This window comes from Chinchilla lanigera, unplaced genomic scaffold, assembly GCF_000276665.1.
Source record: "Chinchilla lanigera isolate Chin_1 unplaced genomic scaffold, ChiLan1.0 scaffold00045, whole genome shotgun sequence".
Lineage (NCBI taxonomy): Eukaryota > Metazoa > Chordata > Mammalia > Rodentia > Chinchillidae > Chinchilla > Chinchilla lanigera.
The window spans coordinates 4,838,008-4,891,568 of NW_004955446.1; the positions used below are offsets into that span (position 1 = coordinate 4,838,008).

Sequence of the window (53,561 nt, forward strand, 5' to 3'; positions counted from 1 at the left end):
TTTTTTTTCTTTTCCCTCAGGTTATTCTGGGAGTTTCCATATAAATTTTTGAATTTTTTTCTAGTTTTGTGAGGAATGTCATTGGAATTTTGATGGATATTGGATTGGATCTATAGATCACTTTTAGTAATTGGCCATTAAGAATATTAATACTGCTGATAAATGAGCAAAGGATGTCTCTTTCTATCTTCTGATATCTTTTTTAATTTCTTTCTTCAGTGCTCTGTAATTTTTTGTAGAAGCTTTTTATTGGGTTAATAACCCTTAATTATTGTGGGCTGATCAGGTCTGCAATCTCCCAAATGAGTGGACAGGAAGGCTTAAATAAATGAGACAATTGAAAGGAGGGTCCAACTCTTACTGAATTTAAGATTCTCTGAGTTAAGACCCAGACTTCCCTGAGTGATTATTATTTATTAGATTTTTTCAAACAAAGGAGGAGAATACTGAAAAAAAAATGCAGGAATCTGAGCAGGACTTGGCAATCCCTTTAAGGACTACTGCAAATAATAGCCTATCTTAATTTAAGACAACCATGCTATCTCCAGGAAGGCCTTCACTGCAGGAGTGAGATGCTTGCAGCTATAGCCTCCTTTTAGTTTTTTTTATTTTTATTTTTATTTTTTTTGGTTTTTCTCCGGTACCGGGAACCGAACTCACGACCTTGCGCTTGCCAGGCAGGCGCTTTTGCAGCTGAGCTAAATCCCCAGCCCCTATAGCCTCCTTTTAGATAACTGGGGTTGGAGCTAAATGTCCTCAGCTATAGCCTTATCTTGTCCTTGGAGGCATCCCAACTTCTCAGGTCAATACAGGCCTCACTGGGGACCGGTCACTCATAAAGGTTCATGTACTGTGAGTCCATTGCCCATCAAATGACAAGTACCTAAGCTTTGCACAACTCCCAAGTAAACATGGAAAGCCAATTAGTTAAAATTAAATCCTGCTCAGAGCTGCTTCATAGTGGTCTCCATCAGTTTTTACCTCTTTGGTTAAGTTGATTCTTTGATTTTTTTTTTTTTTTTAGGCTATTTTGAATGGAATTGTTTTCCTTATTTCTTTTTTCAGCTTGTTAATTTGTGGTTTTTTTTTTCAGTACCGGGAACTGAACCCACAATCTTGCACTTGCCAGGTAGGCACTGTGCCTCTGAGCTAAATCCCCAGCCCCTCAGTATGTTAATTACTGCTGTGTAGAAAAGCTATTGATTTTTTTAAATGTTGATTTAATATCTATCCTGCTTAAAAAAAATGATTTCTAAAAGCAAAACAAACACTAAAAGTAAGGAAAATTCCTAAAATACTTTCCCATTTTTTTCTGTCTAAACTATTATACTGGATTTTAAATTTAGTATTTTCTTTAGATTATAGTAACATAGAATGCTCTTAAAAATTCAAGGTTCTCTGATTGTTTCCCAAGTATCTCTCAAGCATCTCTATGTTTTATCTCAAGACCCACTTCAATTTCACTCATTGTATTTAGTTTCTTTTTTTTCTTAAAAATGATGCTTGCTTGTTTATTATGACATTTTCATTCTACTGACTTTCTTCAAAATTCATATGTAGAAAATGGGGCATCTACACCCCTGTACTGCAATTCCATCCCTCTTTTTCTTCATCTCTTTTTCCTCTAAATCTTCAGCATCAGACGTCACTTACAGCCCTCTACACCTGTTGTCCCATTACTTGGTAGTATAACTGTGTGAACTTTATGTTGCACTATTTCTGCCATGCTATTCAGAAAACATGAGCGTAGAAGAAAAGGTTTGGATTAGATGCATAAAAACATAGATGCTCAGGTAGTAGACATGTCTGTCTTCTGGGATTTGTCTCCTATAATTGTTCATTACCAGATTAGGAATTCAGGACATTGGAAACTGAGACTACCCCATGGTTGCCATGGGTTACACTTAACAGATCCTACTTTAAGAATTAAATAATAGGTGCACTACCAGTTGGTGGAAAGATACTGGTTTGGCAAATTAGTATGAGACTTTGCTGTACTGTCCTTCCTTCAGATAGTCTTCAATTTATAGGTAGTGATAACTCGTAAAGGTGGAAGGCATTTTTATAGCAGAGAGAGGTTTTCAACTTGTCAGAAAATGCTTCTTTTTAGGGGAAAGATGATAATTAACAGGTGATGAAACTTGTCAGAAACTTCTCCAGAGACTGGAAGAAACACCGTCAGTCCATGTATTAATAGGGAAGTTAGGAGCTGTTAAATTTTTCCAGGATTGGTTTGGTTCACCTCTCCATAGGCAGAGGTTACCTGCTGGTGCTGTTACCTGACCCTGAGGTTTGCTAAGTGCCTCAGCAAGGCAGGGCAGTGTCTTTCATGGACGTACTGTAAATTAAAGAGCAGGAATTCATGAAATCTTAATTGATTACCAAGAAAGATCCTTTACCTATTTTGCCAATTCATATACATTGAACTCAGCGAACTGCTTGGGATGTCCAGGTAATCATCTCTGAAGTTTGTGGTTTCTTCAGTTCAGGGAAATGGATTATGCATGGCTGTAAACCCTGATGCTGCTTTGTGCCAGTCCTTCACTGTTAGAACCCCACTAGGAGGCTGGGAGTACTGCTGTGGAGTCTGGTCAGGTGGCCGTCTAGCAAGTCTTGTGAGAACCTTGCCTTTTGCAATGAGTTCAGATTTTGGAGGGCATTAAGTAGTGGTCACGAATCAGCTATTTTAACCTCTCCTACCGGAAGAATGAGAATATAATAGTAATCACTTCACAAAAGCCTTAGGGGAGTTTTGCCACAATGCATGTGAAGTGCTTAGCCTATGGCCTATTCTGTGACAAAGGCTCCAAAGTAGTGACAAGTATAGAGGTGGATTTCAGCAGTTACATGGACCCCATGTCATAAGGTTATACATTTAAGAAGGTGAAGGCTCTGGCATCCCTTGATTATTTTTTCATTTAGTGTCTCAAGTAATTATTATTCCTACCAGCCTTTCCCTAAATTATCATAGTTGTTCCTTCATTTATTTTATTTTTCCAAATAATTGGGTAACCAACATCTGTAGTACCTCATACTAAAGATGCAAGTTGGTAATATACCTCATGACATGATCTTTAATTCTTTTCTAAAATGTTCAAAATTGATAAATAGAGGACAAATATGATTTTGAAAAAGCCCTCTATATCTCTAATTAAGTACCTTTAAAATTTACTGACAAGATTGTCAACCAAATTTATTTGATCTCAATATATGGATAATGTGCAAGTTCTTTTGGAAAAATAAAACAAAACAAAACCAGCCAAATTCTTCAGTGCTATCTCACAAAAACATTACAAGTATTGAAAAGCCACTCTAGCAAGATGTAAGCAGCTTTCATCGTGTTGTGTTGAGCAATGTATTTGATCTTTTGTCTTTGTCTTTTTTCTTGTTGATCTTAGTTATTTAAGCAAAAACTTTTGCTCTGCATCTAAAGTTGATTATTAAGTCAGTGAAAGGCAAGCCTACCAGTAATTGTTCTGTGAGGAGACCTACGACATAAAAAGCAGGTTTCCATGCATTTAGAGGAATTCTTGTGCCTTTCATATCTGCACAGCAGATCCTTTCAACTCAAGGCTCTCCTCAGATGTTAATCTTGTTCAAGAGAACTTCCTTGAGAACATAATTTGAATTAGGATTTCTTATCATCCCCTTTTCTCTAACTCAGATTCATTTTCCACACCACTGACTTTTCGCTGAGGTATTACAAACTATTTTGTAATTACTGCCTATCTTACCCCACCCCTAACCTACCACCCCTAACGACAAAATATGAGAGGGTTGGGGTTTTTCCTGTTATTTGGACCAGTTCTATGCCAGAACAATACTTGGTACATATTGATGTTTGATAAATTATTTCTTAAACAACTAAATAAGAAATTTACCAACAGAATAACACAACAGAAAAAGTCTGGACTTGAAATTAAGGTACAGTTTTCACTCCTGGCTATGTCCATTCCAGAGCACTGTTTCTGTGAGGAAGCCAACAAATTTTTAGTTTCTTGACTTACAAAATAATAATAATAAAATCTACCCTGTAGAGTATTATGACTTTCAACAAAGATGTTATATATGAGAATGCTTTATATATTCCTTATAAACAATATTAATTTAATAGTGTTTGTTGTTAAGGCTCACAGACTGATAATTAAGATTATTGAAATGTTATGTTTTATATTTAGAGAACTGCCAGGACTGGCAGTGGGTACCTGCAAAGCAGGGACAGCATAGGATGGGTGTGCGGCCTCTCTCTACTCTATAAGAATCATAGCTTTCCAGATATTTACTGCAGTATTGATACAGGATCTTTGGGGAACTGAAGAATCAGAACTGAGAGTAGTTAAGGAATCAGAGCCCAGGATGAAAGACACACTTTCAGGGTTGAAAAGGGAAGTAGAAGCCGCCACAGAGATCTGCGTCAGTCCCCTACCTCCTGTGTGGCAATGTTCACCCACCAGAATGAGAGGGGAAGGCTGCACAGATCTCAATGCATGGGAAGACATTAGGCAAACGCCCTGTGTGTGCTGGACTGGCTCTAGATGGAGATATTGTAAGTGTGGGTCCTGTTGTCCAGCAGACAAGTGAACAATTCTGTGAAAAATTATACCTACTCAAGAACACCTAGTGATTGATCTTTTTGCCTCCTTTTATGTGGTTTAGAAAAGTTGATTTCTTGCTAGGACTGCAGCCAGACGGTTGGTCAACCATGTCTGAATCTGTAACCAAAATAGAAACCTCATTGTATCTAAGCAAAAACTGTTTAAGCTACAAAGTTTCAGATGTAATTGCAAAAGTATATAAACTCTGACAGTTTGATATGGTATTAATACGAATATTAGCAATGCATTTATTAGTAAATTACCAGTTTTCATTATACCTATACCTACCTATGCATCAAAGCTAATGTCTTGAACATTTCTATATTCATTGATTTAGTAGTAGCCCCTCTAAAGGTTTATCTCCAACTAATTATGATTATGGGCAAAAGTTTACCTATGAAATCATTACAGCAATAGTTTTAATAGCAAACTTAGGGAAAATAATTCAAATCTTCAGTAATATGGAGCCAAGTGAATAAATTAAAAGGGAATGTTATACAGCCATAAAAGAGCATGTGGAAGGATATTTAATGTTATGAGGAATATTCATGATATATTATTAAATGAAATTTAAATCAGTCCTTATACTGTGTAGATTAATATGAGAGTATATATCCATTTTTAATAGAACAATATGATATTGGTGGGATTCAAACAGACAATGACTTTATTTTTGACTAACTACTGCCCTCAAACGTATTCTATTCAATATGCCTTCCTTGCTACTTGAGGATATTTTGGAATATGACTTGTGTTTTCTGTTCTGAACATAGTTCTTGTAATTACAGTTAATTTTGACTGTTAAAATGTCCTTCTTACTTTACATGAAAACATGAATTTCACATCTAATTCAAGGTTCCTCTTCCTTTCACATCTCCTATCCCTTAATGGAAACCTGGATCAGGGAGGGGGCGAATGGTCTGTTTTTCTTACACTCTTACTCTCATCCTTGCTGGGTGCTTCAGGACAGGGGAGGTAGAAGGGTATTACAGGACCAAGAGTGACAGTCTGATGCCCCTGGTGAGATTGTCATCTGCCTTCATGACATCCAAAATGTAGTTCCAATTAGGTATAGATATGGACTCTATGGTGGTTATGAATGGACCTGTATTTATAGTTCTTTGATATGAGCAATATGTTCAGCAGAATTTTTTCAGCAACCGTAGCAATTCCCCACTGGTGCCACATTTTCTAGCATCTTACACTGGGTTGTCTTATCCCAGCTGCCTGCTTTATTGGGCAGAATAATTTCAGGGCAGCTTAAGCTTACTCACTTTCTATGGCCTGTAGTTGGTTCCAGAAAATGCATACATTTTAGCTACACCAAGTAAACAGAGAGCAGGACTCCATTCCTGACTTTTAGTTTTTCCATTGAGAGGACACACTGGCCAAATTCTAGCCTTGAGGGTGTGCAGGTGAGATGTCATTATCAGTCTTTATGTTCATGTATGGCCCCAGATGCCAGAGACATCTCAAGTTCCCTCAAGAATTTTCTTTAGTGGCAGAGCTGGGTGTCTATACTTAGGATACACTGATGTGAGGCCTGAGTCACAGAGTAGTAAGAACAGAGATGAAGAAGTGGGTAGAATTTGTAAAACAAAAGCATTTGTAGGGGGATAAAAGAGACTTACAAAGTTAGGTGGTCTTGTTTGTAGGGCAGACTGATGAAATCTTACCTCTATAAAGAAATAAAAACTTCTAGAGGTAGAACTAAGCAAGTCCCCAAAGAATGAATAGATGGTTATAGGGTCTATGTATTTTCAGCTTGAGAGAACTGAGGTACAGTACCTTTCTTAATTACCCTGAATTTATCTTGTAATAATTTAGATCTGAACGTCAATTTGAAGATGGCTTAAAGATGAAAAGTATTAGCACCACACTATAACCAATAAAGCGAACTGGTCACACTAACGATGTTTATAGCAGTGCAATTTGTCATAGCTAGATCTTTGAATCAACCCAAATGACAATCAACTGAGGAGTGGATAAAAAAGATGTGGTATTTTTATATAAGGGAGTATTACTCAGCTGTACAGAAAGATAAACTTGAGGCTTTATAAGTAAATGGAACGAACATGGAGACCATACTCACAAGTAAAATAGATCAGATTCATGTGTGTAAACATCATATTGTCTCCCTAGTGTAAGAATCTGAAAGTAAATAAAATCTGAAAGGCACAATATATATTGTGAAAGGGAAAGAAACTGCTCAAAAGGAAGGAATGACTGGGATGAGGGAAAAGAGAAAAAAAAGAAAGAAGGAAAGGAAAAGTACGTATATATTGTACTACTAAGTTCTATTGATTTATTGAAAGGAACAGAAATGTTTGGTCAATCTCACATGCCTATATTTGTTTATCTAAGCAACCAATTTGAAGATAACAATATGTAATACAACAATCATTGTTAATTTCCTATCACTTTGTCTGAAATTCTGTATTGTTTTTATTGTTTTTGTGTTGTTTTATTTATGTCTGTGTTTTTGTTAATTTGTTTTGGTTCTTTTCTCTTTAAAATAAAAAAGATGGAAAAGTGTATGTCAGCATTCAACTCAAATATATTAAAATACATTTGTGGCTTAAATAATTAATAATTTGCCCATTTCTCCCCTTTGATTGAAATGTGATATAATTTTTAATAAGATATATTGTCCTTTGAGGATATCTGTGAGCAGTTTGGCTTACAATAACTACATTATTTGTTGCATCAGTTTTATTATATTGAAATTTATTCTTTACATAAAAATAGTAGCTTTTTCCTTGTGGTACTTAAAATATTCAGAGAGGTTATCTTTTTAAAATTTAGTAGGTAGTTGCTTAATCTCTTGTTTCATTTAGATTATGTGTTTTTAAGCTAGCAAGTGCATTAATTGAGAAATATACAACAGCAAAGCTAAAATCTCTGGGGAATGGTCAGCTGGAAAGCTTCAAGTTAGATTCATTATGCCCATAAATTTAGTAGTAACTATGCTTCAAGTGGAGGCTCTGTTTCTGAAACTATCAGCACACTGAAAATAAATTTTCAGGCATTATTTCCCATTAGTCAAGCTCACAGAAGTTACTGTAAAAAGCAGAAGACCAATTTACTAATTTTCTATAAGAAATTATAACTGCTCATGACTAGTAGAAACCTTTAACTAATGGGGCAATCGGTTATTCCAAAGGTTGGTTGGGTAGCCATACTCCATGGAAGGAGTCCAGAAACTTTAGGGAATCTGACATAAACAGTTTAGGTGAAGACCATGATTGACCTAACAAAGAACATATTCTATTTAGGCATTCCATGTGACTGTACCATGTATTGTGCAAATAGGGATACACTTAAGAAGTAATACTAATAATATCAGGCCAACAGGAAACCAAAATGGTCTGAGGAACAGGAATGTATGATTTCCTGATTTCATATGGACATAAATCTGAACTTTCTGGAATCTTAGAGCAAATGTATACTTCCTTCCACTGAGTATGTGCAATGGTACCCCTAATCTCAAATATGCTTAGAATAGAACAACTTTGAAGAAGGGAGAAAGTATAAATGGAAAGAAACTAAGTCCTTTGTGACACATTAAGCCTTTGGGTATGCCAAAGCTGAAGACTTTGCTACAGATTTCTACTCATTTGAACTAAGAACTTGGTTTATTTGTTTATTTGTTCATTCATTCAGTCACTCATTTGCTTACTTATAAAGCCAAATTTATTTCTCCTTTAATTAAAAGTTCATTTCAGTATGATGTAAAATAAACAGGGCATAAAAGACATATGGCTTCTATTTTTATGGTAGTTCTAAAAAACTTCTTTTGAAATAATTATATATTCACAGAAAATTACAAAGGAATGAACGCAAACAGCTCACGTACTTTTTACCAGACTCCAACAGTGTTAACATCTTGCAGAACTATCACACACTATGAAAACCAGATAATTAACCATATTATCTTTCATAAACTCAGTAAGGTTTTTATGATATGCATATATCACAAGTACCTGCCAGGGGCCAGATATAGATCTCAAGTTCATATCTCATGGCTCACCCACACACATCCAGAATGTGCTTCACTAATGTCCTAGGTAACTCCCAACCCAATCAAATTAACAATGAAACTTAACCATCACATCCTCTATGTTGTTGCATGTATCAGTAATCCATTGCTTTTTTTTTTTTTTTTTCTGTTTGGATCAGTACTCTATGTATAGTTTTATCACAATTTATCTAGTCACTCACTTATTGAAAGACATTTGGGTAGTTTCCAGTTTGGGGCTATTGTAAATAAGGTGTCACAAATGTGTGTGTACAAGATTCTGTGTGAATATAAGTTTTTATTTCTCTGGACTAAATGCCAGAGGATATAGCTGCTGGTCATATGGCTAGTTCTTTTTAGTTTTAAAGGAAAGTTTCAAACTGTTTTCCAAAATGACTGTGCCATTTCATATTCCTGCTAGTAGTAATCCAGGGATTTGATTTTTCTGAATCCTTTGTCCATTGTCGGTTATCAATAACTTTTTATTTCAAGTTTCCTGATATGTGTGTCCCTTAGTCTTTAAACAACATCAGCTTGGGTTTTCTGATACTTTTGATATGAAGAGTCCTAACTGATGTACAGGAGGATGGGTAAATTGAGACTATTAGGCAGCATCTACGATATTGTTTGGTGAGCATGGACTCAGAATGGGGAGGGGTTTTACTTAAAGGATTAAAAACTGAATGGCATAAGACTAAGAGTGTAACAAATTATTAGGGTGTCAAAAGGAATTGTTTGTCCCAGGAACTGGAGGGACTGTCCTTTGGCCAGAGGACATTTCCTTGTAAACCTCTGCAAGCAGTAATTTCCAAAGAGTTTCTTTCTTGGTTTCACATGTTTCTGTGAGTGGCTGATCCTATCATTTTATTCTTAGCTTTATTTTTGATAAATCTTACATCAAAAATAATCTAATCTTTCTTTGAAAATTTGGAAGCATTTAATGTACCTTATAAAAATTTTCTCAGCATTTAGTGGCTATTTCTATGCGTGCAGCCATTGTAAATGAAATCGCTGGCTGGTGTCAAAAAAGTAATTTAAAAATGAATTCTCTCTTTTTCCCCATCTCTCATAGAACCATAAATGGGATCCAAACTAAAACTGAGAGAATACTTTCCAAATCCTGTCTCTTTCCTAGTTCATCAGTACCCTTCAGTTCCCCCAGAGATTCTCATGTGCAATTCTGGAACCTTTCTCCAAGCTGCCCTTTTGCTCCATTGCCCAAGATTTTTACTTAGCTGTTTCCCATCTTCCCCATCCCCTCTTCTTCCTCCCCAGTCCTATTCCTTCTCCTGTCCTTCTCTGCCTCTTCCCCCTTTGCCTCCTTCCTCTCCTCCCTCTTCTCCCTCTCCCCTTTCTTCCCCTCCCACCCTCTCCCTCTCCCCTTTCTTCCCCTCCCACCCTCTCCCTCTTCCCTTTCTCTCCCCCTTCTTAAAAGAGTTTTACACTATTTTAATTCATTACCCAGGACTCTAGCTTAGCAATCAAGACACTTTCCCTTTTTAGCCTTCCATTCCTGGTTCTTTCAATTCTTCCTTTCTTGTAATAAGCATCTCACTAAGTCAAAAGTTTCCTTAGAGGATGGATTTAGGTATGGGGAGCAGGGAGCTGAACTGTAAAACTGAAAATCCTCATGGAAGTAATGTGACATCACCTTGCTCAGTGCAACTATGTATTAACATTGGAGCTAAGCACTGTAGGCACAATGTCATTTCACTTATTTTCAACTGTTAGGGCTGGCGATAAAATGGACAAGAGGTCAGGAAAAAGGTGGTGGACAGTGTAACCCCTAAGCAGCAATAAAAGCTCCTGTGATGCTACAGGCACAGGCCCCATTTCTGATTAGGTAGAATTTCTTTATGCTGATGTTTCTGATTTGTACTATCTGTCCTGGACAGCCTGCAAAGCTATCATTGTTGCAGAAGAAACCGTCAGATATGTGCCCTACTTATGCAGGGTCAACAGCAATGTGTTTAGATATAAAAGGAAGCACATATATTACCATATTTTTACATACATAGTAAGCTAGAAAGCATTCAGCGTAATTTGCATGCATTTTAATACTGGAACATTATAGTTGATGCGGAGCGTAGTATAGCATCTCTCTTTACCTTTGCACGATGCCACAGTGTTGCCCATAGGGGAGGGAACTTGCATTTTGTAAACGCTTATCTCTTGTGATCAGCATTTTTGCACACTTTGCCTGTGTGTAGCTGTAGCTAACTTTCAGAGACACTGTACCTAAGACTCATCCTTGTCTGTTGTCTCTTACAGCCTTTGTTTAGGAAATAAACAGATTGAATGTATCCTTTTTCACTTGGAAAGAGATAACTCATAATTTCAGCAATATAGGTCATGTGGTATAGAAAAGTCCTCAATAAATTTTTAGTATACTGGGCTCATAGATAAATTACTTAATACCTTATATAGATGCGTTAAGATGTTCTTTACTTCTCTGTGATGAACATGCCTCACTGGATATTGCTCCTACTTTCCAAATCTATTCCTGTGTCTGATTTCTGTGGACATCTCAAGCAGGAGAGCTTGGCTCTTGCTGGTTTGTTTATATAATTTATGTGAGATGTTCTCAGATGAAGTACAGTGTACAAGAGTCACCTTTGCACATGCTTTCCCGTCCTCCAAGGACAGCCTCTTGATTTAGAACATTGATTGTGGTATTTCTGCCCATACACTTCATTATGGCAGGAAGTCTTTTGGGAGAGCAGGAGGTTCCTGGTGGACAAATGTGTTGGGAAGATGTCGGGCCAGCACTCAGATCTTATTTCTCCAGTTGACTTGGAAAAGGCTCCACCTTCCCATTTACATATGCAATTCTACTTGCTCATCAGAATCCACCTTAGGTCCTATCTCCTTGCAACCTCACAGGCAACCACAATTTATGTCTTCCTTTGATTTCTTTGTGAACTGTGACTACTTATAGTTCTCATGTTTGCATGTGCATTGCTTATTTTGTTGGTTTGGGGGTTTTTTGCAAGGTGAATAATATAAAATACAGGACACATATTCTATAAGATTATTTACAATAGTCACCCAAAGAATCACATGCAAGAGAGTACAGGAAATCTGTTCACACACTAGAGACCAAAGAATCCAGCTGAGGACCTGGATCCCATGATAATGTCTTGCATGAGTCCAGCTAAATGCCTAGAACTCATAACAATGCCTCCCACGAGTCCAACTGGAGGCCCAGAGCCCATAACAATATCTCATGCAGTCCTGCTTCATGAATCTGCTCTGGGAAGGCCCAAAGGTCAGTGGTAGAATCTAGGAAGTCTGTGGCAGCAGGATGAAGGATCTGTGCTAGCAGGCTGAGGGATCTACACTGGAGCCAGGAAGCCATGCTTAAAATGAGAACCAGAGCTCCTCCAAAAAGTATCACAGCCATCCTCAGCAACTGTGAGGTCCCAAGCTCCTCTGATGATCAAGCCAGCTGAGTTCCTATCAGGAAAGCCAATGTAGCAAGCTTCTTCAGGAGACTGGCAATGCACCCTCTTCTCCTCTGGAGCCAGGAAGTGATACTCAGAGTGAGGCCCAGAGCTTCCCCAAAGTGAACCGAAGCTATTCTCAGTGCCAACAAGGTCCCAAGCTCCTCAGAGGATGAAAACAGCAAGCTCATCAGGAAAGCCAGCATGACAAGGTCCTCCGAAAGAACCAACAGCTCCTTACAGCTTCTACCAGCTCCCAACAGCTTTACTTCTTCTCCAGTTCTGCCTCTTATGCTGCTGTAACAGTTCCCAGGTGAGCCTCCCACACCCAGCACCATGCTTTCTCAGTCCAGCTGGGGGTTATGAGTTGACCACCAGTGTGTGCAGAGGGAACAGGGCATACTTAGACATTCTACTGCCTCCTAATTTTAGTATGTAATACTTGTGGCTTTCTACTTTAATGTAATTTTACATGCTAGTTTTTTATAGTTTATCTTATAATTTCAGGTTAAACAAGGACTATATGAGCCTGTGATCAATCAGTTGCTCAAAATCTTGATACCATTTTTGGAAACATCATGTTTATAAGTGTATGCATAATTATTGCTTTCAAAATCGTCTATTATTTTATCACCTGCTATGAGGACGCTTCTAGAATGTAGATTGAAAAAGTACTGGAAATGCTATGTTTATTGAGGACGCTTCTAGAATGTAGATTGAAAAAGTACTGGAAATGCTATGTTTATTAAAAATGATCTTTACCACAAGAAGTAATTTTCATATAGCATCAGAAAGTCACTCAATTGCTATTGTATTTTTATAACCTAAGATTGTCATAAATTTTGGAACTTTTCTGTATATTAGCATATCAAGATTTTTAATCTTTTAGTTTTTTGTGGGTGATTTGAATGAGTTAGTTAACATGTTTATCAACTCTTGTGCCTTTATAATTACAGTCAGAAGAAGATTTTATTACTTCTGACAGTTTCCAATATGTTAGCTACACTTTATCAGTTTTACTTCAACTGTTGAATTTTTTTTAAGACTTCACATCCAGTACCATTTTTCAGGCACTTTCAGGTTTTTTATTACTTTCTGGTTGCCTCAATCCTTTTATCTTCTTTTTAAGGTAGTAATATTTAAGAAATATGTTTAGTAGTCTTACACTTTTAAAATTATATATATCCATATTTTTCAAAATACCACTTTTCATCTTTCATAATTAATCTCCTCAGGGCATATTTTAAATTACCATCTCATTTGTCACAATCCCTTTGCTAGGATTAACATCCTCAGGTTGCTAAACACTTAAATGGCCCTATAAGCTTTAGATGTCATCTACTTTATACTTGCAGCATGCCACTTAGATTTTTATTGAAGTTTAATGATATGTAAATACACTTCTGGATTATTTATACCTGGGGGCCTGAGCTTCTGGAGAAGAAGTCCTTATGAGGCATCTCATCTTCTGGTTTGTTTGATGTTGCGTTTAGACATGTGGCAAAACAGGTGCAGGACTCTGCATCTGTCTCTGTTAGTTATGGAAACAAGGAGTGAGGGGAAGAGGCTTTAAGAGAACAATCTAGAACCAGACAGCCATGTGGTTGGATCTTGGTGCTGCCATTTACTAGGAGTAATTTTGGGCAAGTTATTTAATTCTATTGTATTTTAATTTTCTTATCAATAACATGGAGATAACAGTAGTCACTTCCTTACTCATTTGTGAGGAGGATTAAATGAGTTAGTACATTTACAGATATAGATAGATGAATGTGTGTGTGTGTGTGTGTGTGCGCACGCATGCACGTACAGAGACCACTCTAACAGGTTTCACTTAAAAATGTATCTGCTTAGGCTTTACAGTCACACATAGAGAAATAGTCCATAGTACGCTTCCCTTTTTGACCATAACATAGCACAATCAAACCACTCTGCAAACCAGAAGAGAAGTTTTCTTCCCATTTTGAGTAGCATATGGTGATCTTTATGCAAAGCATGTAGCAATTCCTCTTCTCCCTCCTCCCTTTTCCTCAGGCTATTTCCTGCCAAGAGCTATTGGCAGCTACAGTCTCACCTGTGACTGTCTCAGAAGGAAAAACAAATTAAATAATCAACTGATAAAAAAAGATATGTAAAGGCATGATTATTATCTCTGCTTTTTCTTTTTGTTTTTTAGAAATGTTTACAAAGAGTCTTGGTGAATTTTGCAGAAGGTCCATTAATAAACATAAAAGTAGTTACATGAATTCAAATCTTCATGAAAAAGCCTGTTGGTGAATAGGAGGAAATACATTACTTTGTTATAGTCGTTCACCGATGGTCAGTGTAAGCTTAATAATCATCTTTCTGATTTTATTGCATGCAAAATCCTCCCTCTCTTCATGTCTTCTTCAACTCAACTGTCTTTTCTTTATTAAATTTTAAAACCCTTCGTTGGAATAGATCAGTCTATGTTCTTTAATTTCCCAACCTTCAGTACGTTTCTCTCCTGATACTTCATGTACTTCGTCACGAACTTCCGGAGAGCAGACTCATGTTATCTGTTTTGTCTTCATTCTCACTCTCCCTGCACATTTTACTTCCTGTGTAATGCCCTGGCTTAGCGGGGTCTTAAATAAATGGTCCTAAAGGAACGGTGTTATAAATCATTAGAATCAGTACAGAACTTTTCAATATTTTATTTCCTCATGTTAGCCATAAAAGAATTAAGGCCGAGAAGTGCATCTAATTACATGTAAGACCACACAGCAAGTACACAAAGGAGAAAAAAGAATTTTTAATTACTGGTATATACTTTAATTAAAAATGCTATTATGGCTTATATTTAGATGTCTCTCCAAAGCCTCGTGGACCCACAGGTGGGGCTTTTGAGCTGTGACTGGATGCTGGGTGTGTGAGACTCATCACTGGGTTAGTCCATTGATGGGCTTCTGGCAGAGTGTGATGTTGGGCGGTGAAACCCGGTGAGAAGAGGTGGGTCACTGTGGGCATGGTCACTCCCTTGGAGGCTCACTGCTTCCAGTCTGCCTTGAGGAGCTCTCTGCCCCAGTTGCAGCCAGCAGACTGAAACTTCTACAAACTGTCGGGTAAAGGAAACCTTTCCTTTAACTTGTGGGTGTCAGGTATTTTGTCCCAGCAACAAGAAAGTAACTAAAACAAATACCTAGAATCAATCTTTTAGTTTTGGCCTTTATTTTGATAAGAAGAAATAGGGAAATAGATCTTTCTCAAAGGGGAACGGGGTCAAGAGATGGAGGGAGGGTAGGGCTAGGAGAGATAGAGAGTGTAAGAAAAGGATTTTAGATGAGTTATGTACCTGTACAGACTCCGCACAAGGGATGTGAACAGTGTATACTGCAAACATGTGCAAAAAAAAACACAAAATAAAAGGAAAGGGAATGAGAGAAGGGGAGGGGAGAGGGAGAGAAGGGAAACAGAAGCCAGAGAAGGGAAGACAGAAATTAAGATGTGCTGTGTACATGTACCAACCTCCCACAGGAGTGTAAACAAAATGGACCACACTTACGTACTAATAAACTAAAATAAAAAATAAAGATGCCTAGAATCTCAGAAGTACTGGGGTGTCAGAATTATAAATCTTTAGCACATCTGAGACATTGTTTTAGAAGTTCTAGCAAGCCAGCAGCATTTATCTCTAAATATTTAAGTGGGTTTCTAGGTAGTCAAACTTGTCACTTTCTAAACAGTTTTATAGAAAAATAGATATATTTTCTATTGTATTGTCTCCTCAGTAATCTTGTTGTACGCATATTAACTTGTAAATTGGGTTAGCTATTCAGCTGCTCACAGTTGTCAGATTACCTTTGCAAAACAGAAGACTCTGACACTTAGAGAAAGATGGGAACTTTTTTCTGCTCTACAACACTGCTATCGCAGGACTTGTTAACATTAAATCAGTTTTTCAAACCAACTACAGCCACATACTTGTAAATTCTATTTTTCAAGCCGTCAGGCACAAAACATTGGAACATCTTTTCTATACATCCAGTAAGGCCCCTACTTTTTGCCCTTTCAGGTGTTCTAACAAGGAAGGACCTTGCATGAATCATTCATCTCGAGAAAAAATACAACAATATTCTCCCAGAAGCATCAGCTAATCTGGTTGAATCAGGAAACGGAATTTGTCAAGAAATGGATGACACAGGATGTAACAGAATTTCAGATGGACCCTATGTGTTTCCTAGAAGATGGCCTGTTGAACTTGCAACAATTGTCTGTGTGTGATTTAAAAATTTTTTAAAAATGTCTTTAAAGTAGCAACGACACACAATTGTCTTTACCTAAAACACTGACTTCAGTTTTTGAATTTTGCTTTTATTTTACTTTAGGAGTATCTAAAAATGTGTTCATAATTTTTAGAAAAATCTTTTTCATAATATAATTCACATACCATCAAATATACCCACTTAAAGTATACAGTTCAGTGATTTTTGGCATGTTCATAAAATTGTGCAACCACCACCACAACCAAGTTTAGAACACTTGTATTTCCTCCAAAGGAAAGACTGTGCTCACTAACAGTGATTTTTGTTTTCTGACCCCTTTCTCCTCTGTTCCTGTCCTTTACACCAGCCTTAGGCAACCACTAACCTACTTTCTTTCTATATAGATTGCCTACCATGAATACTACATATAAGTACAATCATACAGTGTGTATTCTTCTGGGATCAGCTTCCTTTACTTGTTTTCAAAGTTATCCATGTATTGGCATGTATTTAAGTTCCTTATCAAATATATGATTTGCAAATATTTACTACCATTCTGTGCATTGTCTTTTAGGTTTTTTGATGATACCCTTTGAACACAAAAGTTTTACATTTAGACCAAGTCTAATTTTTCTATTTTTCTTTTGTTTTCTTTTAGTATGACTTATCTTTCATTGCAGTGAAAATGGTTTATGTAAATTCTTTTGTTGTTTGTGCTTTTGATGTTATACTTAAGAAATCACTGCCTAATCAAAATAAGGAAAACTTTTATCTATTTTTTAAATAGTTTTTCTTTTATATTTAGACATTTGGAATTCACTTTTGCTTGTGGCATGAAGTAAGAGGTCTAACTTCATTCTTTTCCATGTAGACATTTAGTCATCCCAACATCAGTTTCTGTCATGGTGACTCTCCTTTCCCCAGCAAATTGTTATGGCACCTTGATGAAAATCAGTTGACTGCACATATTATGTTTTTTCCCTGGAAACAGTTAATGATTACTTGTTTGATCAATTTCGTATGTCTCTATTTGTTTTCTTGAGAAACAAGATATCAATAAGTAATACAACAACCATTGTTAATTTCCTACAACTTTGTCTGTAACTCTGTTTTGTTTATATTGTGCTTATGCTATTTTGTAAATGAATGTCTGTTTCTTAATATGTTTTCCTTCTTTTATGTCTTAAAATAAAAAAATAAAATAAATGTTTTTTCCTGGACTCTCAGTTCTAGTCCAGTACCTCATTGTTTTGGGGTGCTATGGCAGTATCGTATCATTTTGATTATCATAGCTTTGTAGTAAGTTTTAAAATTGGAAAATTGGGAAATATGAGTTCTCTAACTTTATTCATTTTCAATATTGTTTTGGCTGTTTGGGGATCTGTTGAATTTCTATATGAACTTTAAAACCATCTTGCCAATTTCTGAAAGAAATTGAAAGAATCCAGTTAAAGTTTTGATGCAGGTTGCACTGAATCTGCAGAAAAATTTGGGGAATATTGCCTAAACATACTAAGATATGAGTCATGAACAGATGCTTTCAATTACTCAGGTGTTCTTTAACTGCATCTAACAGTGTTTTGAAGAGAAAATAAAACATACCCTTATCCCCTATTTGAAAGCAAAAAAGGAAAATAAGACAATGCTCAATCAGTAATGCAGGTGTGAGTGCTCTGGAGCTCTCGGGGAGATATTGGGCTTCATACTATAACTCTAAAGATGTATAAGGAGGCACTGGATACTTTAAAGGATTTAAGTCCCAGTGGTTAGGGACTCTAATCCATGTAACCCCTTTGGCAGAGATTAAATATATATAGATCAAAATATCACTTATCTAGAGGAAATATTAAGGGGATATAAGTGAGATGGAGAAAAATGGTTCATATTTCAAGTTACAAACTTCATTCATAATGAGGAGAAGTCACTCTATAAATTTCCTGACTAAATGGATATCTTGAATAGCAGAACCTCACTACTTCAGTAGTTTCCATTATTTTGTTTCTGAGACAAAATATCTAGACACCCAAAGTTACAGGAGGAGAGGTTTATTTAGCTCACAATTTGTAGAGGTTTCAGTCCGTAGCTTTTTGGCTCCAATGCAGAGTGACACAGGGAAGAGGAGCATTGCAGAGAACATTTTGTGGTGCCCACAAGGTAGCAAAAGCAACAAGAGGCCTTAACAGCATCTTTATGTCCCTTTTATGTTATCCAGACTACCAGGATTAGGGTGTTGCTAAACTAATCAGTGGACCAAGTTAGTAATCACACACCCGTAATCCTAGCATTGCACCATGCATCAATCATAAACTCTAAATCCAGCTACCTCTGAAAAATCCCACCTATGACTGCATGAGGCTTTGAGGGGACATCTCATCACAAACAGTGACAACCAGTGATAATTACTTCTATAGTTCTTGTGGCAGCTGGTGTAGATTCAGATACTGATATTTGAAAACCTTGCCACATTTACAGTCCTGGGGGATTGATTCCTGACTATTTCAAATATTAACTATACTGTAGGTTGTAGTTTTAACACACACTTTATGTAACATGCTTAATACTATATTGTTTTAAAGTAAACTATAGGTAACATTTTCTTCTAGTTCTTTTATGGTCTAATCCATCTAGAAATGTTTTAGGGGCAGAATTTGAGCATCCATTTAATGTCTTATCTATTTTTATGTTAAATATTAAATTATTTAGTAAATGCTGCTTTCTTTATAAATTCATTATAGGGCCGGGGATGTAGCTCAGCGGCATAAGCACTTGCCTTGCAAGCCTGAGGTCTTGAGTTCGATTCCTGGTACCAAAAAAAAAATTATAAATTCATTATATGTCTTTATCATAATCACAATTCTTACATATTCTAAAGTTAGATTCTATCCTATCTGTTCAGTTCTACTGATCTTATATTTCGGGGAATTAATGGGTAGTTGGAATGAACACTGATAGCAGCTTCTAGAAAGAGAGCCAAGAGTATAGCATGTTTGGATTACCAACAAAGGAGGATTTAGAGGAAAAACATGGAAGCATCCAAAAGCAAGGAAAAGTCACAGCAGGATGTCAGGTACCTTAGGAGTGTCTCTGGACATTAGCAGCATGGTCTGTTACTAAGTAGCCATTGTGGCCCCACTTCCATTGGCCTTGTGACTTCAAAAGACTATTTGTGGATCTAAAAGAGTTATGGCCCAATCACAGAGAAGACTAATGCTATACTTTTATCTTCTTTCACTCACTGCAATATCTCCAAACTTTGATTCCCAAAAGGACATAGCATATATTCCTTGTGGCCAAGATTATTACTATTGAATTACCATGACTTTTCTTAATAGTGTAAGATATAATTCATAGCTGGGTAAAGAGCCAAGATTCGGTTTGTCTAGGAAGAGAATAAAGATTATATTTCCCAATATTGTTTCAGGTAGATATGGTCATGTGACCAATAGCTGGCCAATAATGTACAGGTGTGTGTCATTCATGTGTGGTGTCTGGTAAGTATTTTTAGAGAAGAGGCTTACCAGAGACTTTCTTCTTGCTGACCTAGCTATGGATATGCCAGTAATAAATTCAAGCACTCATCTGGACCGTGAGGTCTTTACTGATATAGTAAAGACAGAATAACAATAAAATAGAAGAACCTGGGTTTTTAATTTTCACATGATATTACCCAAGCTCCTTATTGTTTATTGTATGTCTTTGCTTATCCAAGAGAGAAATATACTTTATCTTGTTTAAACTGCTGGTATTTTGAGTTTATATTGCTAAGAAACAAATATCATAACTGATCTCCCCAGCCTCTGCTACCAGCCATAAGATATATCAAGGAATCTCTGAATATTTTTGATGGCAAATAATTCCTCCAAATTGCTCAGATTAGAGTGTTCAATATAGTCCTTTATGTCTTTTTCATGAAAAGTTTTTCATGAGGGAGCTATTTCTATGTTTTCTCCCAATCCAGTGCCAAGCGTTTTATCACTTGTCACTACATAGGTCTCATCATTCAAAAGATAACTTACTTAATTTGACATAAGACTGTATAAAGATGTTTACAATGGACATGTACAGTAGATTCTCAAATTGCAAAAAAATATTCAAAACTTTAAATCAGGCCAATAAATAAAAGGTATCTCTGTTAAAATATAGAGATAAAATAGTTTAAAGCCAGTATATATCAAGGCAGCAAAATATTATTTCGATCAAAGATATATACTACTATCAGTTTGAGTTGAAAAACAAGCCTTTCTGCCCAATTGGAATGAGAAATCAAAAAGTTGTAGGTCTTCCAAGCCCAAATATAAATACTGACTCTCATCTGAACATGTCTCCATAGCATTTTTTTAGTAGAACCAAGTGGCAGAAGAAAAGATACTTGGCAAGGGAACAAGTAGTATGCACAACATAAATGAATCCTCATACACTAATACTCACCACTGGACAGTATGCACATGAATTCTGTTACAGCTCAGGGAAATAGATCATTGGAAATTTCAAGTGTCCAAAGTGAGCCAAGTATCTTTAGTTTATACTTTTTAATAAGTTTATTCTATTACTTTTCTCCAAAAAAAAAAAAATCCAAATGTGAATCTGTAACATTTAGTCCATTTTAAGATACCAAAGTATTTATTTATTGTAATACAATTTTCTTAGTGTAATACCCTTTAAAATTGGTTTTATAAACTCAGATACTAAGTACAGACAACCTAGAATTCTAATCTCCCAAGAAAGTATTCAGAATCTCATGGATTACATTGCCTTTGAATCCCATCATTGATTCTCATCACCATCCAGGCCTTTGTGGTAGTTTAATCTTATAGATATCCCATGTATTATGATCTTCTACATCAATTGTAATTATTTAGAAAATGTTTCCCTACTTTTACTTCTTCAAAAATATATCATTGTCAATAACATTTCTAATAAATATTATGCAATTAGTGTTATCACAGTGGAATAGTATAAAAACACAAAAAATGGTTTCAGTTAACTTGTGAATCCTTACCACAGGTATTTCTACAAAACTTTTTAAAATAGAGAAAATAATTCCCAGGCCCATGTGAAAAAACTCCTGGGTGCCCAGGGCTCCAAGGTAAGCATACTGATGCAACATTTTCTGTTATGGTTTAAGTTTAACTCACACACTTTATGTAACACTGTTCCTACTATATTGTTTTAAAGGAAAGTGTATCCTTGACTCACACTTAGCTCTAACAGCACCGAGATTTCTTGTTGCTATTGCCTTCTTCCTGTACCTCTGGCTAACAAAATTAATAGATCAGTGCACTCTTTCCTCCTGCCCAGAGAGTCTCCTCTAGGAGCTATGCCTGATAAATTGGAGTGGGCCTGAGAGATGAAAATAATCCGAGAATGGAGAATCTGGCCATGCTTGGCCAGCCTGTAAGGCAGGGCTGCTGGGTTTCTATTCCCATGGAAGACTCAAAAGCTTGTTGGAAGGAATTTCTTCCTCAGATAGCAGAGATCAATAAACAAGAACTTGATGGCAGGGGAAGGTGTAGTTAAGGGGGAAATATGCTTCTGCAAGTTGAATAGCATTTTCTAGTTCAGTTTCTTTTTGTACCAGCCCAATGGCTAAGTCCTGGGGATTCCAAGGCAATAATTCTTTATGAAGTTTGTGCTAATGGGGATGCTAGTGGTGTTCCCATTTGGGCAAAGTAACATCATCCCAATACATGACATTCAAGACAGTAGAAAAGGAAATAGTACAGTGTATGCCATTCATTCCCCTGGAACTTTCCATACTTTATTAAAAACAGTTTAAATGGGGCTGGAATTTCTGAAACTATATATCAGTGGCAGAGAGATGATGGTTCTGCTACCATTTTAGGTTTTCTTTGGTAGCCTCAACATTGTGTGGCCCACAAATATGTGGATTATTTCATGAATTATGTAATATATAAAGGGGAGTGTCTTAATCATTTTCTCATTGCTAGCACACAATACCCGATACCCACAACTTAAGGGAGGAGAGGTTTATCCTGGCTCATGGTGACAATAAGATGCTCAGCTCCAAGGCAGAAACAGCATGGCAGTAGAGTTTAACAGAAAAGCAGAGAGTGAAGGGAGGGGACTGGGACAAGAATACACCCTTCCAGATCATGCCCTGGGAAATCACCTCATAGTAGCATATTTAGCTCAGAATGCTTTAGCAGAAACCACTGATAAGGGTAGCACTCCCATATTCCAGTCACTTTCTAAAATACCTGCCTTTGAACACATGAAGCTTTTGAGGGACAGTCTAGCTCTCAACAACAAGAGGGAGCTAGCATGATCTACATTTTTCAGATTAGTAAAAACATGGAGATGTTAAAACTGTTCCTATAACATGTTAGAGACAGACTAGAAAGCCAGGCTGGACTTAGTCTCTTTCCCTTCTAGTACAGAGAATACAGACACTTACCAAACAAGCATTCTGAATAAAGCCTTGTATCAGAGGCTGAGGGCTACAGTGTGTATAATTAGAAATGCAGACCACATTTAATTCACTAACTTTTATAGATATCATTCAATTTGTAAACCTTAACTGAATCCATTCCGAATTCGAAGAACCATTATGTAGTGGATTATATTTTTTCTGATGATGAAAAATATCACATGTTCTTCTTCTACTATTATGTTTACACTATTATGACTGGAAGTTTCGTCTCTGTGTTTTTTCCCTTCATCAGTGGCAATTCTTCTTTATGCTCTTGATTGATAGAATGTTTAGGAAGTTTCACTGCATGGATTCCAAGGTTTGCTTATATGTAGAATGTGCTTTGGCTTCCATCTCAATCTTTGTCAGAACACAAATCTTTTTAAAATTTTAATCTTTATTAGTACTTGTTTTTAATACATACTGGTTACATTCATCATGGGGAGTTGGCGCATGTTCATAACACATCTTCAGTCTTTTAGGGCACAAATCTTTGGATCCCTGAGCTGTCATGCAAGAGCCCTGTCTACCTTAGACGCTGCCATCTTGCAGAAACTCTGAGCAAGGACCACAGAAAGCTACAGAGAAGCCCATTCCTACCACACCTGCTCAACTTTTCCCCACCACAGCCTCAGACTTGTGTACGAATAAACCTTTGAGGATCCGAGCCACGGTCACCATCTGTCTACAGCCTCATAAGAGGTCCTATGCCAGAACCACTCGGCCAAGCAATTCCCAAATTACTGACTCACAGAAAGTATGAAAGGAATTAATGTTGTTTGATTCCCACGAGTGTTGGGGTGCTTTGATGAGCTGCAAAAGTTACATAATGAGCAACAGAAGAGACAAAACAAAACCAAACAAAACCCCAACTCAGCTACAACTTCTACTTTACAAAACTGAGAAGTCTCCGAAGTTTAATACAAAGAGGTTCTTTAGAAATAGAAATGATGAATGCAGCTATTTTTACTTTATTGAACAGACATTTAGCTTTGGGTTGAGTGCTGTTTCCATGATGAACATGCTTCTCATCATGTTTTAAAGAAAAACTATCTTTTATCATTCCATAAAGGTTCTTGAAGAGATTTCAGTTTTTTGAATGAAGACAATCCCAGATTCTTTCTTTAAAATTATATGAAAAAAGAGAAGAAGCGAAAGTCAATTCACATTTTCTTAGTACTTATCCAATTTCTGATTACTTAACACCTGCATTTTCCAAGAAGCTCTGGGTCCATCCCACAGTGACCTGGCTAAGGCTCTGAGAGAAACAATGAATCTGAGAAAATGTACTTCATTTTAAGACACAATCACTGCAATTTAATTAAAATGAATTTACTAGGATATTCACAGTGAAAGGAATTTTAGGTATTTCAAATGCTTTTTCACATTAGGTCATGGTAACATGGAAGATTTTGGAGAGTAGCAATACAACATCGATGAATTTACAAAGTTAAACAAAATGAAAAACCCCCGCCCTGTTCTGTTTTCCTGCTACCCCACTTATCTTCCTCCTTACCTGAAGTCTCTATGGTCTGTAAGTAGCTCCTAAATTAATCATTTATATGTAACTTAGTTTCTATAAGTCATTTTACTCTGCTATAAAGTGGGATTAACAAGAATAGTCAGTTTTATTTGCTTGATTAGTTTGTTACTGGGTCAGTGTAAAATTTTCTATGTAACATTAATATCTGAGATTACAATACCCTATACCCTATAGCTTTTGGATTTAAATGTAGAGCAGTATGTGATGAGAGATGGCCACTCCACCAGAAGGGTTGAAAAGGTCTGGGCTACAATGTTATGATCTCTGAGCTGAAATTCTAGCTTCCTAGGTAGTAGTTCAAGCAGCATGAAGTCAGCAGAGTGGCTTCTGTCCTCAGGTTCGCTCCTAACCTTACAGGGTTCTGAGCATTCATTTTTGTTTTGCTTGGTGCATAAAAAAGAATCAGATTTATTATTTTCAGGAACTCCAGGGAGGTCTTGCCTTGCAATGCAACAGGATGTTTTGGGTTCACTTAAGACCAATATTTGTTTTCTTTTTTTAGGGGAATTAGATAATGCATTCCTAAGAAAAAACCATGTAAAGTAATTTTTTTTTTTTTTCATAGAAAAAGAACTAGAAGGCCACAGAAGGGTGGGGCATGCCCTTTCAAATACACTTTATATTGTACTGAAAAGTACAACTCTTTTCCAGAATTCTCCTATGATTGTGAATTTAAACTGTGTCCTCTATGTCTATTATGCTGAAAAAAAAAAGGTGAAAAGAAAAGGAGATGCAGTTGAATAAATTTCACCCACTAAAACCTAGGGGATTTGTAAAAACTGACTTTAGCATTTGATGGAAAAATATGGTTCTAGACCCTTTGGAGAGGAATGTTTCAGCGTTTCTTTCTTCCTCTCGGCTAAGACGGCTTTATCCCATACTTCCCACAGTCACTGACTTTGCTTTTTCTCTCAGGCTTCCAGACTCCTGGAAAGGAGCCCACCTCATTGTCAGTCCTTTGGCACCTTAATTCGTGTCCTGCAGAATGAGGAAGGCAGAGGGAAGCTGGGCCAAGAGCACATGCTCTGGCATCGTAAAGGTCTGGGTTGCACCCCTTTTCTACTACTTGTCAGCTGAGTGATAATGTACAAGCCAATTGTTATTACAGAGCGGCAGGGTCCTAATTTTGTAAAAGGCCAGGAATAATAGTTTGTATGTATCTGATGGGAATCACAAGACATAAAAGATGAGAATGTCATATACTTTAATATTTAAACAAATGTTAGCCATTCTATTTTTTCACAATTGTCTTATCATATTAAACTGAAAAGTTCTTGATGTACAGACTTGGAGTTTCCCCTCACTCTTCACTATAATACTTGGCATAAAGTAAGGGTTCATAAAGTTTTTTGATGGAATTCATGAATATATGAATAAATAATGAACATATTTTGAAGGCTAGCTCCTTATTATGCATTTTTTCTGTCTGAATGATGGGAGAATTCAGAGAATTGTAAATTTTAAAAGTGACCTTTTGGGGGTTGATCATTTCTTAGAGAACACTAAAAAAAGAAATCAGCACATGTGACGCCACTATTCCTGTGGTCCAGGCATCTTGGGTCAGATTTTAGAACTGAGTATCATAGCTTCTGATACATTAGACACAAACTTACACAGTACTTTTGTAAGAATTAGAATATGTTGTAAAGCCAATGTTTTGGATAATTCCCTTGTGAAGTATGACTCAGGAAATCCATTCTTCACTTTTGGAGTGGTGGATTTCAAGTTGTAGTCCCAAAAGCAGGAACCTCAGCTTCCAGGAATTTGCTAGAGCCTGATCTTCGAATATCAGAAACTCTGGAGTCCAACTATCTATGTTTTGAAAACCTCTCTAGGTGATTCTGATGTACCTTAAAGTTTTGATAACTTCACTTAAAGAGATTAAGACAACCAAGTAGAGAAGAAAAAGATAACTTTTTAGTTTGAACAGTTTATTAGTTTTTAATACTATTAACTTTTAAAGCATTTTGAATACTGCCAAATCTGTTCCTCTAAAAGAAGCCCTTCTTCCTAGGTAAGGAAACTGAATCACAGATATGGTAAAGGTAGCACATGCCAGGACTTAGTCATCCTGGGAGGGCTGCGTCCCTTCTCATCAGGGTTCCCCCACTGCTTACCTCACCCATTTTGTAAATTCATTAACCCACTCTGAGTGATGAAATGTGTCACTTTGCAGGCAGCATGCTGGATGTACAGTGTCACTAACACAAGTGGGTCACTCTAATGATGGGAATCTGAGGGACTGTGGAATTTAGTGAGGGAGGTAGATTGGGCTTGTTAAGGCTCTTGGGACACAGCCATCTAATTTTGTGCACTTAAGGGTAACTTGACCCAGTCCTTAATGAGATCAGCCCTTTTTAACCAGTTATGTCTCTGGCAACAGAAATTAAACTGGTCCTAGGAACATGAACTCTATCAGAACTCTATTAATAAAACTCTATCAGAAATTTGATATAGTACTATTTTTTTTTTTTTTTTTTTTTTTTTGGTTTTTCTCCGGTACCGGGAACCGAACTCACGACCTTGCACTTGCCAGGCAGGCGCTTTTTGCCGCTTAGCTAAATCCCCAGCCCTTGATATAGTACTATTGACATACCTTACCCTGACCATAAGGCTGTGATGAGTGCTTTATCCACAGCTGGTGGACAAATGCCAAAATAATAGCAGTGAGAGATTATGGCCCTTCTTGCTGTAAATATCTTAAATAGAACTGTTGTTTTATGAGAAACTTCTGTGTCCCAGGGGAAAATATGATGTCATGCTACCACTGAAAAATAAGAATATTTTCCTTTTTATTCTTGCTGATGCTTGAATTCATAGTGCTCCAGTTAAAAGCAATAATTTTTACAATGTTATCTGGAGCTTCAAACGATTGAGCTAGTGTGTTTTTCTCTGTAATTGTTTTACTGGATGCATTTTCTCTCCCTTAGTAGTAATATGCTAGTGGTTGTGTTTTGAAAGAAAATTAAATCTTCAAACCATGAAGAAATTTATTTGACTTCTCTGTGGAAATTGACAGTATCAGTGAGCCTCAGCGTCTCATCCTAGCTCCAGTCTATCCGCATTATTTCTTGTACTTTCAAGCAACAATTTTCAGTCCCCATCCAGGCTTCTGCTAACCTTCCTCCAACACTTTGTCCATTACAATCTTTTTACCCTTGTCTTTATATCTCTTGCCTTTTATTGAAATGACAATCGAAAGTGATAATCCAAAGTTTACTGGATGCAAAAGGTTTGTTTTTTTCTCTTTTTTTCTAACTTGGGAGAAGACTGAGGAAGTTTTTATTTTTAACTGTTTTTCTAGTAGAAAATAATATTCTTAAAGTCAAGATATCAAGGGGTTTGTTTTGGTTTTTAGGTTTTTTGAGATAGGTTCTCACTTTGTAGTGCAGGCTGACCTTGAACTCACTATGCAGCCTGGGCTGGCCTCAAGCTCTCAAGGATCCTTCTGCCTCAGCCTCCAGAGTGCTAGGATTATAGGCATGTACCACCACACCAGGATAAAATGCAGTGTTTTTACATTTCCAGAACTTCTATAATACCATTCAGGGTCAGGAATTTAGTAATAACTAGATATGTGCTATGGTTAAATTCTGGTTGAAGCATAAAAGATGACCACCTGGTACAGGAAGCCCAGAGAAGGGTGAGGGGTAGATGTTAGGAAAACAAGAACAAGAGGCTGAATCGGAATTCTGACATAAGGCAGATGATCTGTGAGTGCCTCTATCCCGAACAGACTTATAGATTGGTCCTTGTCCCAAAATGACACCAGTAAGAATGGCTTTCACTTCATCTGAATATTTTTGGAATTAATCATCTGTTGAGAAGCAGGGGAAGAAGTTGAAAATGGAAATAAATAAAAAATAGTCAAGAAAATATATGACCCTAGGGAATGTGTATTCTTTTGGGGAAGTAGCCCTGGAAGTGATAATTAAATTGTTTGAAGTTATACAATGGAGTAGTGATTAATCAACCTCAGGTCAGTAGCCTGGACTCATGGATCACGACAAGAAACAAACTCTTCTTTAGCTCTTGAAATATGTTTCTTCTGTGATTGAGAATAACTAGAAGACAAGTTTGATTCTCAAAAAGCCAGGGGAAATCTGAATGCTCCAGGATGTGGACTCCAAATACATAGCTGTCAGGAAGGTTATGCTTGCACACTGTGCCTCAAGTTCTTTTACTGCAGCTCTCTTCTCCTATGGGGGTCTCCTCTGGACACTCAGGACTTTATGATGACTCCTGAGGTACAAAGTTTCCCAGCAGTTCCCTTTGGAGGGCTGGACTGCAGGCTCCAAAATCTATCTACTGTATTTCCCCCTACAGATCCCGCTGCTAACCTTGTTGAGAAGTGACAGTTTGGTTGGAAATAGGGATTCTTTTAAGCCCTGAGTTTTGCACAGAAAGTAGACAGGACTGATTACTGAAGTACATTCTAACAAGTCAACATAGAAAGAAAAATGGGGCAAAGCTCTACCCTTCCACCTTGACAATTGCTCACTGTTCTGTGAATGGCAGCAGACATTTTCCTCAGGCAAAGAAGATAATTATCTCTTGGGAGATTTCTACAAGAGCCACTCCCTGTGTTTTGTCCAAGTGTATTATTCCCATCAACCTGTCAGAGCATCTGCTATTAAAAACTGTCTTCATGTTCTGTAGCCTCCAGTATTGTTTTTTTCTTTCGGTTATTATTGTTTTAATTACAATCCTGCCAGAACAGGACAAGATAGGCAGCCAAGTATATTCACAGCACAAGCTTTAAGGAAAGTATTGATCTCCTCCTAAGGTGGGAGGAGCCAGGCTTAAGGAACACTTTCTCCAGGCTGTGGAGAATATCGCTAGAGCCAGCTGGCTGATTATAAACAAGAAGTGTGTGTTGGGGGGACAGGTACAGGTAGACAGGATGAAAGTGTCATATTCTCATAAATGAAATAGCTCTTTTACTGAAACTTGGCAAAATGACCCACCTCCTTTTTAGAAACTTGAATCCTGCAGTGTCCAGTGGCAAATTTTTCTCTGATTTTCTTGTATGATTACCTTGAATGCTTATTTTCTCAGACTCAGATTTTATATCATACTCTGTTGAATCTAATTTTGTTTGTTGTTTCTGGAGCTCTCCTGTCTGAAATTTCTCTCATTACACTTTGTTTTTAATGTAGTGACTTCAAATTTCCCTTATCTTCTACAAATCTTCTAATTTTAATTTTATTCCTGCTATGGCTCTCTAATGAAGTTCTTAAGTAAAACTGCAGTGGTAGCACATTAAAATCCTCTTCGTAACTCAATGTATTTCCATTTTAGAATTTTTTTTCCCCTAGTGCTTCAGGCACTGTTTTGTATTCAAGATCCTGCTCACATTTGAGGTAATTTGAATTAATTTGATCATTCAGATCCTGCAAGCTTTGTAATATGTAAGAACCTAATTCCCCCATCTCATGAAGGTAGAATGCCTATGAAGCCTTACAAAGTGTCATCTATTGGGCTGAAACTGCTTATGGAGTTTAGGTGACACAAAACTTCCACCCAAAATGAAGTGGGTGAGTCAGACTGCTCTACTAAGTTGACTTGTGGTTTAGTCAAGATCATTACAAGTTCGGGAGGGCTTATGGAATTGGCCTGAGAATTGGTAGTCATCCTGTAACTTGGTGGAATTTGTTTAAACAACTCTCTCTACTGTTGTAAGACAATAGACTGTTGCCTTCTGTTGTAAGACAGTGGATATTTTCCACTGATTGGTTATAAACTTTTGAGGAGCCATACAGTTATGAAGGAACTTGCTTCTCAGAGTAAAGATTAATGGTATACCTTCTGCTGCATGTAAATATGATTCTTGGTATCATCTTTCTTTAATATTCTCACTCTGAAGTTGGGTGAGAATATTACCAGGTCACCATGTTGCACAACCCAGAGTGTACTGTCCTATCAGGCACACCAGTGATGTCCAAGAGGTGTGCAATACACAGCCTGCTCTTAGCCTGATACATTGCTTACCAATTTTTTCTCTCTGATCATACTTTCACCTATTGGTAGCAATGATATTACTACTTTGGGAAATAATTCTACACTCAGGACAGGTTTTTCAATTTTATTTTAGAAAAAGGCATATGTCATAGTAGTTGCTTTTTCTGCAATTATACCTTGTATCAATTTACTTTTACCTTTATAATTTTATTTATATATTACAGTTTTACAATATATACTATATTAACATAGAATTTAAATTTTTTCTTTTATTTCTTTATACAGATTACTTTATATTCCTTTCCTTACTTCTTTCCTGTTGTTCAATAAAGCTTAGCTACTAGTATTACTGCTATAATTTTTTCATATGCCTGAAAGAAACAGACAGGTATAATTATTATTTTGAATCCCTTCCCATGGATGTTGTGCACAAGTTCCCATTCATCTGACCTTTTTGGTTTTTTTGTTACATAAGTGTAACACCTTCATACCACAGACAGTTTTGCTGGTAAACATGAAGTCAAGTCACTGGAGCCTTTGATGCCCTTTTAGTCATAGTTATGTCCTTTAGGTTTGTCTGTTGTGAAAGCTATAATATAGAAAATGCAGAGAAGTATAAGCGAAAGAAACATAATCTATTTCTTTTCCTTGTCCTTCAAACCCTCTTAGCTTAGTTAGTACAATGGGAAACCAATATCCATGGGTTGAGGAAGGGAACAGAGGGAAGGATAAAATAAATCTCAATTAATAATATTAAATATAAATTAACTCCATGTATCCAAATGAGTTCCAGCTAAGTTAATTTCCTCTGCATGGTGGAAATTTTTTCTCAGATTAAAAATTAATGGTATATCTTATGTTGTATCACATATTTTACTTATAAATATAATTCTTGATATCACTTTTCTTTAATCTTCTCACTCAGAACCTGGCTGATAAAGATACCCTTTTTCCTTCACTCAGTCGCTCTGTGTAGTATATGGTGATAATTTATAGTACTTCCAAGGATATGCAGTTCTTAAAAACTGTGTGGGTCTAGATCAAATAGCTTTATGTTTTATTTTTTCCCTAAGTTCTTGGTAGTATTGCTCAGAGGAGGGAAAAATCTTATTGGAGAAGGAAAAATTATTAGATTTGGTTATTTGACACAGAATGTTGGATTAGTGAATTCAAGGCAACATATACACGCTAGTGATATGCCATGGGAAATTAAGTGCCCTCACAGGGAGACTGCACTGTCAACATTTGGGGGCTAGGGGCAAGAGTGAGATCAGAGATGTCAAAAGAACTAATTGGCTTTTATTTGTGATTCTAGAATCAGCCCACCCATCATTCTGTAAGGTATAAAATGAGTGTTTAGGCAAGCATGATAAACTAGATGTCTTTTATAAAGCAAGAACAGGGAAATAAAACAATAAAAAAACAAAACCAGATTGGTTAATATTACTTTACCACTGTCTGCTTGCTTTGTAAGTGTTAAGGCAGAAGGGGCTGCCTTATACCACTCAGGTAGATTGAGTTCTTCCTGATTGATTGCTATGAATCTCCTGTTTTCAGGAAGTCTGGTCTGTTTGGGGAATCTTCCCATTTCTTTAAATTTCTTTCTTCAGTATGTGCACTGAGTATGAGTGGCTCCATTGTACGTTAGTCTGACCTGCTTGGTGCCTACTGCAGGAGCCTCGTCTAAAACATAAACTTTTTTTTAAACAAAGATTGGCTGTCATTCTCCTCTATTATTGCTAATGATATCTCAAATACATGTGAGGGGGACATCCTACCCCCCACTGCAGCTCTCAACACATTTCCACACAGAAAACCAAACATTTTCTTCTGGAATGCGTATATCAACAGCATGGTCACCCTGCATATTCTGGAACTGAGACAGAGCAATTTGGCCAGGAATTCTGTTGTCCTTGATGTTACAGTTGAATAGGCAGTTGAATGCTCTATGCATAAATTTAAAAACCTGGGGCAGCCGAAGTAATCTTGAGCAAAAAAGGACAATTCAGAAGGCATTACACTCCATGAATTCAAAATATACTACATAATTGCAGTAATCAAAACAGCCTGGTATTGGCATAAAAGCACATTCATAGACCAGTGGAACAAATCAAGAGCTTAGAAATAAGTCCATGTACCTACAGACAACTTATTTTCAACAAAGCTACTAAGAACATACATTAGAGAAAGGATAACCTTCAAAACAAATAATTCATGGAAAACTGCATATTCACATGCAGAAGAATTAAATGAGACCCCATTAGCATGAGTTACAAATGGTAACTCAAAATGGATGAAATATTTAAATGTGAGATATGAAATTACTAGAAAAAAATCATAAGGACAATGTTTCAGGTGGTTGGAATGGGCAAAGGTTTTTTTGGTTAAGACCCTAAAAGCACAAAAAACAAAAGCAGAAAAAGATGGGGTTACATCCATCAAACAAACAAACAAACCCTTGGATGGGAGGGGAGAAGTCATTTGTAACTTTCTTGGTGGCTACAGAATAGATTAGATGAACTGTGAGTCAAGGATTGCAGGAAGAGTTACTCTCAGTGAGTATTTTAGAAACTATGGATACAAACAATTTTCAATTTTTATTAATAATGAGCTTTATTATAGGCATATTAATATGTCACATTTCTATAAGAAGATAGACAGCATTGACATTACTCAAAATATCTTTTTCAGGACCAGACCTCATTTCATGTTGTACAGAACACCAGTGCCCAGTGAGGAAGCACAGGAAATATAATTCCCCACTCTGTGTTTCTGAAGTGCTGTTGCAGTGGTGGTGATGTGTGACTGGAATCTAGAGAAGAAAAGATCAGAAAGACACATTCTCATTTTTTGCCAAAGACCCCAGAAGGGCTTTTCTTTGCAGGAAACCTAGTCTGAAAGACTGAATACAATGTAGTCTCAGAATACATTAGTGAGGAGTTTGAGCCACAGACTACAGGCATCATTTCATGGAGGAACTTGATGTTAAATGAAAGTGACAAAGTACAAAAAGCCTGAGGGATCAATCACCTTTACTGGCTGGGACAGAATAGGAAAAGTTGCATAGATGTGAATGCCTCATAAATAACTGCATATCTGCAATCCAGATGAATTAATTTACACTTAATAATCTGAGAGATGGTCAAAACTGCCACTGGGGAAACTGAATGTCAGTACTGAAACTTTTAGTGTGATTTTCTTTTTTTGCTTTAGAAAGTGGGATATCCTTGAACGTGAAGATCATTGAAGAAAACATCTGGCCTCCATTTAACTCAGAGCACAAGATTGCAGTGAGCTTATACTTCTGCTTATTAGCCTATAAAATATGCACCAGGAAAAGCCCGCAGCTCTTACCTAAACTTCAACCCTTATCCTTTAATTCTCTCTGGTAAGTAATGGAAGGTGATACAGTCAGTGAGTGGCTGTCAACTCCTGCCTACATTCCTCTGTCTCTAAGTTCTCTGCCTTCTTGGAGTTGGAGTCTCTGATGGTGATATAATTTGCATTTTTGTGACCATACTAGTCCATGAGTCAAAGCTGGCAAGAGGCTATATTTTAATTGCCTATGATATCCTTCCTCTTTCTGCCTGCTGAAAATGTGTCTGGACAGAGTGGCACTCCATCCCAGGAGTTAAAAACAGAAGACTTAATGGTGATGGGACAACTCAGCCTGTAGCATGAACATAAAGCATACTAGGAAAGTGGGGATAAGAAAGGATTGTGGCTCTCGGAGCTGGTGTGGGAACTGTAATGGTTAAGCTTGATAGTATCAACCTGATTAGCTTTGGGATCCACCGAGAGGATTGGTGAAGCATATCTCGAGGTGTGTCTGGGTAGGCCATGGAGGTGTAACTTTGGATACTATATCCATTTCTGGACCTATTCCTCTCTGGCACTGTTCCTCTACTCTGCTGCCCAGATGCCATGAACTACACATCTTTTCTGTTATTGCCTTCAAACATGATGTTTCTGCCTTGGAGGCAGTCAAACATGAACTGAATCCTGTGAAACCATGGGCCAAATTATACCTCTTCTACTTTAAATTGTGGGTGTTGGGTATTGTGTCCTTGTGAAAGGAAAGTTGACACATATGGAAAGTGAGTATCAGAGAAGTGGGTTTGTTGTGATTATCCCTAATCATATGGCTCAGAAGTGTTTAGAACTGATTTACAGGAAAAATTTAGAAACATTGGAGATGTGGGATAGAGAACCCTCAGAATGCTGTGAGTAGAGGGGTTGAGGATACAGCTCAGTGGCACAAGCCCCTGCCTGGCAAGTGCAAGGTCCTGAGTTGGATTCCTGGCAAACACAAAAGATAAATGCTATAAGCAGACATTGATGGATGATTCTGAACAGGACTCAAAAGGTCAGAATATTGATAGAAGTTGTAGCCAGTATATGCCAGGCTCAGGTAACTTCAGATGAGAATAAAAACTTTGTGGGGAATTGGACTACAGGCCGTGTGTGTTATACTCTGGCCAAAAAAATGTGTACATTTTGCTCATGTTGTGAGATTTTATGAGAGACTCAGATTAACAGTTAAAAGTGGTGACAATTAATATGGAGGAGAAAATTCAAAGGCAACCCAATACTCAGTAGATAGTATGGGTATTTATGGTTGCTTTTGGCCAGATTTATGGCAAGAAATGGGGGCAAAAAGAAGAGCAGAAAATTTTAAACAATTTAAAGTTTGGCCCAAAAGAAATCTTGCTCAAATTTGGGGCCACAGAAAGTGTGGTTGCTGAGCAGATTAGGGTCATTAAAAAGAAAGCAATTACTTTGTACAGGAACAGGAGGAAAGATCCCTTGAAGGCATCTCAGAAATTCTCAAGACCCCATAGGCCACAAGCTCAAAGGTATAAAAACTGAAAATATTTCATTTGAGAAGAGAGTCCTTGGGATGCCTGCTCCAGGAGAGCATACTGGGGGAATTTTTTCCCCTTAATTTATTTCACTGTGTTCAGCAATACAAGCACGCAGAGGCTGCTGCTGACATTGTCCATGGTTGTCTGTCTATAGTTTCTGATGACAGCAGACCTTCTTGTCATCTACATGATATAGTCTTACTGGTGTGTGGAATGCAAGAATTGCAGGGATAGGAAGGCTTTCACCCAGATTTCAAGCCTGGCAGGGGAGGCAAGGACCCCCAGAAAAGGCAATGCATAAAGCTGTAGGAATAAAGTCAAAGGTGTACTGGAGAGCCCAAGAAGTTGGAGATGCCAGGAATGTAAAAAGTCAGGTTGAAACCTGAGAGTGGAGCCAGTCCAGGAGAAAGATTGCATGGACTGGAACTGGCAAGGTCATGGAGGTGGGTGTCCAATCCTTTCGAAATCACATTTTACTACAATGTGCCCTGGATGCAGGATCTGGGACTATAGGACTTAATGTTTGCTGTGGTGAGTTTTGGCTTTGCTTTAGCCCAATTCTTTTCTATCTCCCTCTATTTCTCCTTTTGAAAATGGAAATGTTACCCTGTGCCATTGTACCTTGGAATTATGAAGCTTGCTTTTGATTTTTACATGATTTTTACACATGTTCATAGCTAAGAGTTTGCCTTGAGTCTCAAGAGACTTTGACTTTTGAAAAATTCTGATATTGTTGAGACTTTAAGGGAGCAATTATTGCACTTTCCTGTGTAGGCAAGATAGGTGTATCATGTTAAGCAGAATTATGACGTTGTGTTTATTTCTGGATTAGGTATGGTTTAAGGAAATACGTTTGGGTGTGAAGTTGACATTGGGTGGGATGTAATGGCTAAGTTTGATAGTGTCAACTTGATTGGCTTTGAGATCTACTTGGGATATTGGTGGAGCATACTTCCAAGTGTATCTGGGTGGGTCAGGGGCATGATCTTGGTTACTACAATGGTCCCTGGACCCTTCCTCTCTAGCACTGTTCCTGCCTACCCAGAACTAAGCATTAGAGCTCCACCATACCTCTCCTCTGTCATAGATTGGCCAATGGTTTGGCTCTCAATGGATGAAGTGTATACTTCTGAGTCAAACATAAATGGCAAGTAGAGGGTGCTTATAGCAAAATATAGCCCTTTAAGCTCATAATTTAGCAGAAACCACAAGTAGGGATTCCTTCCAAAGAGAATGGCAGGGATTGAGCATGTTCCCCCAGCAGGTCTAATACAATTAACTTGAAGAATCTGACTGGAAATTGATCAACTTAATGACTATGCATGGACAGATCAATACTATTTTAAAAAGCAAATTATGTGCTGCAAAGTGACAGAGGTGTTGTTAAATATTCAGAAACAAGTCTAATCTAATCAGGTATGTGAGGTTGGCACAAAAATGTATGCTAAAGGGAAGTAAGATGCTTGTGAAATTTAAGAAGGGTGGAAAATATGGATATATTTGCTCTGAAGACTCAATTAATACTAAAAATATCCTGCAGGAATATATGAGGGCAAGTAAAACATTTTGAGTTTATCTGTGAAAATATTTCTAACTATTGAAAAGTACACTCAAGCTTTTATACTGTTTTATTGAAATGTCATTAAGAAACTAATTAGAGAATTATAATTATATTGATTAAGCCTTGTGTCAAAGAGTAGAAATGCATGGACAAGATTAATAGAAGCACATGTGGGCAAGCATATCTTCAGAAGAGCACCCTGTGCTAAGGCATTGATTTTCCCAGCTGCCTGTGTTTCCCCAAGGACAAGACCTTAACTATGTATGGGTGAGTAAGTCCCTTGTATTTTCTGAGTATTTATCTCTACAGAGCAAGGGTGCTGTTAGTGACAGATTGTGGGTAGCCACTGTACAGGGCAGGTAAGAGATGGCAAGCAGTTTGATGTCTGCCAGAGCAGACATGAAAAGGCAGAAACATTAGAATCTAAGGATTCACATGGAGGCAGTGAGTTTAGTTGTAAGAGCATAGAGAGAAAGCTACTATTTGAACAGCAGCCCAGCATTTGCTAGGGTAGACTTAGGCACACTGCTTCCTCTCTTTACCCTTCTGTTTCAACTCTAAAATGTAGGATCCAGGAATTCCTACTTCAGGGGATAGTTTTGGGTTGATGATAAGATGTAAAATAAAAAACATTACAGCATGTCTTTATCTGCCTTATGCATTGGTCTGGCACCATTTGACTTCTGACTCTTCCCCAAAGTTAAAATAACCATGAAAGGGAAATATTTTGGGTTAATTAAGGACAGGGAGGCAGCCACAACAGTGCAACTAAAGACACTCTTGGAAAAGGACTTCCAGGACTGCTATCAAGTGTGGTAAGAAGGGTAGAATAAGTGCATTCAAAGGGAGGGGAAGTATTTTGAGGGGGATTAATTCCAATGTGGCTTTTATTGCAATAAGTTTTAAAAAATTTAAACATTCACCATACATTTCAATCAAACCTCATATATTACTAAGAATGATATTATCTTATAAGAATTAAAATGCTATTTTCACACTTAAGGAATTTAACATTGATGTTTTCTAATATAATCCATATTCACATTTTCTGAATCATCTCTAAAACATTCCTTGTGATTTCTTTCTTTTTTTCTTTTGGTATTCTGGATGCAATCAAATCTCAGTCAGTCACAGCATTTGGTTATCATGAAATGAGTGCTTTTAATACTCCATGGAGTGATTCCTTGCCTTACCTTTCTGTTGAAAGACCAGAGAGGTAGAAGTCTACTGCACTCACATACATGTGACACTTAAGAGTTTTTTTTTTTTTTCTTTTTGATACAGGGTCTTGCTATGCAGTTCAGGTTGGTCTTGAGCTCACTTTGTAGCCCAGGCTGGCCTCAAACTTGCAACAATCCTCCTGCCTCAGCGTCCCAAGTGCTGGGATTACAGATGTGCGCCACCATGCTTGGTGGCATTTAGATTTTGATTTTATAAACTTCATGAAAAAAAATATATATATGACATATCATATGGTGCTTTTTAAAAATTAGAAGTGCTACTAGAGAAATTGGATTACTCTGGAAACTTCAAGGCCTAAGATTCCTTTGGGGAAGTTTCCAATTTGGAATTTCCAGTTTTAAGAGGCATTTCAACTCAGCTGGATGGGAAAAAGGCAAGTAGAATTCTGATCTCAGAGGGATCTTCAGAATTTTTGTTCCCTTAGAAGCCAAACTTGTTTAGGATTTAACACCTGCCCAGTGTTATACAACTGTCAAGCAGACCTCTAAAATAAACTTATATTTGCAGTCAAGTCTGATACCCTGGCCAACGAAGAGAACCAGAATTCAGTAATATATTCAACAGTTATTATAAAATAATAAGTACTAATGTATAATGTAAAAAATAATAACTTGGTTATAGTGTCCCTGAGTGTATATGAACATTGTGATATCTTGTTTAAACTTTTAAAGAACATTACTAATATTTCATCTCTTGAATGACAATGAGAAATTTTTTTCTCTCTATCTGATTTAAGGGGTATGAAGGAAACTCTGGAAAGTCTCACATTGGTTTAGGGTTTAATAAATCTTTAAAATCATAGCAAATGAGATCAACATTGGGCAGTAGAAAAGTTACTGAAACTATTATTTAAATATTTCATCAAATAAGAATTAGTGGATTGATATATTATTTCTAAAGTGATCCACTTTTAAGAAGAGCTTCAGGAGCTGTCAGTTTCTCTAGAGCATCCACTGATATAAAGTGCTAAAGCTACATGGAAGGCAGGAGACTTTCTTCTTTCTGTATCTCTTTTTATCTTGATATAACTTTACCTCTTTTTTTTCTTTTCTTTTTGTGTTACAGCTTTTGTCTCAGTTGACTGTATTTCAGCACAGCCTTCCCAGAACACAGAGAATAAGGCAAAGTCCATTGACTTGACGTGATACTGAGGAAACTTTCAGATTTTTGATTGTTAACGTAACATTTTCCTGAAATTGACAGTACTGACTCTGTTCTCTTCCTTCCATCTTTGGTAAAAAAAATATAAAAGAAATACAGGACAGAGAACACTCTCCCCCCATACTTTATATTTAAGTAGTTTCAGTAACTCTAGAATGTATTAGAAAATGATGGCTATCGGGCCCAATCAAGTGAAATGGTAATTTCACCCTGTACCATTGTCCCTGTCTTCTGTTATTTTCTACATTCTCACTCTGACTCCTCCAATGTTGCCACAAAACTTCAAACAATTTTTCTGGGCAGCACCCATGGTGAGAAGGTATACAAAAGTCACAAGCCAAATTCTCATGGAGGTGGGAGCGCAGCTTGTTTTATTTGAAAATCTTGGGGAAAAGGTTACAAAATTTAAATGAGCAATATTATTTATTATGTAATATTGCAGCAAGGAAATATAGGTTAATACAACACAAAATTCGTGTGAGTTTGAAAGATAAGAACAAGTTTTCACAGACCCTTTTTTTTTTTTTTTTCCTTCTAATAGAACTGTTCTTTACTAGTTAGGGGTTCTATGGCAGCAAAAACTTGTAAAACGCCCATGAGAACTTTAGGTCAAAATATAAATAAAAACTAACTTTTAAATTATGAAGAAAATGTTTCTGTTTAATGTAAAGTTCAAATTGGACCTGACTCCCCCAGCACCCACCCTGCCTGCCACCAGAGGCACTGCTCTCTGCAGGGAACTCAGCTCAGTACCACTGGCAAACACAGGATGCAGTAAAGCAGGTAAGATAGGACAAGGAAGCTTGCACATCCTGGCACTTCTGGGGACATCTGACAACATGTAAGAATTTACACCGGACACTTCAAGGACTCTGCCCACTGAGATGCAAGACTGTCAGAGTACTTTGATCACAGAGGTTTATTAAAATCTTCTCACCTAATGTCTCTTGCCTTCTCTCCATCCCTATGAAAGGGACACTTCTATTCATGGCAGGCAGCCTTATCACTCTCTGCTGCCTGAACCCAGACACAACAAGCTCCATGCCTTCCTGTCTTTATACAAACCTACTGGTCTCTGCTACTTCCCCAATATGTTATGTATGTTACAGTTAATATGTCTAAATCTTATGGATTCCTGACAAGGCTTTTTCTAGACTCCTGTGTCGCAATTTGGGTTGCCCCTTAGGCAGATTTTGGGGTGGAGTAGCTTTGTCTTTCCTCATCTAACTACCATCAGACTTGCAATTAATGACTCTAGATCTAGTGACTTTTGTGAAGCCACACAGCAAATAGGGCTGTGCCTCTCCAGTCTGTGGATAACAGAAGTTCTCAGAGAAAAGTTGCAAATGGGGGAGGAAATGATTAATAATATCAGTACATGTAGCCTTGTAAATTAGCGTAAAGTATCCCAAAATAATTGCTTTGAAGAAGTAACCATTAATTTAGATATAAAAATGCTAAAATGCTTTTAAAATTTAGTCTTCGAACTTATGTTTCCTTATATCTCTCTGGAATGGCACTGAAGTTGAAATGCTACAATTTAATAAACGCAAGAATTTTCTTTCCAGTTTGAACCCCCAAATAGCTTTGAGCTAGGTCAACACAGCTAAGGCCATCCCTCAGTTATGTTATGATGATTTTCTTTGTAGTACATTTGGCAGGCTGTAAGTTATGCCTCATTATACAATGCAGGTTTTAAATGGTGTTTTCCATCATGACTAGCATCCAGAGAGACTCACAGGTCAATATAAACTCTGAAACCTAATGTTCTAGATTCCTGAATGTGATTACAGAGTAAAATCCTTCTTTCTCCTCATTACTGAGCAACTAAGATGAGAAAATATAAGATGTACCTGAGTGCACGAATGAATCATGTTTCACTTAATGTGAGCCTCTGACCTGACCTAGCCCAACTGCAGCTGTTGTGTTCCACATAATTGTTGGAATCAGGAACAAGGTGCTGTTATGTATAATGTTTCTTATGCTTCAGGACTTCTTTCACAACTCTCTCCTCTCTGGGTAACACTCCCATCTGCCCTTGTATAATGCTGGTGCAGAGTTCCATGTCAAATAGCTGGCTCTAGATTTTCAGGTCATTACTAAACTCTCTCCAGCAGACTGAGACTGCTTGCCAGTTTCATTATACAGTATTTTGACTATGCCCCCGCTACCAGCTAGTTAGTTCCTCTTCTTTCTTTCAGACAAATTCCCTCAGAAAGACTGACCCTACAATGATGCTCCCACTGTTATCATTGCCAAGGAGGGCTTCATGACACATTGCGCTCCTTCTGGACTCTTCATTTGATTTTCTATCTTCCTAGAGAGGAACTTGAATTGCCATAATCCTTTTGTGGGTTGTTCTCCATTTGCCAGCCACTACTGAGGTCAGTATTGTGCCTACCCCTGTTCTGTAACCCACATAGTTAGGCTATCTTCTTGTTCACTCCTAGCTTGTTGAAAGTTCCAGTAATGTGATACTGTATACTTACTGTAGAAATGGACACTGTCCTTTTTTTTGGTTTTTCTCCTGTACCAGGAACCGAACTCACGACCTTGCGCTTGCCAGGCAGGCGCTTTGCCGCTGAGCTAAATCCCCAGCCCTTTGAACACTGTCCTTAAATAGGATGGAAAGATGTTCTTTATGAAACTCAACATAATTAAAATCTGGGGCTCCTTCTCATAATGTAAAACTACATTATGGCTCCCTTTTTAGGGTCTTTGTTTACATTCAGACATTTAGGGAAAAGACCAAAATATCCTCTCACCATCCCTGATTCTACCTGCCTTGGATATCGAATATAGCTTGGGAAATTTCCAATATATACTTTTAAATTTATTTTTTATTAGTGCATGTTCACCATACATGATGATCACATTTATCATGGGGAATTTGTACCTGTACATGATCTATCTTAATTCTTTATTTTCCCCATTCCTTTCCCCTCCATTCAACACTCCTTTTGCTCCCTATTTATAAAATCTCTGCTTCTATTTTTTTCCTTCAATTCTCTTTTTTAAAAAAATTCTCCCCCACTGGCTTCCCATTTAAACAAGTTCTTCCTATTCCCCAATCTACCCTCCATTTTGCTCTTTATTTATACTTTGGGTTTCTGAGAAATAATGTAATGTCTAAACTTCTGTGCCTGATTTGTTTTACTTAAAATTATGGTCTCTTGTTCCAATATGATTTGATTACAATAAAAACTCAGAAACCCAAATTAAGTTAACTAGATAAAGATTCTCAATATTTCTGTAAATACTGGATCTTAAATATCCTCTTCTCTTTTCCTGTTCACTGGGGCAAAGTTAGGATTAAAAAAAATATCAGAAGTCTTTTTTTTTTTTTCACTGTGGAATGTTTTTATTTTTATTTTTTATTTTAAAAAGAGTAGTAAGTGGAAACAAACAAAGAAATAGAACAGTAGCAGCATACCAGTATCACAAACATAAACAAATCAAAGCAAGAACATTCAAAGTGATACAGAGTCTCAAGACAAAATAATGTGAATCAACAGTGGTTGTTACATATCATATTGCTATCCTCGCCTACATTGCTCAGATTACCAGATGTAAGAGTGAAAGATTGCTCAAACCATTATAGGGAATAAGAAAATAATTCTTCAATAAAACAGGTGAGATAATACAGAGTTTCACTAGACAAGATGGTAGGAGTTCACCATTGCAAATTGTTACCTTCAAATTAGTTGCTTAGACTACCAGACACAAGCATGTTCTGATCGATAGAAGTCTTTCATTTAAAAAGGTAATATGTTTATTGAAAAAAGTCAAAATGGTACCCTTACACTAAAATAACAAGAACAGCGATTATCAACCTTAACACATTAACATAATTAATAATGATACTTATTAGGATTATTCCTGCTATCTACACTGGTATGTAATGAATTCCTACTCTGTAGGTGCTTTAAACTCATTCCTCTACTTACGTATGCAAAAAAGAGATTATTGCTCTCATTTTGCATAGAAAGAAAATCGAAGCTTAAAGATTTAATAATTGGTTTAAGGTCAGATAGCTAAGTGGCTGTGCCAAAAATTGAAGCTAGATTTCTTTGATTTTTAAAAAAAAATTGTTTGAGCCACTATATCAGGATGATGCTCTTTAGCTACCAATTTGTTCAGAAATTGTACCTGCAGGTATTATATAAAGATGCAAAAGGAAATTGAACAAATTTTCTGGTAAATTGAAAAGCTGATTTCAACCTAGACCCTGATTTCCCTTATTAGTTTTCTTTCTCCTTTCCTATTTGGGCAGATATTGGCAGTGACTTTGCATGTGCACAGCCAAATTGATCGGCAAATTCCTTCTGTGAACCTCACACGTGACATAGTCTGGCATCACCATTCTGCTCGTTCTTTACGGCCAAGGTACTCTGAGGATTATGAACTGCTTTTGTGGACCAGAAGAACCATTTCAACCTGACTGACATATGTTAACCTTTTGCTTTTGCTTTTGCTTTTAGACCTTCTCCTTGTCTTAGTGTGACTTTTTACTTTCAAATTCTAACGATAAAATTTATATTTAGTTTAGACTTTTCAAATAGTAATGGTAATTGTTGACTTACTATATTAACTATCCTGGCCCATCTTGCAAGATGCAGCCCAGGGTACTGAAGGCCATCCAGACAGTAGGCCTCCACGCTGTCTTTTCTCTTTTCTCATGGAGAATAACAGTCACTTTTTCTTGTCCATTGTTCTGAAATCTGAAATTTCATTCATTTCTTTAAAAAAAAAAAAACCCATTTATTTTGCCAGAAAGAAAAAAATGATCCAGCTCTATAGGCCCAATTTTGGGGCCAAAGAGATCTACAAGTGGTATCTCACCAAGATCTTTCCCAAATGCAATACCCCTTGGGAATATTGGGGAACTAATACAGCCCATAGCACAGATCTGCAAACAGTGAGGCTGCTAGGAAAACAGAAAATGAATGGGAAACTCCAGAACTGGATGGGGAGAGCAGAAAAATGGACAGGAGTGAGGAAAAGAAAGGTCTGAACTGAGCAATGCAAATTAATTTCAAGGTTTCCTGAGACACTCAATTTATACAGTTAAGAAGATGCACATCCCAGAGAAGGGGTATCACAAAGGTGTATTTTCATGCACAGTCGTAGCCATGAACTTCAGTCCACACCCAACCTCCCTTGAAATTCTATGTTATCAAGGGCCATGGTGGCCTCTACTACATCCTCTGCTTGCTGCATGTGCACAAAGGCATAATCCTTCACCATGTCACATTTAGTGACTGACTCATACTCCCCACTGTTGGTCAAAAGTTTCATGCTGGTGAATACTGGACTGATGTTCTTTTGTCAAGATTTTGGTCTTACTCTTGTTGGCTCTCACACTGATATTTACTCAAGGAAACTTGTGGTGTAGATTGCATTTAGTATCCTTAGCAACAGTTCTGTCTTCTATATGCACAAAGCCATGATGCTTAGTGATGTCACATTCCAGCACCTTCCTACCTGGCTCAGAGAGGTAGCGTATTTCCTGCTTTGGGGCCTCCATGGGCAGCTTTCTAATGAACAGCTTTATCATTTCAATTCAATTGCACAGAAATCAACAAGGCCTTTTCCTCATGGTATACTTGCTTCTTGAAATTTCTTTGCAAGAAGCAAATAGATGAGAAGACCAAGGAAGACAGTACAGATGGTAAAGATGCTGTTTGTTACCAAAAAGTAATTGTGATTAGCAAAAGATTCAATACAGTAGAAAGTTCCAATGTGTCTCTTTCTGAGTATGCAGGCTCAAAATAACTCATTTATGTATGTTATAGTCATCCCTTTCATTGTATCTCTCTTGTTCTACATTGCTAACTCCTCCCCGAACTCTTCCCCAGGTCTTCCTTCAGAAGTAGATCATTATGACTTTCTCTTTGCTTTGTTTTCATGTAATTTTCCTCTTTTTATCCTAACATAAAGTGAAGTTTCAATTGCTGGACCACTGTGCATGGAATAATTGTAGTGCTGTTTAACCCAAGCTCTTAACTATTTTTGATCTGATTTCCATTACATTGTGAGTAAAAAGATTACCATCCATTCCACTGCCCAGCCTTTTTCTACTCTTGTTTCCCTATCTTTCCTCTCAAGACCTGCTGTGCCTGTACTCCGGCAAATTTAGAAATTTAATTCATTTTCTTTACACTTTGATTTTTTTTCTCTTCATTTTATGTCAGAGTCTCCTTTGGATCAATATGAAACTGATTTCAAAGCTTGGTTTCTGAGTTCAGATCAGGAAATAAGTTTAATTACCATTGAAAAACTTTCTCTTATATGATGGTTTATATAACTGAAAAAGACTCAGCCCATGCTTTTAGACTGTTCAAAATGCATAGACTGTGTAATCTCTCTTCTTGTTTCCAGTAACCGAAGAACACCAAAATGTTTCTGAGCAGCTGGATAGAAAGAATACCTAACGATTTTGCTTAATGATGATGACAATGAAATTCTCCTTGGAAATTCAGATATATCTGGATGAATCAGAACTAACTTTGAATTCACAAATAGGTTTGGAGGAAAGATACTTCTGATAAGTTAAACTTCCAAGAAAAAATTTAGAAAAAGTTATGCATCACATGATGGGTATCATATACCTCTATGTAGACACATAAAATTAAGCAGCCTTACAACTGGAGAACTGCTTAGAGAGCATGTATTTCAACCTCTTATTATACTGACTGGAAACTAAAATTAGGGAGGTGAAATTACTTTTTTAAGGCTCTCTATTTAGGATCACAGTTCAAACTGAGGTTGTCATATAACATTCCTGATTTAGTGTGCCAAATTTATGGTAGTGTGTCAAAAGCTGCATCAAACATATGCTTCTGTTAGAATTTGCCTGAGGATATTTACTTCAGTTCAGTTTAATCAGATTAATTTAGGTAGTATCCTCATGGCTTCCAAGGATTTTGGAAGCTTCAAAGTAAATTTAAATCCATAAATTAAATGTATGGAACAAAATATCCAGAATGCCAGACAGTCTAGACTGTGACTCTTTAATTAGAATCTCATATCCTACAAGGTAGAACTGACCCTAATGGAAGAAATATAAAGTATTAAATTTTGCAGATGCATAGAAGTGTGTCTTAGGCTTGATTTTCCCATAAACACATCTTGAGATAAAATCTGATTGGGAATACTTCCTTTGAGAGACGATTCCAAGAAGCACTGGTTGTAGAATGAGGTTGTGAGCCAAGGAAGAATATTTTATTATCACAGGCACCTGGGGCTCAGGGCCAGGCCTGGGAAGGACCTCTGAAAGGCTGTATGGAATATATAGACCTCAGAGTTATTCTCCTCAAGGAAAACTGGGGCAGTTATTTGCCAACTCACGTGACTGAGAGTTTCTCCCGGAAGAGGACATGTTGGGTTTACCCTGAGAAAGGGCTGTGCTCACTTCCCATGGCTGAGGAAGGCTGGGGACAGCACCGGATATATGTGGATATCTGCTGGTGTGCACTGGTGTGGTGAGCATTGAGAGAATTGTCATTTCACATGGGAAATGAACACTGATGGGAATGGAGATGAAGCATATAAGCTCAAGTGTATCAGTAAAAGGGATGTTGAATCTTATAGGTTCCTCAGAAAATAAGTCCAGTTTAGTAGGTTTTGGTCCCTAGAACTGATTTATCTTAAAGATGGAAAGTTTAGTAAATTTTGTGTGGAATCTGTTGTGCAATGTGGAGGCTGAAAGTTGACCTTCCCTGCAGATTCCTATAAGGCATCCTCAAATATTCACAGCAAACTTTTGATAAGAACCTTGTACAGAGATTCTTGTTTCAGAAATACCTTAGGGCTGAGGAGTGAAGGATCAGGAAGCTGCAGGTGAGAGCTGGCAAAGGGGAAGGAAGGCTAGAGAGACAGGCACAGATCACTGTGTATCTTGTGGGACTGGATTGTTTATACTTGAGTTGATGTTAATAATAAAATGATAACATACTGTAAAATTGATACAAATTAATATTTTCAGAAATATCTTGTCAGTTAATAGTTTAAAACTTTATTTTTTTCTATCAAGGTAGGGATTTGAAGTAATTAAGAATGCAAAGAACTAGGTGTGGTGGTGCACACCTGTAGTCCCAGCATTTGGGAGGCTGAGCAGGAGGATCTTGTGAGTTTGAGGACAGCCTGGGTTACATACAAAGTTCAAGGCCAGCCTGAACTACATGGTGAGACTGTCTCAAAGAGAAAAAAAAAAAAACAGAAAGTAAAGAGACAATGAACAACAGAATGGTAGTGAGCCAACACATCCTCTAAAAGTTCAACAAATCAATTAAAATGCTAATTAAATTCCATTTTTAAAACGATTATAGAGTGCAATACACAGTTTGAGTTCTTTTTTTTCCTAATTTTTTATTAGTACACATTTGCAGGACATATTTACATTCTTTGTGTGGAGTCTGAAGTAATTAAGAATGCAAAGAACTAGGTGTGGTGGTGCACACCTGTAATCCCAGCATTTGGGAGGCTAAGGCAGGAGGATCTTGTGAGTTTGAGGACAGGCTGGGTTACATACAAAGTAATAATCACAAGCCAGAAGAACACTGTCATGTGTGCTAACTAGACTGAACATGCTTAAATATACAATTGACAGTATGGGAAAAGTGCCTTGAATACCTTTTCTAAGAGCAAATATAGAAAAAGGGAAAGAATATAAGAAAAATAAACTATATTTTGCTTAGTGAGGAATAAATTAAATAAAAATATAAGAGTCAGTGAAAAGGGGCCAAACACATTCACTAGAGGAAAGACAGCCTCTTCAACAAATAGTGATGGAAAAACTGACTCTGCACATGCTGAAGACTAAAACTAGACCTATGTCTATCAGCATACACCAAACTAAAGTTAAAATGGATCAAAGATCTACATATTAAAGCAGAAACACTAAATCTACTGGAAGAGAAAGTAGATAGAAATCTGAAGACACAGGGGTAAGCAGAGAGTTCATGAACAGAAACCAAACTATGTGGGAAATATTTCAGCAACAACTTGGATCTCATCTTATTGAAGAGGTTTTGCACATCAAAAGAAATGTAAAACCCAAGAATTGGGAAAAAAATTTAGCCAACTGGTCCTCAGACAAAGGACTTATATCTAGAAAATATAAAGAATTTTTAAAAATCAGGCCCCCAAAATTCAAAGACCCAATCCAAAAATGGGCATCTGAGGTGAATACACATTTCTCAGATAAAGAAATACAAATGACAAATACATGAAAAAAATGTTCAACATTATTTCAGAAATGCAAATTAAAGCAACAATGAGATTCCATCTCACCCCAGAAAGAATGACTATCATCAAGAAATCAACCAACCGGGGGCTGGGGATTTAGCTCACCAGCACAGAGCCTGCCTGGCAAGTGCAAGGTCGTGAATTTGATTCCCAGTACTGGAAAAAAACAAACAAACAAAAAAAGAAATCAACCAATAACAAATGAAAGAGGGGTTGTGGGGAAAAAAGGAACCCTTATTCACTGTTGGTGGGAGTGTAGACTGGTACAACCACTGTGGAAATCAGTGTGCAGATTCTTCAGTAAACTGGGACTAGAGGTCTCATTCAATCCAGCTATTCTTCTTCTGGGTATTTTTCCAGAAGAGCTGAAAAGGTCCTACTAGAACAACATACCCATCAACTGAAGAATGGATAAAAAAAGATGAATTGTTTTTACAACAGTATTATTTAGCTATAAAGAAAGACAGACTCAAGGCTTTTATAGGTAAATGGATGCAACTAGAGACCATACTCATAAGTGAAATAAATCAGACTTGCATGTGTAAACATTCTATTGCCTCCCTACTGTAAGAATCTGAGAGTAAGTAAAATCTGAAAGATCCAATAGATATTGTAAGAGCAAAGTAACTGCCCCAAAAGAAAGAACAAGTTGGATAAATGAAAAGAGAAAAGAAAGAAGGAAAGGAAAAAAAGTATATATACATATATATATACACACACACACACACACACAAGATAGCTAAGGTAATTATACTACTAAGTTCTACTGGTTTATTCAAAGGAGCAGTTAATGCTTAATTGATCAATCTTACATGCCAAGATCTGGTTATCTGAGCAACCGCTTTGAAGATAACAATATGCATTGTTAATTTCCTGTTACCTTGTTTTGAAATTCTGTATTGTTTTTAATGTTTTGCTTATTTGTTTATGTCTTTGTTTTTGTTATTTTGTTTCTGTTCTTTTGTCTTTAAAAGAAAAAAGAAAAAAGAAGAGCCAATGAAGAGTTGCTCAATGAGGAATAAATTAAACAAAAATAAGAGTCAATGAAGAACAGCACGGCAAGGAGATCTAGAGACAGAGGGAGAGGGTGGGTGGGGATGAAGAGGGGAATAAAAGAGAATCAAGATATGTTATGTACATGTACCTGTGCCCTAAAATGAATATAAGCCTCGTGTACTGGAGACATGTACTAATAAAATAAAATAAAATAAAAGTGAGAAAGACAGGAAATAAAAGGGGCAGCATAAAATGTTTGGAATAGAAAATATTCATATCCCATATATGAATAAGTGAAGTCTCTAAAGGAGAACAATATTTGTATCCCATATATGAATAAGTGAAGTCTCTAAAGGAGAACAAACAAAAATGGAGCAGAAAAAAATGTTTAAAAAATAATCTATGACAATTTTACAGAAATAAAAGAAAACTTGCACCTTCTACTGAAAGGGCTCATTAGGTACTTGGGAAAGCTTACATAGAATGATCAATTCTAAGTTACATCTTAGTAAATCTTTCAGATTTTAAAATCCCCAAAATGTCCCTGTATCCTCCATCAAAATATCTAATGACTCACAGGAGCAAGAGACTTACAGAAAAGAACAGTGAAAGAGCAGTTTCAGGAAATTCAAAGAAAGAACACGCAATCCAAGGATTTTATATCTTGCTCAGATATCCTTCAGATAGCAAGATTAAGGACAGCACCACTAGAGACATGTGATGACTTGATGAATGCTGAGCAAATGCTGAGAACAGCGAACATCACAGTCTTGCAATGTAAAGTAATGATTGAGAGCAAACATATCAGTTATATCTACATTTGAGTATGCCTAATATAGTAACATGAAAGCTATTTTCAATGTAACTCACAAAATGAGAGCCACTCTCAGCTTATATATGTGTATACACATGTATAAATATGTATATTATATATATATATATATATAGTTACAGATGACATTGTACTAATTGGAAAAATATTAGGAACACTCATGGATTAAATAGATATTGCATTAATGCTAATTTCCTAATGTTGATAGTATATTTGCTTGCTAGGTTTACATAAATTAAGTTCTTGTTAGGAAATGCAGTTGAAAGGCATCATTTCTGTAATTTATTGACCAATAGCTCTGAAAATTATAGTTACGTGTGTGTATCTGTGCTTCTCTGTGCATACCTAAGAGTTATTTGTACTGTTCTTGTAACTTTCCATACATTTGAAATGGTTTCAAAATAACAAGGTACAAAAACCACATTCAAGGGGAGAATGCAGATTAATTAATTTAGGCACTTGTGGCCATTGGGAGGATTTGAGAACATTTTTCTCAGGCTTTATAAGATCATAAACTTCAGTGTTGCAGGAGAATCCTGCTTCAAGAGCTTTCTCTGGCCTGGTGATTGGGAATGATTGGCTGAAAATGCTATCGGGCTTAAAGTAGTGCTATCTTTAACGAGAAAAGGCAACTTCAAATTTCCTCAAAGTAATTTTGACTTTTTCTCCAGGAAAATTTTTGAATAAAGTGAATTAAGGAAAAAGACTGAGAGGTCAAGGACGTCCTTGGACATGGTTGCTTTGTTGCTCTTTTGAAAAGCTGATACTGTGCTCACATGCTAAGTACAAGTTTTAAAAATTTGAGCTGTCCTGGGATTCCTAAAATTAACAAGTACATTTCTATTGCACTATAAAACCCAATCTTAACGGTAAATTAAACAAAAGTGGAGTTAATGGCTCTTAGAAGCAATGGTTCTTAGGCAGATTGCTTACTTGCTAGCTATCCATGCTTTTTCACTGACATTGGAAAGAAACAAGACATTATATGATGGATGAAAATATGCTCATAAGCCTCCAGATCCAACATTAAGTTGAGTTCAAATTACACTAACAATGTTACTTTACTCATTGATCTATGTGGGGAAAAGAAATGCCAAATGTGTAGATATTTTATGACCTTTTGTCTTATTTTTTAGCCTATAATTATTACATTCAGTATGTTAAGAAAAAAAATAAAGATTTTCAAAACTCTTAAGACACAAAGAAGCAAAGAACTTAGCATAACAAATGTCTGATGCCATCACCAAAACCAATAAATATTAACCTTTTAAAATTTTTGTTTCACATATGTTCCTAATAAATGAAATAGTATTAAAAATTAACTACATTTATCCATTTGCAGTCCTATTTCTTCTCCCCCTTACTCCCAATTACTATCCCTAATTTGGTGTGTATTCAAGTAGTCACTATGTTTCTTCCATGTTTATTATATATGCTTAGGCATAAATTGTATCTGTATGTCAGTATTTATGCACTGTATTATGATAGTTAATAATTTTTCAAATATTACTTTAAGAGCAGTTCAGTGTGACTCTACTTAAATGCAGTTGTTTCATTTTCATTGTTGTATAATATTATAGTTTTTAAACTATACTTTATCACTGTGCCTTTGGGGATTAACTTCTCCATTTTAATTTTTGTTATTACAATCAATGCTGTCATTTGCAATTTTGTACATGCTTCTAGGACTAGATGTATAACGCTTTTCTCTGCAGAATATACCTAAAAGTAAATTTGTATATAAGGTATTATTTACTAGATATTATTGATCTTCAGAACTGTTCAAAGACATAATTGCTCTTCAAAGTAAAATGCACATGTAATCACTACATATGATTTTTGAGGCATTGTTTTCTCAGTATTTGGGTTATCAAAATTTACACTTTTGCCAGCTGAATAGCTATGACTTGGTAACCCATTATTATTGTTGATATTATTATTATTTGGTTTTTTGAGATAAGGTCTCAACTGCATGGTTCAGACTGATCTTGAACTCACTATGTAGTTCAGGCAGGCCTCAAACTTGCTGTGTTCTTCCTGCCTCAGCTTCCTGAGGGTTAGAATTATAGAAATGACTTTGTATTTCCTTGATTATTAAAGGTAAACATCTACTGATACATTAATAAGTCATTTAGGTTTCTTGATCTGTGCATTGCCTCCTCATAGATTTTGTTTAGTTTCCAGGAATTAAATGTTGTTTTTCTTTCCTCTATGTACTTACAGAATTTCTTTTATGGTTCAGAGAGGATATATATGTGCCAAATATTTTCTTTCCATCTGTGGCTTGTTTTAGCTTCTGTCATGTCTTATGTGCTATATGAATTTCTGCATCAATTTAGTTTATGTCTAATTAAGATTTTTAAATTGATATCACATTGAATTTATTACTTATATTGGATAATATTACACTTTCAATTTTCATCTAATATTGTGTATTTTTATACCTTCATTTAAAGTTCATGTTGTCATAAAATGTACTGAATTTAATTTTACGTATCATTTGTTAAAGTTATTTGTAAGTACACTATCTACTGTTGCTATCATGAATATTTTTCCATCACATTTAAAGTTATTACTGGTGTATAGGAATACTTTTTTTTTTACATAAAAGTATAAAATCATAACACTTCTGAATTCTTCTAGTAGTTCTAACGGTTTATAGATGTTCTTTGACTTTCTGTGTTGATATTTTCTGCAAATAATATTACTTTTGCCTTTAAATTTAAAATTATTATGTTTGCTATTTCTTTGTCTTTCTACCCTTCTTAATGCTTTTGGTGTAATATTGGCTTTATTAGGAATGCTGCCAATGTTTCACCAATAGGAACGGTCATTGGTTTTTGCTGTTTTGGCTATAATCATTTTAACAGATGAAGGACATATTTTCTATAACTATAGTTTGAAGATTTTTTTAACTACAAAAAGTGTTGAATTTTATCATGCATTTACCATGATTAAAAGGTCATATCATTTTCCTCCCATATGAATGGAAGGAAAGTCTGGCCCACTAGACCGAAGGAAAGATATCTGGCCTGTACTTGAGGAAGTGTTTTATTTTACTTCTTGCTCTGGTATTTGTTTGTTTGTGTGTGTATTTACTTACTTGCTGCTGGGTATGAAAAATATTTCCTCAGTTTCTACAAGGAACAGCCCTATAGATATTGGGAAATGGGAATAAACTGTTCAAAAGAAAAGAGAAACTGTGAGTGGGGAAAAAAGAATAGAAGGAAGGAAAAAGGATACATACATATATATATACACACACACACACACACACACAAACAAGACAGTTAAGATAGTTATACTACTAATTTCTATTAGTTCATTGAGAAGAAAGGTTTGCGCTTATATTGACTGATCAATTTTTTCATGTCCCTATCTTGTAATCTGAGCACCTACTTTGAAGATAACAATATACAATGTATTAAACATTTTTACT

The 53,561-nt window shown here is 36.6% G+C and overlaps 1 pseudogene; it reads right to left on the bottom strand.

The window, feature by feature from the left end:
* Positions 1-44,184: 44,184 nt before the first annotated feature.
* LOC102011486 lies at positions 44,185-44,602 on the bottom strand (annotated as a pseudogene).
* Between the last annotated feature and the right edge of the window lie 8,959 nt (positions 44,603-53,561).